General features: G+C 42.9%; 3 protein-coding genes, 1 long non-coding RNA gene and 1 other non-coding gene across 6 annotated transcripts in view; 3 read left to right on the forward strand and 2 right to left on the reverse strand.

Moving 5' to 3' along the window:
• The window catches only part of LOC116605008, a 5,213-nt gene extending 2,001 nt beyond the window's left edge, over window positions 1-3,212 (forward strand). The window contains exons 1-2 of the long non-coding RNA XR_007313763.1: window positions 1-158; window positions 3,063-3,212. The exon at window positions 1-158 is cut by the window's left edge and continues 2,001 nt beyond it. This is a non-coding gene — a long non-coding RNA (uncharacterized LOC116605008). The remainder of the gene's footprint in view (window positions 159-3,062) is intronic.
• A 1,431-nt stretch (window positions 3,213-4,643) lies between these two features.
• Window positions 4,644-10,487, forward strand: LOC5502729 (aristaless-related homeobox protein). Its single transcript, XM_032371032.2, has 4 exons — window positions 4,644-7,315; window positions 7,662-7,838; window positions 8,325-8,605; window positions 9,367-10,487. Exons 2-4 carry the CDS (start codon window positions 7,691-7,693, stop codon window positions 9,862-9,864), a joined length of 927 nt encoding a protein of 308 aa, XP_032226923.1. The 5' UTR covers window positions 4,644-7,315; window positions 7,662-7,690; the 3' UTR covers window positions 9,865-10,487.
• A 1,964-nt stretch (window positions 10,488-12,451) lies between these two features.
• Window positions 12,452-42,110, reverse strand: LOC5502734 (UDP-glucose:glycoprotein glucosyltransferase 1). Of its 2 annotated transcripts, XM_048732658.1 has the most exons (32): window positions 42,006-42,110; window positions 41,422-41,546; window positions 40,668-40,753; window positions 40,279-40,397; window positions 40,084-40,196; window positions 39,824-39,998; window positions 36,038-36,921; window positions 35,378-35,516; window positions 34,886-35,068; window positions 33,558-33,668; window positions 32,939-33,265; window positions 32,534-32,770; window positions 32,114-32,251; window positions 29,791-29,948; window positions 27,785-27,974; window positions 27,310-27,579; window positions 27,075-27,126; window positions 22,392-22,498; window positions 21,482-21,567; window positions 21,300-21,384; window positions 19,748-19,836; window positions 17,344-17,439; window positions 17,112-17,196; window positions 16,863-16,972; window positions 16,501-16,573; window positions 16,328-16,431; window positions 15,263-15,319; window positions 15,068-15,140; window positions 14,821-14,862; window positions 14,221-14,337; window positions 13,725-13,872; window positions 12,452-13,578 (listed from the first exon to the last, which is right to left on the reverse strand). In XM_048732658.1, exons 1-32 carry the CDS (start codon window positions 42,048-42,050, stop codon window positions 13,553-13,555), a joined length of 4,650 nt encoding a protein of 1,549 aa, XP_048588615.1. In that variant the 5' UTR covers window positions 42,051-42,110; the 3' UTR covers window positions 12,452-13,552. The 2 variants fall into 2 exon arrangements, with proteins under 2 accessions (XP_048588615.1, XP_048588616.1); XM_048732659.1 differs by lacking the exons at window positions 12,452-13,578; window positions 13,725-13,872; window positions 14,221-14,337; ... (1 more) ...; window positions 15,068-15,140; window positions 15,263-15,319 and adding an exon at window positions 15,343-15,807.
• Window positions 42,111-42,488: 378 nt separating this feature from the next.
• LOC116610244 (X-ray radiation resistance-associated protein 1) lies at window positions 42,489-51,857 on the forward strand. Its single transcript, XM_032371033.2, has 14 exons — window positions 42,489-42,755; window positions 42,924-43,099; window positions 44,551-44,622; window positions 44,911-44,983; window positions 45,186-45,374; window positions 45,509-45,575; window positions 46,328-46,447; window positions 46,554-46,891; window positions 47,225-47,508; window positions 48,421-48,813; window positions 49,868-50,149; window positions 50,756-50,861; window positions 51,308-51,384; window positions 51,549-51,857. Exons 1-14 carry the CDS (start codon window positions 42,659-42,661, stop codon window positions 51,750-51,752), a joined length of 2,478 nt encoding a protein of 825 aa, XP_032226924.2. The 5' UTR covers window positions 42,489-42,658; the 3' UTR covers window positions 51,753-51,857.
• On the reverse strand, window positions 50,231-56,736 carry LOC5500280. Its single transcript, XR_007313797.1, has 2 exons — window positions 56,510-56,736; window positions 50,231-50,944 (listed from the first exon to the last, which is right to left on the reverse strand). It is a non-coding gene; the product is annotated as an uncharacterized LOC5500280 (transcript).
• Between the last annotated feature and the right edge of the window lie 15,080 nt (window positions 56,737-71,816).

Here is a 71,816-nt window from a genome sequence, read left to right on the forward strand (position 1 = left end):
AAGGAAGCATCTTGTAGAGGGCGTCCCTGTACATGTCAAAGTCGTCGAGGCGAACAGATCTGACGAACACTAAGAGTAGAAGCTCTAACTGGAGATAAGTGTACCAGTACTGAAACTGCGAAACTGCTGATCTTTGTTCATCACACCATTTGTCGAATGTAAGGGCGCCGCTATCTGTAAGATCCAGATACCTAAAAAACGCGAACACATGTTGTCGTATCTTAGCAATTCAAACAACACGCACGCTCTGTTCGGATTTTGATTGGCTCTCGCCCGCGGCTTGGGAGTCACTAGCTTTCCTCGTTCTCCCAATATCCTGCGTGCGTATAATTAAGCATTAGAGCATAAGTTTATATGACTTTGTCGGTGTAATAGATCACAGGGTTAAACCATACATAACGCGCGTTATATCGTAGCTATATGTTAATTTTTCATTATTTCAATTGTTAACATATAATGTTTTACCTTTGATAAGCTTGCTTCAGTAGAATAAGTAGGAGCATAAGGGAGCATGCAGTCACTTGATGAGCCCTTCGCGTGCGTGTTATGCTTGTGACCTTCAGAAATGACTCAGCGGTACCCAAGGACGCGACATTAGCACCCGAAAGTGCCAATATCCAACCGCTCGCTTCAAGCCAGTCTATGGTTCTTAAGAAGTGCTCCGTTAATCCATTCAAGATGAAATGCAATAGTTTAAAAATGATTTTTTAATACTTTGTCTAAAGACTTATATTTGTCTTCTGATTTGTTTCTTTTTAAAATCGAACGAATATGATATATTTTTGGATTTTTCCTTATTTTTCTCGGCTTGATCCCGAAAAACAGAAAATTTGAACAAAGTGTCGCTACCTGCCGCGCAAAAAATAAACAGCGCAGAAACACAACAACACCACAGGAGGCAACCAGGATATGTGCTCTCAATATTATTTTAATCTCGGCTTAATCCAGTTAAGAGAGAATATTCGACAGCTTTTCTCAAATATAGCCTCGCATCCATCATTTTGCACGATCGTTAAAACCGACTAATTGAGGCCTTAAAAGTCGCATCTGGTACATTGCTCTATCAAAAATGGTCATTTTTCCTGAAAAGACAGTCACTTACTTGCCTAGAATCTGAAATAAAATTTTGGGGATAATAAAATCCGGAGCGCTAAGAGCGCCAAGAAGATACAACACTTCACAGGTTATTGACCTTTCAAACTTGGGCTGTGACACCAACTGCTGAATTGGCAGGGAAATTTGGCTTTTGCCGACGCTCCCACCTCGAAAGAATGCTGAAAACAGATTTGAGGACCAATAAACATGTGTTATCACTTGCATTCTTCGTTGTGCGAGATGATTTAGGCAAAACACGTATTTGAATGCGTATTTCAATAGATTATAACTAGTCTTGCGTAGTGTTTGTGTTGGCAGTTCGTAGGCGGGGCGTGTTTCGCTAGTCTAGACAACCCTGGTATAGTGCAGTGCCTGAATATCACAAACTGCACACAAGATATCAACAAGCATCTCCGTTCCTTGGGGGTGAAATATTCACCAAAGCTGGTTCTGGCCGGTGCAGGTAAAACATCAACATTGACGCACTATGAATAACCACTTTTTAAAACATACAGTTTGATTTGCTGTTCAGGTAATGTTTGTGTCCAAACAATTCGTGACATTCAGTGGGAAAGCACTTGATAGGCATCGTTTTTATTAATGTCCGTTCCTCTACGAAGACCTAACTCAACAACGGTTGATCATTGTTGGAACAGCGCTTATGCATGTTAGCATGTGACACGCCACAGAAAAACCATAACGGTTTTATTCACAAAGGTAGATAGGACAATTAGGACACATTGATACTAACAAATTTATTTCAGGTTGGGTAGATACAATTTATAATATTGCTTAGTCATTGCTGTGAAATTGTATCCGAAATATATTAACAAAAACTGATAGCAAGGAATTTTCTAAAAACGGACACAAAATGCCACAATAGTTTGAAAGCCCCAAAAACTAACGTATGTCACAGAGGGAATCATTCTGTACAGTACAAAAATCAGATCTACATGGAAGAATCTAGCGCTCTATGGGGGTATTATTTGGCTCTGGCGCTGTGTCCACGGGGGGGGGGGGGGGGGGGATCTGGCTCTGTCAACAAGGAAATCTTGATCTGGCGCCGTCCACGGGGGGATCTTGCCATGGCGCTGTCCACGGAGGGGGGATCTTGCCATGGCGCTGTCCACGGAGGGGGGGATCTGGCTCTGGCGCTGTCCACGGGGGGTTATGGTTCGGGCGCTGTCCACGGGGAATTCTTGCTCTGGCGCTGTTCATGGGGGGATCTGGCGCTGTAAAAAGGGAAATCTAGATCTGGCAATGTCCACGGGATATCTGGATCTTGCGCTGTCCACGGATATCCCACGTTCCGCGGCTCTGGTGACTGACCAAGATACTAGGCAGCTGCAGTTCTTACGATTACTGCGCCATCTGCGATGCAGATAGGGAGCTTTGCGTATTTTTCTTCAGGGTCAAACAAACCTGGACAGGAAATCAAACTGTATGTTTTTAAAAGCGGTTATTCATGAGCGTCAATGTTAAAATTGTTTTACATGCACTGGCCAGAAGCAGCTTTGCTTCGTAATTTTGCAATAAAACCGAGATGCTTCTTGATATCTTGAGTGCAGTTTGTGATATTCACGCACTGCATTATACCAGGGTTGTCTTGACTAGCGAAACACACCCCGCCTACGAACTGAGAGTATGAGCAAAAAGCCATATTCTCACTAAAACTGTGCAAAACGGACAGCAAGAAGAAACCAGTGTATAAAAACTCATAGAACGTACCTGGTACCTGGTACTGGTTCGAAAAACTATCTGTTTATTGCCAACTGTCAATTTCACACAAGGTGTGTTATTTCCGCTCCGCAAAAAAAACATCAATTATTCTTTAACTTCGATGGCTTACAATTTTAAACAATCCTTACGGTTAGATATTATTTATTTTATTCTATACCAAAATAAGGAATCAGATTTTTTGATTGGTTGCTACTTCTCTTTTCTCTTTTTTTTTGCATTGTGTTTAGGAAACTTTGGGATTCCTGTGTGCGCTGTCGGTCACGTGGAAGCACCATGAAAAACATCCTCCATGGTTTTTGTATGTCGGTGGAATATAATGAGATCTTAAGAGTGGAAGCTCAGATAGAAAATAACGTGCTTCAGCGAATGCAGCAAAATGGCGGAAGATATATCCCTCCAAACATCGTTCTTGGGAGACGCGTGTTCTTCGCAGCAAAAAATGTGGACTTAGCTGAAGATACTCCAGACGGAAAGAGGAATCTTCACGGGACAGCCTTGGCAATCTACAAGCCGCACAGAATGGGAAGAGGGTTGTCGTGTCATACAACCACGAAGAAGCTGATAGATCATGCTGCATGCCCTCGACGCCACAGCCTGTGGTGCAACTGAGATACGTATCTACTCTCCTGATGCAGATGTGTTCATCCTTGACCTTAGGAGGTATCCTGACCTTTACACTAACACCTTGTTTTTTTACTGGTAAGGGCCAGCACCATCGGCAAATCAAGCTGAAGCCAATAATCCGCATTTTGTGAAGCCAGTGAGAAGGTGCTTGCCGCGATTTCTAAACTTGGGACGGGCATCTATCCAAGTGCGCAGTCACAGCTCGCAGTAAAGAAGCTGGTATGTCAGTTCTTTCTGCCGCATACGGAAATTGTGAGTGCAAGGCACTGAGGGGGTGGCTATTCAAGAAGAAGAAGGCAAGATCGGAACGGCTGGCCCCACATCGGCTTCCTTGAAGCAGGCCATCCTTCGATCACACTACCAGCTGCTGGTTTGGAACAACGACATAGTCGCTAACCCTGTGCTGCCATCACCAAGTGTATATGGCCGGAAGTGGCAAAGCGCCAAGATCTAGGTCCCTCTGATGAGAGATCTACTACCTGCACCAGAAGCCATTATCCATCTCATCTAGTCAGGTGCGGGTGCGCAAAGGACAGATGTATCAACCAGCGTTGCCATTAACGGTTGTTTGTTTGTAACCTGCTGCATTGCGAAGTTAAAACCATTTTTATAAATTAGTAAAAAGAACAAAAGAAAGGGATGTGATATGTTATTCAGTAAATATGTTTTATTGATTCTCAAATGAAAAAAACTCAGTTCATAAAATGCTGGTCTGTCCATATGTTCAATTACTTTAAACCGGTTACCGATAAATAAAATAAAGCAATAAATACGGATGATTAAATGTTATCTTCCGAAAACATTAATGAAATCGGACGAGATTTGAGACTACTTATACGTCAATGTTATAACGTGTGAATTGAAAAAAAAAAAATGCTAAAAAGAATTACTAACAAGCCTCCTTAAGCCTCGTTACGGTGTTTTTCATCCATGCGATAAAACTTTGTAACCTAAATGGACTTCACATGTCTTGCTTGCCCCTATTCAAGATGCTTGAGCCCGCGAGGGGCAGCCCGCTTGCCGGCTCTCATGCGGAAAATGCTTTGTTTTCGAATATTGGAAATCTTATGGCGCGCACAAAGGCCGAGGTGGGCTGGGGTGGGTGCGTGGAAATGAGAGCCGGCGGACCCCCCCCCCCCCCTCCTATTGTTATCCTCTGTTTTCGGTATATTGTACGTGTACAGAAAAATGTCAAATTCTTGTTTATTTTCGATCGATCGTCTTTGGCTAGATTTTGAAAGCTCACAGCTCGTTGAGGTCAAAGAGCTGCCAGGCGTGAAGCGGGCTGATACTCGAAAATTATTTTTTTAACGCCGACTCTCACTACTTCGCACCCTCGCCCCAGTGCACCTTGACCTTTGGCGTATCACAGGATTCCCAATATTCGAAAACAAAACATTTCAGACCAACTTTATTAAGCGATCCACGCCAATAATTATTTGGCTTATAAGCCTTCTCACCCCATAGCATAGAGATCTCTAGCGTTTTTTTTTTATTAGCCAATAGTATGGCGGCTTTTATTACAGCCACCTAAAACGGTGATCTACAGCCAATGGTGTGGCGACTTCTGTTATACCCCCTCTCCCAACCAATGAGATTCAGCTTATAAAGGTTCATAATTCCCTCTCAAGCCAATGAGATGCCACCTTCCTAATAAAGATATTTTGACAATAGTTAGTCGGCTTCTTGAAAGATTGTTTTACAAAAGAGGACAAAAGGTTGATTTCCGAAACATGTTGTTTATGGGAATACCTATCTCATTGAGTTCTTTGCCATGGATACTTAATTTCACCGGTAGCAACACCTGATTTAGTGTGTGAGATAAAACCGCAATTGTAATTTTGTTTTGTCTGATCTGCTTGCCCGGGGGACGGAATAAACAGTTATTTTTTTAAATTGGTATCGAGTCAAATATATTTCACCTGTTTCTGCTAAAAACAATATTCTATAAGTTACTTTGAAAAGAAAAACGAAGATCGATATATTTAATTGAATTTCATTTGCTTATGGCTTCAAACCAAATTACCAAAAACTTTGAAAATACGAGGCTGCAATCACGCAAATGTTTTTTTATTAAGGTTGTTGTTAGTTTAAAAACCCGTTTAGTACAAGTGGCGAAATGTCGCTGGGCAGTGAACAAATAATTGCTTTAATGTTTAATAATTTCTTAATTTGCCTTTCAATAACAAACAAAGAACCTTTGAGCCCTCAAATGGCTATTTCCTTTTAGATATATTTACGATTTATAACAATTCTGCAGTCAAATAAAGCATTTTTCTTATGAGTTAAAGGTTGGAAAAAAAGTCAGCGGTGTCTATGGCCAACCCTCCAAAGTGTTTTACAATCCGCCATGATGGATACCTAATTGAATCAAGTAGGAGGTATTTATCAAAAAGTTATTTCAACTATTTATTACACCTTGAAGTTTTCTTCATACCTTGTTAATTGGAAAACAATCCAACATCAGCACATGAAAATCAAAATATTTTGCATACGGGATCTGGGTTGGTTTTGATGATAATATAATTGTTGTCCTGTTTATATATGGTCTTGGGCCGATTGGATCTCTCTGTATGCCTACAGCTTTCTTATAAAAAAAAAACGACAAATTAAATTAGGAACACTTAAATAGTTAAAAACAAGTCTCGTAAAAGAAAAGAGAAAACATCGGGGAAAGTTCGCAATGACAATTTTTGTGAATCCATAGCTATGCGTTCATTCATGGTGGTATAACCGGTCTCAAACAAGCATCCAACCATGAACGGGTGGCCTTGCTTGCTTTTGTGAAATTTTACGGCCAATGGCTTTTATCTTTCCGACCTAAATCCTCCTATTGTCCATCCTTGATGATTATCTCGTAGAATCATTACTAACGTTTTCACGAAATAATCGAAAGTCCCCCATGTAGAGAGGTTTTGCGATGGCAACTTGAAGTGCAACAATAGCTTTTTCGATGTTATGGCTTATGCCTGATGGTTCAGATTGTTCTGTTCTCACCTTAAAAACATAATTCGCGCTTGCCAATTGTCTTTTTATTTGTTTGTCAACAGTGTTTACACGGTTTGAAGCATCTTTTTAGTCGCATTGAACCATTAGACACAGCCAAAACCGGACCTAAAAACCGTGACTAAAACGCAAAACAAATTACTTCAAAACTCCAAAATAACAATTTCCCAAATGAGATTCCTGTTGACAGATACGTGAAAACCTGTCAGAGGTCTCTGGTTTTTTAGTGATGTCATTGTCTTATTAGTTTAATTAAACTAGAATGATATCATAATTTAAGAGGCGTTTTAGTTTGGTGGGCAAGGAACTGAACCGAAGCAAAACTTGTGAATTATGTCAACAGTGGACTGGCGGTGCTGATTCGCCAACACTCGCACAAACCAGTCGTCCGTTTAAGACACTCTTGAAAATAGCCATCTGATTGGATGGATTCCCTCAAATGTATCGACTAGTGATAAACGAATTTAATTTATTAATTAAAGCGAAAAACGGCAATTAACCAGGTAAATCCCTTTAGGAACAGGGCATGTTTTCAATCTTTCGCCTACACGGGTCATTGTACTCCGTCAGCTGTCCGCCCGGGCTGGAATCGCCCTCTACAACTGCGGTCTAATTAGCACTCAAAAATTATCATTTGGGCATTTAAAAGCAGATCTTTGCAATCTCCGATTTTCATTCTAAGCTCCAAGAAGTAAAACAGGCGGGGACAAGTGGGATTAAGGGCGGAACACGAGAGAAGGTGGCAAGATACTTGACCCTTGAAAAGGCTTCGTATGGTCCCTTCACAAAGCAAGGTCGATACAAACACTTGGCCTGGAAGTCAACACTTGGCCTGATTATTCGCATCGAAGTAAGTAACGCTCTGGGGATTTTCATGGGCCTGTGCTTGAGTATCTGGTTCAAGGAACCGAACACGGTCCAGGGGAGGCCTGCACAGTGTTTCCTTCTTGGGAAGGAGATGGAAGGTTTCAGATGTTAATGAGAAAAATGTCATTTTGGGCTTGTTGTGGTCTGTTTGATCAGAGGAGATTAGCGTAATTACAAGAGCAAAGACGCTTCCACCAGTATCATAGCTGCTACTAATGAACTTTCCTAATTTTATTAATTTTATTATCGGCTCAAATTTCTTATTGGTAGCGGGTGAATTCGACCCCACGTGTTTCCTCTTCATTAATACGGATTCTTCCACCGTTCAGATCAGACGCTAAGAGCTTGCAAACTAGACATGAGTGCTCTCAAAGCAAGAACGCGTTTCATGGGCTCGTACACAATCGACGGTTTACTAGGACTAAAACCCGAACCCTCAACAAACCATTCAAGCGAACAAGACCTCCTTGACAGCCAAACCAGCCCGTGCAGCGAACCTACTCCAGGTAAGCTATTTCAAAAGTATAGAATTACCAAATATGTACAAAACACTTTTCATTTGGCATTGTCCTCTCTTTACATGTGTATTCAAACAAAATCAAACGTTGTATTGCTGTTATAATTGCTAAAAGTTATTACTGCTTCGAGAGGCTCTTTAGTTTAAGGCTGTTCGTGTTTCCTCATAAACGTTTATTGAGGAAAATATATTGTATCAATATTTTCCTTTTTTGTTATTGTTTTCTAACGCCAGAAGTTTTTCAACAAAACTGTATTTTCATCTCACACGGTTGTGAAAGGTTCTCTCGCATAAAGGCGAAGGCCAAACGTCGCAATTTTTTTTAATTTTCTCCCTCTTTTTCTCATTAGATTTTTAGTATTTAACTTAAATCATCTTAATTTTGCATTAATTTAATATTCACATTCTATCGGCAGGCACTCAAACAAGTCAATGCAGCTAATTTTGCTAATTCCTTCTCTCTTATTGCATTTAGGTGCTAACGAGTTCCTGTCAACCCAAAGAAACCAAACTTCGCCTGTGCAGCTAACACGGAATTCTGACGATGAGAAAAGTGATGAAGAGGCTGTTGATTCGAACAACGAGCTCGAAGGAAAGGATTCTACGGCCAAACGCAAACAACGACGGTACAGAACGACTTTCACAAGCTACCAGTTGGAAGAGTTGGAAAGAGCCTTTGCAAAGACCCACTATCCGGATGTGTTCACTCGCGAAGCCCTCGCGGTAAAAATCGACCTCACAGAAGCGAGAGTTCAGGTGGGCAACGTTTAGTGACTTTCCTACTTGAGTTTCATAGCTTTTCATAAGCACTAATCACACTAGAATTGGCTAAATAACAAGCCTAACACCACGCTTAATTTCGTTTATTTCTTCCCGTAATTAAGTAGTCCAATTTGGGTTAAGGGGAACTGTCGACAGCGATAAAAAGAGATTAGAACAGAGCGATTACGAACCCGCAAATAGCGAGTGCCTCTTGGGAATCCCACTGATAAGATTTCGAACATTTGGGTAGAAATCGTTCAATTATGTTTCGCGTATGGTATAAAATTATCTATCAGCCATTATCCTCTAGATTATGGACAGATATCGTCAAATTTGGAATGCGTTGTTTAGGTTTTGGTAGTAATTGATTTTAGCTGCTTTTCTGTCGTTTCTTTCAGCGTCTAATCGCTACCTGGTGGGCGTGCGAGGAGAATTATGTTTTTCCAACAGTGATTCTTTAAAAACCCTCCGGTCTCTTGCTGTGATTCAGACAAAACGAAACACAAAGGAACTCATTTAATTTCTTCTTGCGATATTCCGCGCAGTCCCGTATTTTACAGAGCTTCCATTCATGTTTAAGCGTACAAGTCTATAAACCACTTGATACGAAGCTTTGTTTTTCGAGTTGCAACTTAAAATGAGAACGACACAGATCACGTTCCATTACGGGAATATTAAAAATGCCCATTTTTGTGCTTGCTTGTGAAGCATCAAACTTAGTTTCCAAATTGAACTAATAAACGTTTCTCTACTAGGTGTGGTTTCAAAATCGACGAGCGAAATGGCGGAAGAGGGAAAAGGCTCAGGGCGTGCGAATTCACGCTCCACTCGGGATCAACAACCCGCTGGTCCCCCCTCCCCTTACGTCGTACTCTCCTGATGCACTAAGCAAGGGCTTGGACATGGGCTGGGGCGCGTTATCCCGTGCTGGCGTGCAAGAGATGCCAGCTTTCCCTACGTTAAGACTCCCGCTTCACCCCTTCGCATCCACAGGATTTGGGACACCTGCATTTTACAACCCAAGCTCTTATCATCGTGAATACTATCCTGTGCTGGGACCGGCGATTCTCTCCTCGCCACACTCTACGTATACACCACAAAAATTCAAGTTCTCCCCTGCTTCAAGCTCGAGCGAGTCGCCCCCACCCGGGGAGATGGAGGGTGATCGTAGAACTTCGAGTATAGCGGCACTTAGACTTCGCGCCAAGGAACACTCAGCTTCTATAATAACGCCAATGGCGTTTTCGAAATAAAACAAGAAAATCAAGCACCTTCACCAGACCAAGAATACGCTAGTAAAGACTCTAGAGAAACGCATTTATTATTCATCAAAGCAACCAGCAACATTGTACAAGGTGCACCAAAGGGTTCCGTTTTTGAGGTATTTGTTCTCGAGTGGTCTCGCACGCTAACGAGAATTACATGGTTCGGCAAGACGAAGAGCGTCTCCCGGCAACACGCCGGCACCGTTTAACGTCTCGGGCCCAAAGGCCGATCAACACCCGGTATATAATTTAATAAGCGAGTTTGTTTGCCTTGCTCGCCCCCTTGGCGCTTATCAGGGATTAAGGACAAACCTTGTGTCCCCGCGCGCCGAGTCGTCCGCTTGTCAGCAGCGCAGTGTGTTGGCGTCGGCACTTTTGTTTTGTGTTACAATAAATATTAGTAATAGGATAGCGGGCCACAAGTGCGAAGCGGGATTATTCGCGAATTAGGCGCATTAGAAGATCTATCAAGGAGCTAATTGGAGAATCAATTACTTGGGAGAAATAACTCTAGAGGCTGACTTTATATCACTAAAAACGTTTGACAAAAATGATTTACTAGAAATGTCTTGTAATTTTGTACATTTAGAAAATAAAATAACGAAACTTCACATTTTTGCAGACTCTTTTCTTAACAGACAATTTAAATAATTTAATTACGAGTTTAGAAAAACAGCGATGTGTAACTAAGGGCTACTAATTAGTTTAAGAAGATTCGATTAGTCATCTTGCCTCCCATTGGTGCTTGTAAACCCGCTTTTCGGCATCAATTCACAGTTTATGAAACTGTCTTCATATAAATAACTGAATTAGAAGCGCTTTGAGCATCAATAGAGGCTTAGAAGGCATTCAAGCCTTGGCAACTTTGTTCTAATAATTAGAAAAGCGTCAAATATGTTTCGCTTTGAGGGGAAATTATTCCCGGGAAACGACTGAGCTCCAAATATACGCGCAACAACTCCCTGGAAGGCGCGAAACCAGACAAAACTCAACAACATATAGGTTTTTTTTATAAATTTGTTTTCGAAATTTTTATTCAACGTAACAAGTACTTTCATTTAGTTTTTTTTTTCATCAACATATCTTTCACGCCTGATATTTAGGAGTGGTTTAGAAAAAAATGTCTAGTTTTGGATGATAGGTTTCGTCCTTGGGGAGGAAACAAAGCATTTACGGGCAGATAACACTCATCGCGTGATTAAGCCATTTATTGAATTCTGTAATCCGTCTTTAGTTGCGTCGCACGCGGGAACCATTATAATTCAATCAGAAGTACAACTAATTTATGAATTCCGAAGTCATCCCACAACAATTGCCCAAGACTATAGCTTTTCTCCACACACCATGAGCGAGTTCCGATGATTAACCTTTATTATTCCAAAGCTTGTAATGACCTCAAATTAAAATTCCTGCGAAGTGGTTTGGTAATCGAGCCAATTTGCGAACGTTTGGGGCTCAATTTTACCGATAAGCGAGGAAATTATCGTGTGATTTTTGCGTGAAACGTGATAGATATCGAGTGTGAACGTGAGACATGATCGTATTCACATCCACCAGCTGGTACCGATAAGAAAGCTATTATGAATCGCGAGAACAAAACACGTAACGTCTAACACATCACGCTTAATCACGAACTTGGGCAGTTGATCACGCGAATAACGAAGCAAAGAGTTCAGTAATCGAATTTGTACTAATTGGACTGAGCTGTTATTTCGTAATTTTTCTCATCGAGTTCAATTAACCTTATCTGATCTCGGTCTGATTTCTAAAGATTCCAATTTCTCGTTTATCACTGGTTTCATGATGTACTTTATTGACCGAGCGAAAAAGGTGGGACGTATGGCTAATCATGTGTGTACATATGCCCTGATAGATAGGCGATGAAAGAAACACCGGCACTCTTATTAACGTCAACATCTTGAGATCTCGCCAAACGACCAAATTAAGATGAAAAGAGATTTTCATTATTCCTGAAATTACAAGAAAAAGGACTGAATAGCATGTCGACTAATAATATTCCTTCCCTTTTCTCGGGAAGCCTCCATTAGGGAGCGAGCGACTAGAAAACTAACTATTATTTAACATCAACATTTTCCGATATCACGAAACGTAATACAAGCTAAAGTGAAATTTGAGAGTCACCGAGATTTCTATGAATCCGTTAAATGAGAGAAGAATGACCGGGCAACGGATCTACCCCCCCCCCCCCCCCCACCATACGGATCTAACGTTCCCCTCCCCACCCAACGGCTCTACCCCCGCCACCTAACGGCTCTACCCCCACCCTCCCGCCACCCAACGGCTCTACCCCCAACCTTCCCGCCACCCAACGGCTCTACTCTCACCCACCCAATGGGTCTAACCATACCCTCCCCTCCCCACTAAGGTTTTATTCACAAGGCCGTATCCAGCTAGAAGTCTCAAAGGGAGGTCGCAGAGGAGGCAAGGGGTGTATGAGAACTGGTTGTCTCGCTGCGGAAAACTACGTTCTATAATTGACACAGTTCTGTGCGTCTCACCAATGGTGGAGATGATCCTTTTATGACTTTGACAACAACAGCAGCACGACAAAAACAACGAGATACTAATCTTTTTAATAACTTTAAATAAAAGATTTCCAAGTAAGGTTTAAATCCATGGCTTTCACTGGCATTTCACACATAACAGCACAAAAATACGGACTTAAAGAGACTTGTTCCATTTGCAGTCCGCTGGGAGAAGATTCAAAATGATAAAAAGTCTGTCTCTATGACATTGATCATTTATAATGCATATGCAAAAACAAAAGCCGCAAGAGAATTAGCAACGATGCATAAGAGAAATATTCCACCCCTCCCCACACAACCCGCATTAAAGAATATTAACCAGCCACTCGTTACTGTTACTAGCGCGCGCTCTAGCTTTTAACTGCAAAAGAAAAGCAGCAAAAAGCAACTTATTTAGCGCTTACGAATAAAGCCAGAAAGTGTTTTTTTTCGGAAAGGGTTAATTTTCATTTAAAGATTTTTTCGTCGCTCTTTGGCGTGACGGGCAAAGCCATTGCTGTGTTTTTTTTGTCGCTCTCTGGCGTGAAGGCATCGGCCATTTCTGTGTTTATTTTGACGCGGGTTTGCCACTCAAAAGGTCACGTGATCTCTTAGCGCAAGTCCCCTATTGAACAGCACTTCCTTATTTGAATTATTTGGTTGAATCATGTGACTCCCATGAAATAGCCGACTGATGTGGATCCTTTGAGGTTCGGAGTTTGGAGCATGGAATAGCGACGTGACAGATATTCGTTGTTGCGCGACACCCGAAAACTCAAATCCAATTCTCTTCTGGAAATAGCACGTAGTCAATCATACCACCGTGGCCAATCAATTCACTTGCTTATGCAGTCAAATGGTTTTTTGATTCGCCAAGGTCGCGCAACAAGGAATTTGGCTATAAGACAAATACTGAATAGAGAGTAGTACTGCACAGAGAAACCCAACATACACCTATAAAGACGACACCTGGATAGATCGTCTGTTACCCCCCCCCCCCCCCCCCCCCGTCCCTCCTTCCTCGGCGGCTTTCGTGTTCCCACTTTTCATTTGGCGCCTGGAGCGCATTTTTAAATAGAAGTAAACGGGATCCCTTTCGTATGAATAGAAACATTTCGAATGTATAAAATGTCCTAATTGTATGAAATTCTTTACAGTTCTTGCTTGACCTCTGACCCTGGAAAAAGGAAAGAAAATCTAGACGTTGGTGGAGGGTGAGTCCAGTCGTGTAAGCGGAAAAATAGGAAGGAAGGTTAGGTATGAAAGTTAACTGTAAGCAAGGGAAAAATAAGGAAAAACAAAAAAACAATCAGGGGGCCGTACCTGCAGTAGGAGGGGTCTGTGCATGAGTCGCAGTCTCTGCGCTTGCCGCTACTTGCAATCGTCGTATCTCGTCGTCATATTCCGGCCATTCCTTGACGATGCGAACTGCACTTTGTAGCTTAGGTTCCTTTGTCTGTGGGTTATTGCACTACAAGAAATAATGAAAAATTCAAGCACCAATAATCCCAAGCTCGGAATAAATATGTACAAAGCTCTATATATATTTAAACTTGAGTGAAAATTCCTGTCAGCCAACAACCAGTCTGTCTAAAAGGATCCAAGATACCAGGGCTCAGTAGCGAAAATATAAATATAGTAGTGTGAAGAAAGACGCTACGATTCCCAACTTTTAGACATTATTAAAAATTTACTAAACGTTTCGGCCTTTCGGCCTTCTTCAGTATAAAATAAGTTAAAAAGCTAAAAAATCTATATATTATATATTAATATATATATATAAGAAGTGAAAGATAAGTAGCTATCTGGCCGCACTTACGAGATCGATCGTCTTGGCTTTCGCGAGGGACGCATCGTCACACCACGTCTCGCACCATAGCCATTCTTGTGGTAAAGACTTGATGGGGACTTGGTGAATCATGTTATTGGGTAAGTCCTGAAACGGAACATTGTTATACGACCACCTCAGGTACATGTGGAATCACAAGAAAAGTACCCATCACCTTGTGAAGATGAATAAATAATTAATAGTATAAATATAGTATAGTATAGATAGTCGCATAATCGATCGCTTACAAGGAAAAAATATAGAGGCGTGAGAAAAGCATTTGGAGTCATTGAGTTGAACCCGGTCAAAGTTGCATCCTCCAGATTCCAAGGGCAGGTTTAGCAGATTGGTCAAAATAACGTCCTTAAATGACAAGAGAACTACATGGAACCCTAAGGAAAGGGTTATGTTGGGTCTTCAATCGGCAAACAGAACTATTGTTTAAGGCAGCTAACTATGACTGGTAAGGGGACTGATAGTGACAATAAGTTTACGTATGTGGTAAAGGTAAGGCCGTTCAGATGTGTCGAACGTTTAAGGTAAGGCGGTACACCTCAGTATGGGAGCTGATAACAACACAAGGTTACCCACCTGGTCCAGGTTTGCAAGACTGTTGGGATCCTGACTGAGGCCCTGTGAAGAAACTAGCGCTATCAGAACGACAGACTTTCTTATCCGTTAAGTAAACAAAACATAAAAATGTAAAAAGGGAGGAAATGTATTGAGAAATATAGAGTTTGAAAGTTTTCTTATTCAGGGGCAAGGTTAAAAATAACCATAATACGTAGCGCAGTTGTTTTATGTTAGGAAGGTAGTAGCTCTAAAAATTCCGAGTTACCTGGTACTGGCCGCGGAGTCGGTCGCCGGCAGCCAGCCGTCGGAACCGCTTGAGATCAATGGCATACAGCGCACTACAACAAACATCGAGAATGAGTTTGCGCACTACAACAACATCGAGAATGAGTTTGCGCACTACAACAACATCGAGAATGCGTATGTTTACAACGTCTGCCTCCTCTTCCCATAGCATCACCTGATGTGGTAGGGTCTGCCTCCCATGTGACTCCTCCAGTATCCCTGATTCCAGAACCTGGAACACAGAATAAGAGAGCTTAGAAACAGTTACTCTCCAGTATCCCTGATTCCAGAATCTTGAACACAGAATAAGAGAGCTTAGAAACAGTTACTCTCCAGTATCCCTGATTCCAGAATCTTGAACACAGAATAAGAGAGCTTAGAAACAGTTACTCTCCAGTATCCCTGATTCCAGAATCTTGAACACAGAATAAGAGAGCTTAGAAACAGTTACTCTCCAGTATCCCTGATTCCAGAATCTTGAACACAGAATAAGAGAGCTTAGAAACAGTTACTCTCCAGTATCCCTGATTCCAGAATCTTGAACACAGAATAAGAGAGCTTAGAAACAGTTACTCTCCAGTATCCCTGATTCCAGAATCTTGAACACAGAATAAGAGAGCTTAGAAACAGTTACTCTCCAGTATCCCTGATCCCAGAATCTGGAACACAGAATAAGAGAGCTTAGAAACAGTTACTCTCCAGTATTCCTGATTCCAGAACCTGGAGCACAGAATAAGAGAGCTTAGAGACAGTTACTCTCCCCGAGGAAGTAAGAAAGACGAAAGTCCCGTATGTATTGTCGTCGCCCATCAATAGCTCTCGTTTTTATGGTTTAAAAGAGCCCGGGGCGAGCGCGTCAAAACTGTGATGTTCATGTCAAAAGAAAAATACCAAGTTTTTTCTCGGATTTTGGGTATATTTTAACTTTACAAGATCCTTAAGGCTAAGTTCAAACGTCGTATTATCCATGAGCCGTATTCAATGCAAATGCATGCAAATGAAAACAAAACAATCGACTTGATTCATCTTATCAACGTCTCGTCTCAGTGCGCAGCAGAGTTGAAAGGCGGAAGTGGACCGCGAAGAGACGGAAATGGATGACCTCTTTTTATAGGTCACAATAACAGTGTGCATTGCTTTAAAGCATTTTGTCCGTCACCTTGTCACGTGGCGTGCGTTCTATCAGATGAAGCTGATGATGTTCATTGATGTACGACGTGCATTATGTGACATGGGTTACCTGAATCCGTCCATCTCCTTACGGCTGCTACAGAAGGGCGTATACGCGTAAGGCGCGCCCTCCAGGTCCATGTCCATCAGCTCCTGCAGATCCGTGCGGACGATCTGTACAACCGGAAACACACTTTACTATGACGTCACATCCGGTGGACTTAATGCAATCTGGTCACTCACCAGGTCGGCATCCACAAACAGAATCCTCTTGACATTAAGCGGAAAGAGAACGTCGAGGAACAGAATCTTGTAGCTGTGGGAGAGTATCTTTTATTCCACTTAAAAGACCAAACATCAAAAAGGCCAAACCATCACCATTATCCACGTCCGCTAGTCTATCATGTACTACCAAAGTACTACAAACATCACCATTACCCATGTACGCTAGTCTATCATACAACATCACCATTACCCATGTACGCTAGTCTATCATATAACATCACCATTATCCATGTACGCTTGCCTACTACCCAAATGACACTGGCGTTTTCTTTACTGACACCAAAACACGTGATATAGCCTAGTAGCACGTGACTACTCACCCCCATATGACGCGCTGTTTCTCCGTCTGAGCGTGTAGCCATCTCGGCCATTGGTACTGAACCAGTTCATACTCGAACCCATACTCCTTCGCCATAATCGGCAAGAACGCCTAGAAGTGATTAGGTGCATATTTGTGAGATAATGATTTAGGAGATATGTGTTTAGTCTAGATCTTAACATCGACGGCGCTGTTATTAGTTGAACTTACTAAAAAACTTAAAAATTGAAGAAAAGACAGCAATACTAACCTTGAAAGTGGGCGACAAGTAATTCTTGAGGAACCAAAACTTGACGTTACTCTTTGTGTGTTTCAGAACGCTCAACATCATGATCCTAACGAACAATGCGTACATCAAGTATTTGGCTCCATCTAGACCCGCCAGTCAAGCGTGCAAATAATATCATAATGTGTCTTTGTGGGCAACTCATCAAGATTATTCCAAACTAAGACAACTTACGAACATCAAGGCGAATACAGACCTCATAAACCTCTCGTATAGATGTCCGGACGCCAGAGAGAAAATATTGATCGTTTTGTCTTCTTGTTGCTTCTTTTCCTTATCACTTCCAACCATACTGAAACATAAACTCGGTTACTTAATTATTATACCTTGAAGCCGGAATGGCAGCTTAACAGTATGCACTCTCATGTCGTTGAAGTCACTAATACTACTAGCTATTCTACTAACCTCAAGCCATACAACTAGTAAGTAATACTAGCTATTCTACTAACCTCAAGTCATACAACTAGTAAGTAATACTAGCTATTCTACTAACCTCAAGTCATACTACTAGTAAGTAATACTAGCTATTCTACTAACCTCAAGTCATACTACTAGTAAGTAATACTAGCTATTCTACTAACCTCAAGTCATACTACTAGTAAGTAATACTAGCTATTCTACTAACCTCAAGTCATACTACTAGTAATACTAGCTATTCTACTAACCTCAAGTCATACTACTAGTAAGTAATACTAGCTATTCTACCAACCTCAAGTCATACTACTAGTAAGTAATACTAGCTATTCTACTAACCTCAAGTCATACTACTAGTAAGTAATACTAGCTATTCTACTAACCTCAAGTCATACAACTAGTAAGTAATACTAGCTATTCTACTAACCTCAAGTCATACTACTAGTAAGTAATACAAGCTATTCTACTAACCTCAAGTCATACTACTAGTAATACTAGCTATTCTACCAACCTCAAGTCATACTACTAGTAATACTAGCTATTCTACTAACCTCAAGTCATACTACTAGTAAGTAATACTAGCTATTCTACTAACCTCAAGTCATACTACTAGTAAGTAATACCAGCTATTCTACTAACCTCAAGTCATACAACTAGTAAGTAATACTAGCTATTCTACTAACCTCAAGTCATACAACTAGTAAGTAATACTAGCTATTCTACTAACCTCAAGTCGTACTACTATTAAGTAATACTAGCTATTCTACTAACCTCAAGTCATACTACTAGTAAGTAATACTAGCTATTCTACTAACCTCAAGCCATACTACTAGTAAGTAATACTAGCTATTCTACTAACCTCAAGTCATACAACTAGTAATACTAGCTATTCTACTAACCTCAAGTCATACTACTAGTAAGTAATACTAGCTATTCTACTAACCCCAAGTTATACTACTAGTAATACTAGCTATTCTACTAACCTCAAGTCATACTACTAGTAAGTAATACTAGCTATTCTACTAACCTCAAGTCGTACTACTATTAAGTAATACTAGCTATTCTACTAACCTCAAGTCATACTACTATTAAGTAATACTAGCTATTCTACTAACCTCAAGTCATACAACTAGTAAGTAATACTAGCTATTCTACTAACCTCAAATCATACTACTAGTAAGTAATACTAGCTATTCTACTAACCTTAAGTCATACAACTAGTAAGTAATACCAGCTATTCTACTAACCTCAAGTCATACTACTAGTAAGTAATGCTAGCTATTCTACTAACCTCAAGTCATACTACTAGTAAGTAATACTAGCTATTCTACCAACCTCAAGTCATACTACTAGTAAGTAATACCAGCTATTCTACTAACCTCAAGTCATACAACTAGTAAGTAATACTAGCTATTCTACTAACCTCAAGTCATACTACTAGTAATACTAGCTATTCTACTAACCTCAAGTCATGCTACTAGTAATACTAGCTATTCTACTAACCTCAAGCCATACAATTAGTAAGTAATACTAGCTATTCTACTAACCTCAAGTCATACTACTAGTAATACTAGCTATTCTACTAACCTCAAGTCATACTACTAGTAATACTAGCTATTCTACTAACCTCAAGTCATGCTACTAGTAAGTAATACTAGCTATTCTACTAACCTCAAGTCGTACTACTATTAAGTAATACTAGCTATTCTACTAACCTCAAGTCATACTACTATTAAGTAATACTAGCTATTCTACTAACCTCAAGTCATACAACTAGTAAGTAATACTAGCTATTCTACTAACCTCAAATCATACTACTATTAAGTAATACTAGCTATTCTACTAACCTCAAGTCATACAACTAGTAAGTAATACTAGCTATTCTACTAACCTCAAATCATACTACTAGTAAGTAATACTAGCTATTCTACTAACCTCAAGTCATGCTACTAGTAATACTAGCTATTCTACTAACCTCAAGTCATGCTACTAGTAATACTAGCTATTCTACTAACCTCAAGCCATACAACTAGTAAGTAATACTAGCTATTCTACTAACCTCAAGTCATACTACTAGTAATACTAGCTATTCTACTAACCTCAAGTCATACTACTAGTAATACTAGCTATTCTACTAACCTCAAGTCATGCTACTAGTAAGTAATACTACTAGGTACTCTACTAACCTTGACAACGAGTCCCAGATCCCGCGGTAATGGTCATCGCTCCCGTCAGACAACAAGTCAGCGTTCTCCATCCCCGGCTTGCGCTTCACCTGTTGGTCGATAGCAATAATGGGAAGAATTCTCCAGACTCAACTTTAGGATTGGCACAGAAAGCGACAGAAATAATATATAAATACCATGGCTTTATCTCTAGCGCAAACAGCAGATTTAACTGAGCAAAAATTAGCCCTGAGAGCCTTATTCTCACACAAAACAATTTCGGGACAGAATCACTTTAACAATTATGTTTTGAAACTTTAACCCTTTCACTCCTGTGTACTTTTTAGCAAAATTGTAAGAAAAACAGACTGAAAACAGAAACCTCCGCCCTTATTTCAAGTCCAACACTACCAGTTAAGCTAAGCTACCGCTGACCCAAGACGGTATGCCTTGAAGTTTTCAACAATGCACTGCTGTGCCTTTTTTCTTCTAGCGGCGGCACTGCTACAGCCTGTTGCTTACAACAGTTTTGCTTGTAATTTGATTAAAAATTACAGCTTTTTCACATCTGGAGAGCGCCTTAGGACATCGTAAAGTCTATTTGGGCATAATTAATGCTGTGCTTATGGATGTTTGCACGCTGAGGTTGATTCAATGGGATAATTCCTTGTCTGGGCTTCACCAAGTGAGAAAGGAATTTTCTGGTGAACGGCCTCATACTCTCCAATGTGGGCCATCTTTGCTACCCAACCTTATTCAAAAATTGTTTGCAGTCTTATTCTGGGTTCCTTGGACCTGGAAATGTTTTGTTTGGCTTCGGTGCAAAGAGATAAAACATCTGTCGTGATTCTGTGGGAGGAGATTGCCCGCCTGTCTGTCAAGGTGTTTTCAAGACTCCCATGATGCAGTGCAGGCATGCAAAATAGGCTAAACATGGTGACTCGCTTCTAATGGAGGTTCTAGCATTGATTATTGTGACTGATTGCTCTAAAATGGGACCTGACGGAGCGCAATAAAGGTATCTATTTGTGACTTGATCTGTGCTTGCTTGTCCCTATTTGTAGTTCGAAATTTTGTGTCTTTTTGGGTCTGAAATGTTTCTGAGTTTAAGCATTTGTTTACGAATTGGTCAGAAATCAAGGTTGATATTTTGACAAAAGAGTCAATTCTATAACATTGCTTGGATGCGCTTTTGAAGGTCGTCTATGCCTTGGAGGAATCTATGAGTATCCGGGTCTGGTGATGTTTAGTTTGCATTTCTGACGTTTTGGAGTTGGGCCTATATTTTACAGGCGTCTCAGGGCGTAATAGTAATAAAAGACTTAAACCAATCCTTTTGTACGGAAGCGAAATCTGGGCACTAGAAGGCAAATACAGTGAAATGAGTAACACAAACAACACAACAACAAGAGTAACACAAACAACAAAATTACAAGAGCAACACAAACAACAACACAAGAGTAACACAAACAACAAGAGTAACACAAACAAACAAAACAACAAGAGTAACACAAACAACAAAGATGGCAATCATCATCATAGAAAATCATGTTGCTGTGATATATATATTCACCTTGACTTTCATGAGCTTTCCGATAAAACTGTCGATTAAAATGGTGAAATTCGTGCTTGATCCAACTTGTGTCCCTCCAGAAACCCTACAGAGTGGATAAGTGGTTCAGCGTTACGAAATAAAATGCATAAAAACAATAAAACATGACCGCAGAACAAGAACTACATCCGAACCCAACTTACAAGGCAATGTCATAAATGTCATCGGAACGTCCGTGACGCACGCGCAGTAACCATGAGCCGGGGAAAGCCTTTAGTTGGAAATAACCCTGATAAAAAAGATGTCAAAGATGTCAAAGACCAGGAAACTTCAGGTCCCCTCCATGATATTTTAGGGATTCCCTGTGCGAACCCAAATGAGACCTACCAGGTTCACTGTATTGAGACTTACCAGGTTTAATGTATCGAGACCTACCAGGTTTAATGTATTGCGACCTACCAGGTTTAATGTTTTGCGACCTACCAGGTTTAATGTATTAAGACCTACCAGGTTCAATGTATTGAGACTTACCAGGTTTAATGTATTAAGACCTACCAGGTTTAATGTATTAAGACCTACCAGGTTTAAGGTATTGAGATCTACAACGTTTAATGTATTAAGACCGACCAGGGTTAAATTTATTAAGACTTACCAGGTTTAATGTATTAAGACCTACCAGGTTTAATGTATTAAGACCTACCAGGTTTAATGTATTAAGACCTACCAGGTTTAATGTATTAAGACCTACCAGGTTTAATGTATTGAGACCTACCAGGTTTAAAGTATTGAGACCTACCAGGTTTAATGTATTGAGACCTACCAGGTTTAATGTATTAAGACCTACCAGGTTTAATGTATTGCGACATACCAGGTTTAATGTATTGAGACCTACCAGGTTTAATGTATTGAGACCTACCAGGTTTAATGTATTGAGACCTACCAGGTTTAATGTATTAAGACCTACCAGGTTTAATGTATTGAGACCTACCAGGTTTAATGTATTAAGACCTACCAGGTTTAATGTATTAAGACATACCAGGTTTAATGCGTTGTATTATTTTGCACTGTATTGCCAATGCCGCCAAAAACACAGCAACCCCACATGGGACCTACCAGGTTAGCCATGACGATGGTATCAAAGGTGTCCGGTTTGGCTTTGGTGCCGAGCGTGAACTGCAGACCGCGTGGGGGCTGACCAGAGACGAGATCGGAGCAGTGACCTGTAAACACCATCAGCAAGCATAAGGCCGTATAAGTGACCTGTAAACACCATCAGCAAGCATAAGGCCGTATAAGTGACCTGTAAACACCATCAGCAAGCATAAGGCCGTATAAGTGACCTGTAAACACCATCAGCAAGCATAAGGCCGTATAAGTGACCTGTAAACACCATTAGCAAGCATAAGACCGTATAAGTGACCTGGAAACACCATTAGCAAGCATAAGACCGTATAAGTGACCTGTAAACACCATCAGCAAGCGTAAGGCCGTATAAGTGACCTGTAAACACCATCAGCAAGCATAAGGCCGTATAAGTGACCTGTAAACACCATCAGCAAGCATAAGGCCGTATAAGTGACCTGTAAACACCATCAGCAAGCATAAGGCCGTATAAGTGACCTGTAAACACCATCAGCAAGCATAAGGCCGTATAAGTGACCTGTAAACACCATTAGCAAGCATAAGACCGTATAAGTGACCTGGAAACACCATTAGCAAGCATAAGACCGTATAAGTGACCTGTAAACACCATCAGCAAGCGTAAGGCCGTATAAGTGACCTGTGAACACCATTAGCAAGTATGAGGCCGTATAAGTGACCTGTAAACACCATTAGCAAGTATAAGGCCGTATAAGTGACCTGTAAACACCATCAGCAAGCATAAGGCCGTATAAGTGACCTGTAAACACCATTAGCAAGCATAAGGCCGTATAAGTGACCTGTAAACACCATTAGCAAGTATGAGGCCGTATAAGTGACCTGTAAACACCATCAGCAAGTATAAGGCCGTATAAGTGACCTGTAAACACCATCAGCAAGCATAAGGCCGTATAAGGGACCTGTAAACACCATTAGCAAGCGTAAGGCCGTATAAGTGACTTGTAAACACCATCAGCAAGCATAAGGCCGTATAAGTGACCTGTGAACACCATTAGCAAGCATAAGGCCGTATAAGTGACCTGTAAACACCATTAGCCAGCATAAGGCCGTATAAGTGACCTGTAAACACCATCAGCAGGCATAAGGCCGTATAAGTGACCTGTAAACACCATTAGCGAGCGTAAGGCCGTATAAGTGACCTGTAAAGACCATCAGCAAGCATGAGGCCGTATAAGTGACCTGTAAACACCATTAGCAAGTATGAGGCCGTATAAGTGACCTGTAAACACCATCAGCAAGCGTAAGGCCGTATAAGTGACCTGTAAACACCATCAGCAAGTATGAGGCCGTATAAGTGACCTGTAAACACCATCAGCAAGCATAAGGCCGTATAAGTGACCTGTAAACATCATCAGCAAGCATAAGGCCGTATAAGGGACCTGTAAACACCATTAGCAAGCGTAAGGCCGTATAAGTGACTTGTAAACACCATCAGCAAGCATAAGGCCGTATAAGTGACCTGTGAACACCATTAGCAAGCATAAGGCCGTATAAGTGACCTGTAAACACCATTAGCCAGCATAAGGCCGTATAAGTGACCTGTAAACACCATCAGCAGGCATAAGGCCGTATAAGTGACCTGTAAACACCATTAGCGAGCGTAAGGCCGTATAAGTGACCTGTAAAGACCATCAGCAAGCATGAGGCCGTATAAGTGACCTGTAAACACCATTAGCAAGTATGAGGCCGTATAAGTGACCTGTAAACACCATCAGCAAGCGTAAGGCCGTATAAGTGACCTGTAAACACCATCAGCAAGTATGAGGCCGTATAAGTGACCTGTAAACACCATCAGCAAGCATAAGGCCGTATAAGTGACCTGTAAACATCATCAGCAAGCATAAGGCCGTATAAGTGACCTGGAAACACCATCAGCAAGTATAAGGCCGTATAAGTGACCTGTAAACACCATTAGCAAGTATAAGGCCGTATAAGTGACCTGTAAACACCATCAGCAAGCATAAGGCCGTATAAGTGACCTGTAAACACCATTAGCAAGCATAAGGCCGTATAAGTGACCTGTAAACACCATCAGCAAGTATGAGGCCGTATAAGTGACCTGGAAACACCATCAGCAAGTATAAGGCCGTATAAGTGACCTGTAAACACCATCAGCAAGCATAAGGCCGTATAAGTGACCTGTAAACACCATCAGCAAGCATAAGGCCGTATAAGTGACCTGTAAACACCATCAGCAAGTATGAGGCCGTATAAGTGACCTGTAAACACCATTAGCAAGCATAAGGCCGTATAAGTGACCTGTAAACACCATTAGCAAGCATAAGGCCGTATAAGTGACCTGTAAACACCATTAGCAAGCATAAGGCCGTATAAGTGACCTGGAAACACCATTAGCAAGCATAAGGCCGTATAAGTGACCTGGAAACACCATTAGCAAGCGTAAGGCCGTATAAGTGACCTGTAAACACCATCAGCAAGTATAAGGCCGTATAAGTGACCTGGAAACACCATTAGCAAGCATAAGGCCGTATAAGTGACCTGTAAACACCATCAGCAAGCATAAGGCCGTATAAGTGACCTGGAAACACCATTAGCAAGTATGAGGCCGTATAAGTGACCTGGAAACACCATCAGCAAGTATGAGGCCGTATAAGTGACCTGTAAACACCATCAGCAAGCATAAGGCCGTATAAGTGACCTGGAAACACCATTAGCAAGCATAAGGCCGTATAAGTGACCTGTAAACACCATTAGCAAGCATAAGGCCGTATAAGTGACCTGTAAACACCATTAGCCAGCATAAGGCCGTATAAGTGACCTGGAAACACCATTAGCAAGTATGAGGCCGTATAAGTGACCTGTAAACACCATCAGCAGGCATAAGGCCGTATAAGTGACCTGTAAACACCATTAGCAAGCATAAGGCCGTATAAGTGACCTGGAAACACCATTAGCAAGTATGAGGCCGTATAAGTGACCTGTAAACACCATCAGCAAGTATGAGGCCGTATAAGTGACCTGTAAACACCATCAGCAAGCATAAGGCCGTATAAGTGACCTGGAAACACCATCAGCAAGCGTAAGGCCGTATAAGTGACCTGGAAACACCATCAGCAAGTATAAGGCCGTATAAGTGACCTGGAAACACCATTAGCAAGCGTAAGGCCGTATAAGTGACCTGTAAACACCATCAGCAAGCATAAGGCCGTATAAGTGACCTGTAAACACCATCAGCAAGTATAAGGCCGTATAAGTGACCTGGAAACACCATCAGCAAGCATAAGGCCGTATAAGTGACCTGTAAACACCATTAGCAAGTATGAGGCCGTATAAGTGACCTGTAAACACCATCAGCAAGTATGAGGCCGTATAAGTGACCTGTAAACACCATTAGCAAGCGTAAGGCCGTATAAGTGACCTGTAAACACCATTAGCAAGCATAAGGCCGTATAAGTGACCTGTAAACACCATTAGCAAGCATAAGGCCGTATAAGTGACCTGTAAACACCATTAGCAAGCATAAGGCCGTATAAGTGACCTGTAAACACCATTAGCAAGCATAAGGCCGTATAAGTGACCTGGAAACACCATTAGCAAGCATAAGGCCGTATAAGTGACCTGTAAACACCATTAGCAAGTATGAGGCCGTATAAGTGACCTGGAAACACCATTAGCAAGTATGAGGCCGTATAAGTGACCTGTAAACACCATTAGCAAGTATGAGGCCGTATAAGTGACCTGTAAACACCATCAGCAAGCATAAGGCCGTATAAGTGACCTGTAAACACCATCAGCAAGTATAAGGCCGTATAAGTGACCTGGAAACACCATCAGCAAGCATAAGGCCGTATAAGTGACCTGTAAACACCATTAGCAAGTATGAGGCCGTATAAGTGACCTGTAAACACCATCAGCAAGTATGAGGCCGTATAAGTGACCTGTAAACACCATTAGCAAGCGTAAGGCCGTATAAGTGACCTGTAAACACCATTAGCAAGCATAAGGCCGTATAAGTGACCTGTAAACACCATCAGCAAGTATGAGGCCGTATAAGTGACCTGTAAACACCATTAGCAAGCGTAAGGCCGTATAAGTGACCTGTAAACACCATTAGCAAGCATAAGGCCGTATAAGTGACCTGTAAACACCATTAGCAAGCATAAGGCCGTATAAGTGACCTGTAAACACCATTAGCAAGCATAAGGCCGTATAAGTGACCTGTAAACACCATTAGCAAGCGTAAGGCCGTATAAGTGACCTGTAAACACCATCAGCAAGTATGAGGCCGTATAAGTGACCTGGAAACACCATTAGCAAGCATAAGGCCGTATAAGTGACCTGTAAACACCATCAGCAAGCATAAGGCCGTATAAGTGACCTGTAAACACCATTAGCAAGTATGAGGCCGTATAAGTGACCTGGAAACACCATTAGCAAGTATGAGGCCGTATAAGTGACCTGTAAACACCATCAGCAAGCATAAGGCCGTATAAGTGACCTGTAAACACCATTAGCAAGCATAAGGCCGTATAAGTGACCTGTAAACACCATTAGCAAGCATAAGGCCGTATCTAAGAGAAGTAGTTTCTGGGGGAGATATTAGAGACTGCCACCGACACGCTAGAAAAAGCATACACTCCAGGAAGAAGAAAGATGATCATCCACTAGCGTTACCTTCGATAAAGATGTACTCAAGTTCAAAGTTTGCTGTCACACCTTGGCTGACCTGTGAAGAAATCGGAACTTAGCATATAACAATAGCAAGAGCGTGCTTTCAAACAAAGCTGATGTCATCATTCTATTTGGGCGCGAAATGCATGGTAACTAGGCGAAGTGACAGAGTGCAACCCATATTGTGGGTACGCCCGCTTTCACAAACTTGAAACGTCGGATATGGTCACCAGCTCACCTCGGCCAGATGAATGTTGTCAAGGTCATGAGGCGACCGAACTGCCTCGACCATCCAGCCCAGCGGTGTATCCATGCCCATCGTCAGGAGTGGGGACTGGGGCAAGTCCATAAAGCTCGCGTAGGGTCCTGAGTACATGGTGCCGTGCTCGTCAAACGTGATTTGTGGCTCCAGTACGTATCGATAAAACCGGTTAAGTGGGAATTCGGAAAGCTTCTCGCGGCAGTTCATGTACATGTTGATGTTCACACTGGTTACATTTTGTAAGACCTACAAAGAAAGATATTCATCCTTCCCTCCATAACTCCAGTTCAACACGAACCATGTATCATTCCTCACCATAAGATAACACGAACTACTTATCATTCCTCACCATAAAATAACACGAACTATTTATCATTACTCCCCATAAGATAACATGAACTATTTATCATTACTCGCCATAAGATAACACGAACTCTTTATCATTACTCACCATAAGAATAGGGGCGACCTTCTGAGCCGCTTTGGACAGTGGATCAACAATGGCCATGATGTTCAGACTGACGTCATTTCCGCTCGGCACACGCACCAGGCTATGCTCCGCATTTTCGATAGGGATCTGGACCCGAGGGGCAGATTTTCGTGCAAGTAGCACAGATGATATCTTCATGATGACGTCATCCCTGGAAATGATACCAAAAACGAAAAAACAAACTTCTTATCAAAAGATGTCTTCTCGGTGTGATATGCCAAAATACTTTATACTTCCTAGTAGATGTAGGGATGCTATAGGTAGGGTACCTATGGTGGCTTATAGGAAACCTAGGAGTTTAAAGGATATGTTGGTGCACTCCTCTCTTAAAGAGGATAGTACTCAGGTTAGAGGTTGTGGTAAGTTTGGCGGTAAAAGGTGTAGGGTGTGTAACTTTCTTAAGACAGGGCGGGAGTTTCGCAGTACAGTTACTAATAAGAAATATGTCATTAATTTTGACTTGGACTGTAACTCAGATTTTGTTGTTTATCTAATTACTTGCTCTATGTGTAGCAATCAATAGTTTTAGGAAGCGTTTTAATGATCATAAAAGTAAGTTAAATAAGCACACTAGTTTACCGGTCAGTGAAAGAGTTAAGGATGACCTTATCTATCAACATTTTCATTGCGACAATCATTTAGGTCTTAATAATGTTATGGTACAACTTATAGATAAGTGTAACTCTGAGGCTCAGCTTAGGGAAAGGGAAGGCCAGTGGGCTTATCGGCTTAAGTCTATCTACCCGCGGGGTCTTAATAGTGATGACTTTTTTTGTAGTAGGAACCCACGTAGAGATGTTTAAATTCTTTTTATCCATAGCGCGCGCTATTCTAGAAAATGCGCGTTTTTGTCAGTTGTAATGTTTTTACGTCTCGCGCCACTATTCTGATGTAAATAAGCTTGTAACGATTCACCTTCTTCAGTCTGTCCTGAAGAAGTCTTATTAAAGACGAAAATTTGGCAGAGTCGAATTCCAGTTTTTGGTGTATTGTATTCATTGTTCTGGTACGAGATCGCGACAGTTTGGGCTTTTTGATTCTATTCTTTCTAAATGTTAGGTGTACTTACACGCATGTAGCAAGAACATTTAATAAAACGCGAATTAATGCGTTGCAAACAAACGGAAATTTATCCTGCTTCACCCTAGTGCAATAAATGGATTATATGCGAAGGGACTTGTTGGTTTGCAATAAATGGATTATATGCGGAGGGACTTGTTGGTTTGCAGGAAATGGATTATACGCGGAGGGACTTGTTGGTTTGCAGTAAATGGATTATATGCGGAGGGACTTGTTGGTTTGCAGTAAATGGATTATACGCGGAGGGACTTGTTGGTTTGCAGTAAATGGATTATACGTGGAAAGACTTGTTGGTTTGCAGTAAATGGATTATATGCGGAGGGACTTGTTGGTTTGCAGTAAATGGATTATATGCCAAGGGACTTGTGGGTTTGCAGTAAATGGATTATATGCGGAGGGACTTGTTGGTTTGCAGTAAATGGATTATATGCGGAGGAACTTGTTGGTTTGCAGTAAATGGATTATACGGAGGGACTTGTTGGTTTGCAGTAAATGGATTATACGCGGAGGGACTTGTTGGTTTGCAGTAAATGGATTATATGCGGAGGGACTTGTTGGTATCCACTATGCAATTTCAAGTTTTGGGTAAATCCAAACCAAATCCTTTCGGTCATTTCTAACACTCAATTAAAAGAAAATATGTTAAGTACCGGAAAGTGTAGTACATTTCTAGTCGGTTGACAGGTATTACACTTGACATGACGTCATTCGAAAATGTGGGAAGCACTCACCCGATTTAAAAAGAATTATGTCAGTTTTTTAGGCGCAGCCTGACAAATTCTTTTCCTACTTCCATTGCACAGCCAAACAAAATAGCAAGCAGTTGTATGGATAAAGGTGGGCTCGTGCACGCCTTCTTCCACCATAAAAGCATACGGAAAACATACCTGAACTCACTAGTGTCATCATCGGCCGAGATTCCAGTAAACACCATGTTGTCCACCTGGTCTCGCACCTTCCTGGCGTACTGGTCCAGGTCAAAGTCCTCGAGAAGCTGGAAGTCCTCCTTGATGAAGATTTCGTCCTTACCGAGAGGGCCGAGGACCTGGGACGGGCAGGAAACCAAGAACATAGAATATCATGTTACCGAAAGGGCCGAGGACCTGGGACGGGCAGGAAAACCAAGAACATAGAATATCATGTTACCGAAAGGGCCGAGGACCTGGGACGGGCAGGAAACCAAGAACATAGAATATCATGTTACCGAAAGGGCCGAGGACCTGGGACGGGCAGGAAACCAAGAACATAGAATATTATGTTACCGAAAGGGCCGAGGACCTGGGACGGGCAGGAAACCAAGAACATAGAATATCATATCACCGAAAGGGCCGAGGACCTGGGATGGGCAGGGAACCCAGAACATAGAATATCATGTTACCGAAAGGGCCGAGGACCTGGGACGGGCAGGAAACCAAGAACATAGAATATCATGTTACCGAAAGGGCCGAGGACCTGTGACAGGCAGGAAACCCAGAACATAGAATATCATGTTACCGAAAGGGCCGAGGACCTGGGACGGGCAGGAAACCAAGAACATAGAATATCATGTTACTGAAAGGGCCGAGGACCTGGGACGGGCAGGAAACCAAGAACATAGAATATCATGTTACCGAAAGGGCCGAGGACCTGGGACGGGCAGGAAAACCAAGAACATAGAATATCATGTTACCGAAAGGGCCGAGGACCTGGGACGGGCAGGAAACCAAGAACATAGAATATCATGTTACCGAAAGGGCCGAGGACCTGGGACGGGCAGGAAACCAAGAACATAGAATATTATGTTACCGAAAAGGGCCGAGGACCTGGGACGGGCAGGAAACCCAGAACATAGAATATCATGTTACCGAAAGGGCCGAGGACCTGGGACGGGCAGGAAACCAAGAACATAGAATATTATGTCACCGAAAGGGCCGAGGACCTGGGACGGGCAGGAAACCAAGACCATGGAATATCATGAAGAAACTCTATCACGTCAGCCGATTCTATACGTCAGCCGATCAAGATACAGTGGAACCTGGATTTTACAATATGCCTCTGGAGAAAGAAATTGTATCGTAAAATCGAGGTCCTCGATTTTACGATATAAAGGAAAATCTATTGAAAATATCGTTGTAGCGAGGTCGGGTTAATTATCGACTATAAAAATATAATAATAATGTTGTAACTAGACTGTACAGTTTCTGTAGTCTGTCAAGTCAAAAAATCGATTAACGTACAGTACAACGTGTGTGGTGTCTTGAGTTTTTCACTCTTTTTTAAAGATATAATCAGTAATATCGTTGTTTCGAGGTCGAAATTACTCTTGGGAGAACATATTTGCATCGTAAAACCGAGACATCGTTGTATCCAATATCGTTTTATCGAGGTAACTTCATAAACATTTCACTGAACTTTCGCGGGGAGAACGGAGCAAAACAATAACACGATGATGGGGGGAGGGTGGCTTAAGATAACACGGAGGGGGTGAGATAACACGATGATGGGGGGAGGGTGGCTTAAGATAACACAGAGGGGGTGAGATAACACGATGATGGGGGGATGGTGGCTTAAGATAACACAGAGGGGGTGAGATAACACGATGATGGGGGGATGGTGGCTTAAGATAACACGGAGGGGGTGAGATAACACGATGAAGGGGGGATGGTGGCTTAAGATAACACGGAGGGGGTGAGATAACACGATGAAGGGGGGAGGGTATCTAAAGATAACATGGAGGGGGTGAAATAACACGGTGATGGGGGAGGGTGGCTTAAGATAACACGGAGGGGGTGAGATAACACGATGATGGGGGGAGGGTGGCTTAAGATAACACAGAGGGGGTGAGATAACACGATGATGGGGGGAAGGTAGCTTAAGATAACACGGAGGGGGTGAGATAACAAGATGATGGGGGGATGGTGGCTTAAGATAACACAGAGGGGGTGAGATAACACGATGATGGGGGGATGGTGGCTTAAGATAACACAGAGGGGGTGAGATAACACGATGATGGGGGGAGGGTAGCTTAAGATAACACGGAGGGGGTGAGATAACAAGATGATGGGGGGAAGGTGGCTTAAGATAACACGGAGGGGGTGAGATAACAAGATTATGGGGGGAGGGTGTCTTTATTTTCTTGACCTTGAACTCTCTCATCACGCCAATCATCGCATCAAGATCCTCGTTCAGCTTGGCAACATTGGCCCTTTCGTCCAACAGAGGGGGACTTACCCTTCCGTTAGCAATGACAGCATTCTGTCCCGGCTTCAGCTTCAAAACAGATGACACAAACTTCTGATGTGACGTAAGCCTGTCAAGAAAACTTTTCTTGCTTTTCAGTTTGGCTTCTATGGCTTCAAGCTTTAGAGCCTGTCAAAGTTAACAAATAACATTGAAACAACATTAAAATAACATTAAAATGGATATAAAATATAAAGTTTGATGATAGTCATGCTCTTATACGCACGGATGCGTCACTTTAGTTGTTAATCATAGGCGTTGGGAATTGCTGAGGAGGGGAGGGGTGGGGGGGGTTAAGGCAGACGTCTTGTGACTGCCGATATTTTAATAAGAAAACCTCTTTTTTAGGTGTTTAGGGGGTAATGTTAGATGGTCATGCTTGGGCAAGGAGCTAGGCACTATTTCCTTGACCTTGAACTCTCTCATCACGCCAATCATCGCATCAAGATCCTCGTTCAGCTTGGCAACATTGGCCCTTTCGTCCAACAGTCTCTCCATGAAGGCTAGTATGGCAGGGTTCACGTGATCCTTGGAGCTCAGCACTGCTTCTACGGCTCTCGCAACGTACAGGTGACTCGCGGGCTCGGGGTGTCCAGGCTTCGTTGACGGGTTGTGGAGAAGTCCAACGCGAACATTGGCGGAGGATTTCTGGAAGTTAATAAATAAGATAAGCACACTTCAAAATTGCCTTTTGCACCTTGCAAGTCACATTTGTATTCCACATACGTCTTTTTTTCTGCGTAACTGAAAACATGTCCAGAGGAATAGACATTGTTTCTAATGTAACCGCGACCACAAAACAGGAATTCATCTCACCATTTGTTCAAATGCAGCTTTAACCAGGCGTCTACCGTCAAAACTAGCAAGATCCGCAACGATCCAACTGGTCAGCGGCTTCAAGCTTAGATCCTCACCCATGCGCGTGAAGTACTTCATACCACGTTCCACTGCTGTCACCATCTGCGCATGCCCAAGCTCTCCAAACTTGCTGTTGTCGTCAAGCGTGACGTCATCTCCCAGAGTGCCCCCTACCAGGTCAATAATGGGTCGGTCTGAAGCTTGGATAACGTCATTGAGTCGTTTGACGACGTTCGGCTTGGTCATGACGTAGTTGTAAATGTTGGTAAACTGGTTGATGTGACCCTGAGAACAATTACAAAGGAAATCTTCGTGAGTGGGATATCGCAAAGTTAAAAATATTTAAGACACAGGAAAGGAGGGGCGAGAAGCGCAGGTATTATGGGCTTTGCCCACCATCAAAAAGATACGCCCGAGAAAGCTTTTGTCTCGTAAATCGCTCTCTTTTCTTGCTATTTCTTTTTCCAAATTTTGGAGACTGGGTAAATCGAAGTAGTGAGTTCTCCAGGAAGCAGTCAGTTCTCCAGTCTGTTGGTGACGCTATGTGTCAGTGTGTTGTCTAGTACGTGTTATTTACCGTGAAGACGGCTTGCTGAATGGGCTGTGTCTGAGTCAGCATCTGGCGTATCACTGCTTCTTCCACGATATCAATATCATCACTCTTCAGTGGAACTCCATTGACAACCACCTGAAAAAACAGAACAGAGGGTCAAGACACACGTAGAGCGCGGGAGACTTTAAACATGTGACGTCACTTCCGGTTAAACTCCGGACGATAAACGAATCATTTCAAACGAGCGCGCGCTGTTTTGATTTTTCAAAATACTGTTTTCGTTGTTTGTGTTGAGGCTACACGCCTCGTGACTCCACAACATTTCGATTCTGAGGTGATGAATACCGTGGTGTTTAAGAGTACAACCAGAGAAAGCTATGAGAAATTTGCTCATATACTATTTTGGGGCATTCCTCGAGACCATAACTAGTGAGTATATATACTTTCCTGCATATATCACCTCCTGTTCCACTTGTATAATACGGCTGTATCTATACATATATATATATATATACATACATAAAATGATGGTTGAAGGCTTTCATAGAAAGGCTCAATACTCGAAAGTAGAGCGGTGTATAGTGTTGGTTTGAGAAAAATACAAACTACATAGGGAAACCTATGTAGTTTGTATTTTTCTCAAACCAACACTATATACATACATATATATCTATACATATATATATGTCCCACTTGTATAATACGGCTGTATCTATACATATATATACATATATACATATATATATATGTACATATGTACATATGTACATATGTACATACATACATACATACATACATACATACATACATACATACATACATACATACATACATACATACATACATACATACATACATACATACATACATACATACATACATACATACATACATACATACATACATACATACATACATACATACATACATACATACATATACACATATACACATATACACATATACACATATACACATATACATATATATATACATATACATATATATATGTATGTATAGATAAAGATATATATATATATATCTTGGTTTGTAGGAAAAAAAACACGCAAACTACCGTTTCATCTCTACAAGCCTGTTTCGTGGTTGCCCACTCATCAGGAGATGAGTGGGCAACAACTCATCTCCACTCATATCCGTCAACAAAAATGTTGTCTTAACCGAGAAATACCTATAGGTAGGTACCCTTTGTTTAGCTGTCAAAATCTGGTGGAAGGCAAAAGGTATCTATGTATCTATATGTATTTCTGGTTGGGTCAACATTTTTGTTAACGACTGTATGTATAGGGCATTCCTTGTTTCACAACACGTCCTGCTATAGATGCGTGAGGTACCTGCGGGGTGGTTTGAAAGCCTGTTCGGTCATGAAACCTCTTCCATGCTTTTCGGCCGTCGTCGTTTTCCGAATCCGGCCCGAGGATGTCATTTGCGTCGTCGGTACCGAACCAGGCTACGAGCTTGTCGTACACGGCTTTCGTGAGGACTTCATCGTCGAGCGAAGACACTTGGTTGTACAGCTAAAAGAAACAGTAACTCGTAAAGACGCAAGAATGGCGACATGAGAACCGTGTACCAATTTCCATATTTTTATCTATGAGCGCGGGATCTCACGAGAAAATTCTAATTAACCAACGCAGAATTTGAATAAGAATACTTTTAGGTATGTAAAGTAAAAAAAAAAACTCTACTCTCATTTCTAGTTGAGCCGTCTAGACCCAAAGGTGAATAACTGACCGTCCCGCCCCGACTCTTCTGTGAAACTTTTGTGAGTACTCGGCAGAGAAAAATACGGAAACGGTCTAATATGTGGTATCTCTGTTTCTAACCTGGACGAGCCAGTCGAGAGCCTGGCGCGAGTCTTTCTCGTTCTTCACGAAGTGGAAGGCTCGTGCGATGGCGACTCCCGCGTTTTTTTTCCTCGCGTCGGTCCCAGGCTCCGCGTCAGCCACCAGAACGAGGCCAATTCTACAGAAGAGAAGTCGAAATAAATTACTTTGAATGTTTTTGATAAAATCTATCCTTACAACTGAGCACAAATCAACATGGCGATAGGACATGTAAGAAAGCGAGGTTCATTTGCACATGCTCACTTATGCAAGCTCGATAGCCAATAACAATCGCTCAATAAATTGATTATCCCAGAGCCTTGTTCCTTAACGCTTCTTCCCCATTTACCTTTTTCTACAGTTTCTCCTTTCCATCCGTTTGCGCCTTCCCTCCGTTCACGCTTATCCTTTTTACGCTTCACCCCCTCAACGCTCCCCCCCCCCATAACACTTTGCCCCTTTTACGCTCTCCCCCTTTGCCCTTTCCCCCATTTTCGCTTCCCCCTCTTTACGCTTTTCTCCCTTTACGCTTTCCCCTTTTATGCTTTTCCCCTTTTTCGCTTTCCCCTCTTTACGCTTCCCCCCCTTCACACTTTCCCCCCTCCACGCTTTTCCCCTTCACGCTGGTGTACCATCCTCAGTGGCCAAATTTGTACTCACCTTGCCGGCATAGAAGCGCGAACGAACTCGTCTGCCGTCTTGATGAGTGCTACACTCGCGGGACTTACAGGATCCACAAACATCACCACGTGGAAAATATTCCTGGCAATGTACCGCAGCATTCCTGGAAATGTCGGCCTCAGGATCTCCTGGATATGAGACGGCCAGCTCGCATAGTGGCGATCGTTTTCCAAGTCATTGACGAACACTACTGAGTCATCCCGTGTGTCGAGGACATACGAGTCTCGCTCCTCAGACAAAGACATGACCGACAAGGCGGTCAGCGGTTCGCCCTTAGCTCCAAGGGAGGCAAGTTTATCAAGGACTGTCCACTCTTCACGTAAGATGTCCAATAACTCGAACGCATTCAAGTCGTCGATATCAACCATTCTTCCGTTAATGAACAGCGCGCTGTCCCCAACGTCTACTCCGACTTTTGAGAGTAATTTTTGGTTTTGTAGGACTTCTTTTCTTAACTCTGGCTTGACTTTTGTTTTGACTAGTGAGCGCGCAAGTTTCGGCACATTCTGACTTAAATCTCTGAGTACTTTCAAAGCGCTTCGAGGATCTGAACTGACGACTCGCTGCGCGGCCTGGAAACTAAGATCCTGGAGCTGCCAGACTTTTAAAGGAGCCATCTCGCGAGAGTTGTCCTTCAGATGGGATCGGAATTGATTCAACTGTTCAGTCAAGTGGGGGTGGAGCTTTTTGAGTTTGCCGAAGAGGAACCCCTCCACTTCGTCGTCGTCTTCTTTCTTGCTGGTGATCTTACTGTGTGAGGTATCCTCTTTCACCTTGGTGTCGTCCACTGCTTTGTACTCGGTCTTTTTTACAGCCAACTCCACGCCGTAACCAGAGAGACGGACTTTTTTCTGTAAAGGTTTCTGGGAGACAACAATTAGAAGTTTCTTATGTGACACAGGACAAACAAAGGGCAGAGACCAGTAAGTGATATCTTATGTGACACAGGACAAACAAATGGCAGAGACTAATAAGTGATATCATATGTGACACAGGACAAACAAAGGGCAGAGACAAATAAGTGATATCTTATGTGACACAGGATAAACAAAGGGCAGAGACAAATAAGTGATATCTTATGTGACACAGGACAAACAAAGGGCAGAGACCAATAAGTGATATTTTACGTGACACAGGACAAACAAAGGGCAGAGACCAATAAGTGATATCTTATGTGACACAGGATAAACAAAGGGCAGAGACTGATATCTGAGTTTACGTAAAGGGCTACGCAACAAGTTTTCCGACCAACCATTAGAGGGGAGACAGAGGTTTAGCCCCCAAAAAGCCTTGTAAGCCTTTATGGGTTTTTAGTTCTTCCACCTGATACTGAAGGAATGAATGAGTTCTTAGGGTAGCCATTGGGGAACTATTAACAAACTAGATGTGCCACCAATTAAGTAAGCCATTTATTACAAGAAGTGACAACCTAGTATAGGCATGAAAACAGCTCACAAAAATATGACAAAAGAAAAGCCCAGTAGGCAGGCCATCTATACCTTGTATCAACATCTCCCACGCTTACCTGCACAGTGGCCGTCTCTACCTTGTATCAACATCTACCACACTTACCTGCACATAGTGGCCGTCTCTACCTTGTATCAACATCTCCCACGCTTACCTGCACATAGTGGTCGTCTCTACCTTGTATCAACATCTCCCACGCTTACCTGCACATAGTGGCCGTCTCTACCTTGTATCAACATCTACTACGCTTACCTGCACATAGTGGCCTTCTCTACCTTGTATCAACATCTCTCATGCTTACCTGCACATAGTGGCCGTCTCTACCTTGTATCAACATCTCCCACGCTTACCTGCACATAGTGGCCGTCTCTACCTTGTATCAACATCTCCCACGCTTACCTGCACATACTGGCGCTACCTTGTATCAACATCTCCCATGCTTACATACACATAGTGGCCGTCTCTACCTTGTATCAACATCTCCCATGCTTACATACACATAGAGGCCGTTACTACCTTGTATCAACATCTACCATGCTTACCTGCACATAGTGGCCGTCTCTACCTTGTATCAACATCTCCCACGCTTACCTGCACATAGAGGCCGTCTCTACCTTGTATCAACATCTCCCATGCTTACCTGCACATAGTGGCCGTCTCTACCTTGTATCAACATCTCCCATGCTTACCTGCACATAGTGGCCGTCTCTACCTTGAATCAACATCTCCAATTCTTACATACACATAGTGGCCGTCTCTATCTTGTATCAACACCTACCACACTTATCTGCACATAGTGGCCGTCTACCTTGTATCAACATCTCCCACGCTTACCTGCACACAGTGGCCGTCTCTACCTTGTATCAACATCTACCACACTTACATACACAAAGTGGCCGTCTCTACCTTGCATCAACATCTCCTACGCTTACCTGCACATAGTGGCCGTCTCTACCTTGTATCAACATCTACCACACTTATCTGCACATAGTGGCCGTCTCTACCTTGTATCAACATCTCCCACGCTTACCTGCACATAGTGGCCGTCTCTACCTTGTATCAACATCTACCACACTTACCTGCACATAGTGGCCTTCTCTACCTTGTATCAACATCTACCACACTTACCTGCACATAGTGGCCTTCTCTACCTTGTATCAACATCTCCCACGCTTACCTGCACATAGTGGCCGTCTCTACCTTGTATCAACATCTACCACACTTACATACACATAGTGGCCGTCTCTACCTTGTATCAACATCTCCCACGCTTACCTGCACATAGTGGCCATCTCTACCTTGTATCAACATCTACCACACTTACATACACATAGTGGCCGTCTCTACCTTGTATCAACATCTCCCACGCTTACCTGCACATAGTGGCCGTCTCTATCTTGTATCAACATCTCCCACGCTTACCTGCACAGTGGCCGTCTCTACCTTGTATCAACATCTACCACACTTACCTGCACATAGTGGCCGTCTCTACCTTGTATCAACATCTCCCACGCTTACCTGCACATAGTGGCCGTCTCTACCTTGTATCAACATCTCCCACGCTTACCTGCACATAGTGGCCGTCTCTACCTTGTATCAACATCTACCACGCTTACCTGCACACAGTGGCCGTCTCTACCTTGTATCAACATCTACCATGCTTACCTGCACACAGTGGCCGTCTCTACCTTGTATCAACATCTCCCACGCTTACATACACATAGTGGCCGTCTCTACCTTGTATCAACATCTCCCACGCTTACCTGCACATAGAGGCCATTACTACCTTGTATCAACATCTCCCACGCTTACCTGCACATAGTGGCCGTCTCTACCTTGTATCAACATCTCCCACGCTTACCTGCACATAGTGGCCGTCTCTACCTTGTATCAACATCTACCACGCTTACCTGCACACAGTGGCCGTCTCTACCTTGTATCAACATCTACCACGCTTACCTGCACACAGTGGCCGTCTCTACCTTGTATCAACATCTCCCACGCTTACCTGCAAACAGTGGCCGTCTCTACCTTGTATCAACATCTCCCACGCTTACCTGCACATAGAGGCCGTCTCTACCTTGTATCAACATCTACCACGCTTACCTGCACATAGTGGCCGTCTCTACCTTGTATCAACATCTACCACACTTACCTGCACACAGTGGCCGTCTCTACCTTGTATCAAAATCTCCCACGCTTACCTACACATAGTGGCGCTACCTTGTATCAACATCTCCCACGCTTACCTGCACATAGAGGCCGTCTCTACCTTGTATCAACATCTCCAACACTTACCTGCACATAGTGGCGCAATATGTAATGTACTTTCCCTGCTATCGCCTTGGCAACCAGCATATCATGAAAAGCATTGAAGTCACTTGTTCCTATGAGGCCATGCAAGATGACAGTTATATCATTGCTATCGGAGTCTGTGTAGTGATGATCAAAGGGATAGCTGTCGGGAGCAGATCTATAAGAAAATCACAACATGAAAATACTAATACACATTTATATCTTGCTGGGAATCTAGAAACTTATATGGATGTCAGACTTACACTTTTTCTGCGGATGTAATCAGGCGTTCAGCTTCCTCTGTATTACATGTGACTTTCTTACCAATTTGAACAAAACTACTGCATTCAGAGATACCAGAAACCTCCTTGGAAACCTGAAATAACAATTGAATACAAATATTTATGGCATACAAGCTTATTGTTTAAATTGAGATTTCCATTTTCCTATTTTATTACCTTATTGAAGAGCTCTATTTTGGGTGAGTAATAACGCATTGATAGTGAGAATTGGAGGAGACTCAACCCATTGGAAGAAAGGAGTTTCCTTGCGTGTTGTAGAATACTATTGTACTTCTCTGAAAAAAAATAAAACAAGAATTCCCTAATAAATATAAAACACACTGCCTTATTTCTAGAAATTAAACTTCATATTTTCTTATTGAATTCTACAAAAAAGAATTGTGTTTAGTGAATTTTGCAACAGCATACTTCCAATAAAAATGTTGCAAGTGAAATTGAAAATATTGCTACATGCTTTAAGCCTTTTTGAAATCATAAAATCCTTAAAATTAAACTTCATTTTACATGTTTGCAATATTTGTGGGTGATATGGTTGGAGAGCTTACCTAAATCAGTTTTCTTTGTGTGAAGATCTCTAGATAGCTCTATAAATTTCCAGATTTTTTCTCTACTATCACTTGCTAAAAATTCACTGAAAAATAAACAAGGTGAAAAATGAATAAAGTTGTGTAGGCGGATGGGGGCGAAATACATAGAGGGCAGAGCGATGAATTAGGGGGCCACATACAAGTGACAGGTTCCCCCCAGCATTTTGTTTTATATCAAATAACAAAGCATCAAACTCATGTCGAGGCATTCTAATCAATACCCAGGCGAGTACAAAGGGGGTGCGGAGGGTGCACGCCCCCCCCCCCCCTTGGCGGCAAAAAAGAGGGTCATTTTTTATTAAGGAATCTTCAAATACTATGCTTATTCTCTATGATACCTATGACTGCGCACCCCCCCCCCTCGGCCAATCCTGGGTATGCGCCTGAATACCCTTAAAAAAATTGGATCTAGACCCGGTATCTGGAGGAGGAATCAAGGGCATATGAACATCACGGCTTCCAAGTGAACCTAGTGTTAGCACTGGGTCTCCCTCTCTACATCAAAATACAATTTTGGGAGGAATTTTTTTGGAGCTTAGCCACCCCCTGCCATATATTACCCTGCCCCTATTCATACCCTGCCCCTATTCATACCCTGCCCGTATTCAACCCTGCCCCTATTCATACCCTGCCCCTATTCATACCATGCCCCTATTCATACCCTGCCCCCATTCATACCCTGACCCCATTCATACCCTGCCCCTATTCATACCTAGCCTCTAATACCAATGGTGTCCAACTCCATTTAGAGTCTAGAGTTGTTATAACTGGTTTGGAGTCACCAGATGCCCTAGGAGTACAGCAGAAAGCAGCAACTGCCACAAGGAGCCAATGAATCTGCAGAATCCAAAGTAAATACTCAATAAAGCAAAACCTCATGTTTTGGGTTGTGACTTCGGTTGGGCCGAAAGTATTATATCTTAAGATAAGAAAGCCAACTATATACTATATAAAAAAGAGGTTTCGGTATATAGAGGAAGGGGATACTTAAACTCTCCGAAAAAGACATTCAACAAGCTTACGAGACGGTTGGAAATTATCTAAAAATAATTGCAATGACTGATATTTAGGCAATATAACTTGAAAGATGGGATGCGCGCTGTCATTTTGTTTCAAGAAATGACCCATTCATAACTTTTGAATTTGATTTTGAATGACATGATTTTGCCGGCTTTCAAAAATTCATATTTCCTACGACGGATTCCATTGTTGATTACAGTTCTTTTCCATATGAATCGCACGTAGCTATTTCACAAGGAAACTTGGTGTTTATTCGCAAAATAATAGTGTTCTTACCGTTGTGAAGTTTGATTTCCTCTTCGACTCCATACCGTCCGCCATCTTGGATTGGAAGGCCAATGCCGTGTAACCACGTCAAGTGCAACTCACAGGGGAGGGGGAGGGGTAAATGCTAAGTGAAAATGCCTTGATGTTTGATGCCTTGTAGCCTCCCTCGCAGGCGTTTTTAGGCAGGCGTCGCCTAAAAATGTTTGCATGGAAAGATACGTACCGCACAGAACAGAAAGTTGACATTTATTTAAGGTTCATTTTTAGAAATCTACCGTGCTAGCTGGTTATTCTGAAAGATTCAAAATGAAGAAGTAATGAATAACGACTTATTTTGGATGTCCCACAAATAGACATCTCTCGATATCTCCACGGTTTTATTGTGTTTTATCATGAGCTCATAAGTAGTTTGATAGTTTATAACAAGCCTGACCCTCCCCTCCACAATTCCCTCGAATGATTACTCAGTCCCTCGCGGTATAGCAGAACAGTTGTCATAGCAACGGACTGTTTCTCACAATATGGCGGCTGCCAGGCAATAACAGATTCACTCGACCAAACATGATTTGGAGCTAAATAATATCAAAGATCCGCGTATTCCAGGAGAAACAAGAAAAATAGACAAAGAATTAAAACAATAGAGAATCCATAAGCGCAGGGAAATGTCGGCAACAAGCAACGCAAGCCCTTTTGTGACAGGATTTTCAAGCCAATGTTTTCCAGTTCGGAGTTTGACAAATTATAAACGCGTCGACGAAGGTAAATCATCAATCCTTGTCATAAGATAGACTACATCAGTACTAGGAGTGCCAAATACTTCATTCTAGTTCTTATTTATTACCATATCATCTATTTTCTCGTCTGTTCAGTGAAAAAAAAATGTATTTTCAAGTTAGTTTCATGCTGATGTGTGATATTTTTGTCCAGGCGGAGCCTGGCTTGTGGCGTACCGCGCCGAGCAGCGAAGACGATTCAAAGCCGTACTGTGCAATGAGCCTGTCTCACCAACAGTACCATCAGAGAAACGACAGGAGAAGAAACCGAGCAGTCCTGATCTTACAACCGAGGAGACCAAACCTAAGAAATTGGATGGATTTTATCTGGTACATGGACAGTATTAAGACTTCTTAATTGGGTATTTTCCGAAAATATGTGACCCGGCTAGGGAAAACGTACACTAGAGAAAAAGCATTCGGGCTTTGAACGAAAAATATTGTGTGGATTATGCAGAATGCTTTTACGATATTCAGAATGATATCAGGTTTCAACGAGAAACGGTCTCCGATTTTCAAGATCGTTTCTCCGAAGTAAAGATCGTTTGTCCGAAGGCAATATCTTTCTTCCAAAGACAAGATTGTTCTCCTTAGTTTTTAAAATCGTCCATCATCAAGGTTAACACTCGAAGGCGAGAACGATTTTCAGATTTTCAAGATCGTTTATCCGAAGAAAGGGTCGGATTCACAAAGACAAAAAGTTTTTTGGGGGATTTGAAAATTGATTATCAGTGCGTTTATCGCGATGATTGTAATGGCAAATTATAAAAGATATTGATGCGCGAGTTAAATAGCAAGTGCAAAGCCATCATAGTTAAGTTGTGGTCGCCATTAACAATTCGTTGTTTTGAAAAGACAAGAAAAGATCAGGAGCCAACCCGCTTTCTTGATTTGCATAAGGCTAAAAAAAACAATTGTCAAACTTTACGGATCATGACTATCCTAGTGGCAAAAGAAAGCTGAGATATTGAGGACTCTTTTTAGAGAGGTCTGTTTGGTGCGCAAGTTTAGTAACAAGCGAGAACCGCCATATTGTTGTTGTCACCGTTAACATGTCATTGTATTGCAAATACAAATAGAGTCAACTCGCTTCCTTAGTTTGCATACGGCAAATATCAAGGACATTCTTCCAAACTTTAAGAGCATTCTTCCGAATTTCTAGAGACAATCTTCCGAATTAAGAATGTTCTCCCAAGCTTCAGGAGAACGATCTTCCGAATTTTAAGAGTATGATCTTCCAAAATTTCCGAATTTTAGAGAATGCTCTTCCTATCTTTAGAGTGTTTTTTCGAATTTGAAGAGAACTTCCAAATTTAAAAATTGTTCTTCCGATTGTGCCCTTGAACAAGATCGTTTTTGAACAATATAAAGAAGCAAGATCGTTCCCTCATTATTAACAATATCATTCCCTCATTTTAGAAAAAGCGTTCGTTGATCTTCCAGATTTGCCCAAAAACGTTTTAGGCTAGTGTACATTTTCCCTTGCCGGGTTACATGTACAGTACTACTACCATGGGTGGTATTTTGGAATTTCAAAAACATGGGAGGTTGCTGAGAATGGAATTCTTGAGGCATGGGTGGTTGATAATAATTTGAAATGCAAGCGGTTGTAGAAATCCCTGGAAAGGCATGATATTAAACTACAGTGTTGAAGAAAACGTAATTGCAGTCCAAGTCTTGCAAAGTTATTTCATCTGTTTATTTGATATAAAAGTGAAAAGACAACACAAGGGTTGCACAGAAGCATTACAGCTTTGGTAAACATGTTTATCTACTTGCAGATGAAGAAATTCTACTTGGAGGACCCGTCAGATTTGTGTTCTATCAAGGTCAGCGGTGAGGAGCTGAAAGAGGTGGGTGTAGTTATCACAGGGCTGGTGGCCACTAAATTATTATAGATTATTGGAAAAAAAAAGACTCCCAGACAGGCCTGTAGACAGTGGTACATCTATCCCCTCCCTTCCCCCCCCCAAAAAAGTGATGTGCCTCTATATATCTATGTATCTATCCCCGCCCTTCCCCAAAAAGTGATGTGTCTCTATATATCTATGTATGCCTGTGAATGCACTCTCTCTCTCCTCTGTGAATGCCACTGTTTTTACCATTCACTAAAACCTGATCACATCTGGCTTCATGTTTAGGCTGCAGGAGATGACTTTCTTTTGTTTGACAATGTGGTGCATGTCGATGTGGGCGATAACAACCTCCCTTTTGGTGAGTTGGTGACAGCAAGAAAACAACTACGGACATCTAGAATTGTTCATATAGCTTAAACTCTAATTGATTGTGGAAGGTTTTAGTATTTTCCATTTATTGTCCTACATGTGTGAATTCTTCTTCCATCCAACACATCTCTACTTCAGATTCAAACCACACCACAACTTAATATATATACCCCTGTTTTGTTCTTGTTAAGATGCATTCAAGAACTTCATATCTCTTCGTGAACTTGAGATGCCTTTAAACAACATCTCTGGTAATATACATCTTGAGACGTATGACTTTGGTCATCTTGAAAAGCTAGACCTGTCCTACAACAGGCTGACTGGAGCAGATATTCTGGCACTGGGCCTCATGGAAAATCTTAGAACACTTCACCTCACAGGTAAAGGATGGAAACTAATCCAATACATGATAATGATAGCAGTGGGCAACAGAGGATGATCAATACAGCTGGGATTCATTGTACTCTATCTTCTTTATTTACCCTGATGATATTCATTTATATTACTTTTACAGGGAATGAAATCAGGCGATTACCTATTGAAATGGCAAGGACTTACCGTACAATAACTGGAATAACTGCGTAAGTACCAACACTTACTGTACAATAACTGGAATAACTGCGTAAGTACCCCCACTTACCATACAATAACTGGAATAACTGCAAAAGTACCCCACTTACTGTACAATAACTGGAATAACTACATAAGTACCCCCACTTACCGTACAATAACTGGAATAACTGCGTAAGTACCCTACTTACTGTACAATAACTGGAATAACTACGTAAGTACCCCACTTACTGTACAATAACTGGAATAACTGCATAAGTACCCCCACTTACTGTACAATAACTGGAATAACTGCGTAAGAACCCCCACTTACTGTACAATAACTGGAATAACTGTGTAAGTACCCCACATACCGTACAATAACTGGAATAACTGCGTAAGAACCCCCATTTACCGTACAATAACTGGAATAACTGTGTAAGAACCCCCCTTATTATGCTAATAATTTGAGGCTGGATTGCTCTGAAGGAAATAAAGCAAGGTCTTTTCTGAAGCACAACCTGTGTCAGCTATGCTAACCACTTGACTATTCATAGCTGATAAATTCTTATCATTTGATGACCATATCTGGGAAGCTATGCTAACCACCTGACTATTCATAGCTGATAAATTCTGATCATTTGATGACCAGATCTGGGAAGCTATGCTAACCACCTGACTATTCATAGCTGATAAATTCTGATCATTTGATGACCAGATCTGGGAAGCTATGCTAACCACCTGACTATTCATAGCTGATAAATTCTGATCATTTGATGACCAGATCTGGGACAGTCGAGTCACAGGACAGGAAGGTGCGATTTAGCAGACTGGAGAATCTGTATCTTGATCACAATGAACTGACAGACACTTCAACATTTGCAAGCTTGGCTGGACTCAAGAGGTATATATTAGTGATAGTTATGATGATGATGCTGTTGATTATTATCAATCATTGTAAGTAAACTGGTGTTTGTGTAACTATTGATTTTACTTGTATATATTTGCAGGCTTAAGTACCTCAACCTTGAGCACAATGAGATTACTTCTATACCTCACCTCCGATTACTTGGGGCCCGGTTACGGCAAAGTGAAGACCTTGGCAGCAAGGGTGACCCCACAGAGCCTACAGAGTCTTCGCCTCAACAGGAGCATCCCGATGATGTCCAGGGTGTCAAGGAAGGTGCTGATGAAGAGAAGGAAGCAAGCGACAAAGAGTTTGAAATGCTTGATGAGGTTGATGAGATACTCAGTCGCACCATGCCTGGGAATGAGAAGGAGGAAGAAGTGGAAAAGATCGGTCTTCGTCCACATTCGAGTTCACTGACAGAGGATGCATCCCTTCTTGGTGAGTTATGCTTTATTATCAACAAAAAGCTATGCATTTTCTAGTCTCCTCTGCACCTGACCTAAGCTTCAGCCGGAAATTTTAGTCTGTGAGAGAGACATGCATTTCTTGGTACAGTGAAAATGATGTCATTGAAAAAAGCAAGGCTTGACTTTTTATCCAAGCCAATATAGCTAACAGCATATGTAGTTTTGTCAACAATTTATATTGACCTGAAAGTTGTTGATGATGTCGATATTTGTAATTGTTGTAGTGATGTTGATTAACATGTTGTTAATAATGGTTATGATGATTTTGTTGATGGTGATACTGAATCTTGATTTTGTTTATCAGGTGATAAATACCATCCACCCTTGCCATTTCCCTCCCTGCTTCACTTAAATCTGGCAAACAACATGATCTTTGAGGAAGAAGGATTGCTTGCCACCATGGGATGGCCGCTCCTGAGGGAACTGATCATCTGGGGCAACCCGCTAACAACTGCATTCAAAGGAGACCCCCCTGTCCTATCAATGCAGCTAGCGAGGATGAAGGGGGTCCGCATCTTCCGACAAAAACCTCCAGCCAAGAGACCAAGACCGCCTGTAAACCTTATGGCTAATGCAACTTATAGAAAGGTTAGTTTACCCACGGCAGGGACAAATAATAGAAAGGTTAGTTTACCCACGGCAGGGACAAATAAGAGAAAGGTTAGTTTACCCACGGCAGGGACAAATAATAGAAAGGTTATTTTATCCACGGCAGGGACAAGTAATAGAAAGGTTAGTTTACCCACGGCAGGGACAAATAATAGAAAGGTTAGTTTATCCACGGCAGGGACAAATAATAGAAAGGTTAGTTTACCCACGGCAGGGACAAATAATAGAAAGGTTAGTTTATCCACGGCAGGGACAAATAATAGAAAGGTTAGTTTACCCACGGCAGGGACAAATAATAGAAAGGTTAGTTTACCCACGGCAGGGACAAGTAATAGAAATGTTAGTTTATCCACGGCAGGGACAAATAATAGAAAGGTTAGTTTACCCACGGCAGGGACAAGTAATAGAAAGGTTAGTTTATCCACGGCAGGGACAAATAATAGAAAGGTTAGTTTACCCACGGCAGGGACAAATGAGCATGTCTAATGCTGTGGAGTTCGTTTCATCTCACGCTTTTAAGTGTTAGCAAAATGGTCTTTTTTTGTATGATACATGGTACATTTGCTAGTTGCTTGAGGATGGGACAGGAAAGTGTTAGCAAAATGGTCTTTTTGTATGATACATGGTACATTTCCTAGTTGCTTGAGGATGGGACAGGGTAGTAACTCCCTTGGGATCAAAATTGAGCTTAAGTTATAGTGAGAGCCATTTTTTTTTTATTTGGCAAGGCAAGGTTATCTGGATTTGGCTGCCTAAATGTTTTTATTTGTTGCTAATTTTTGTGAATGTAAACAAAACAAAAACAGAGAAATATTCTAGAAAAATGTACCACACCATTAAAACAAAATGAGTTTAGTATTTTAATAGAAAATGCTCAATATTATGTTATAGGTTCATGAGGCCTTGCCTGCAGTTCCAAGGAAACGCAACTTGCTCATGCTAGAAGGCCCACCTAAGCCTGACGCCATAGCATATGTTGGGCCACACCCACGACCTCTACCTCCCATCTCAGCACCTGCTGGCCTGGGCAGAGATAGTGAGCCGGCGACCCCCCGCAACCTTTCAACTGCCCCTGCAAAGTCCAGCAACACTCCCTGGCGTGTGCCCTCAAGGTCCCACAGTGTGACACCGAAATCACAGTACAATGAGGACGTGAGGGAGGACGTGAGGTCATCGGGAGAGCCTACACAGTTGCCAGGGGTGGGTGAGGATGACAGTCGACAGCACAGGCAGGCACAGGCAGCCCGTCAGACGCAGATGGACGAGGGCTTCTTTATGACCCAGGTATGCGGTTGATATAGAATATGGTCAAGTTGTTGAGAAACATGTCAGGCTCAACATATAGAATATGGTCAAGTTGTTGAGAAACATGTCAGGCTCAACATAAAGAATATGGTCAAGTTGTTGAGAAACATGTCAGGCTCAACATATAGAATATGGTCAAGTTGTTAAGAAACATGTCAATCTCAACATATAGAATATGGTCAGGTTGTTAAGAAACATGTCAGGCTCAACATATAGAATATGGTCAGGTTGTTGAGAAACATGTCAGGCTCAACATGTAGAATATGGTCAAGTTGTTGAGAAACATGTCAGGCTCAACATATAGAATATGGTCAAGTTGTTGAGAAACATGTCAGGCTCAACATGTAGAATATGGTCAAGTTGTTGAGAAACATGTCAGGCTCAACATATAGAATATGGTCAAGTTGTTGAGAAACATGTCAGGCTCAACATATAGAATATGGTCAAGTTGTTGAGAAACATGTCAGGCTCAACATATAGAATATGGTCAAGTTGTTGAGAAACATGTCAGGCTCAACATATAGAATATGGTCAAGTTGTTGAGAAACATGTCAGGCTCAACATATAGAATATGGTCAAGTTGTTGAGAAACATGTCAGGCTCAACATATAGAATATGGTCAAGTTGTTGAGAAACATGTCAGGCTCAACATAAAGAATATGGTCAGGTTGTTGGGAAACATGTCAGGCTCAACATATAGAATATGGTCAAGTTGTTGAGAAACATGTCAGGCTCAACATATAGAATATGGTCAAGTTGTTGGGAAACATGTCAGGCTCAACATAAAGAATATGGTCAAATTGTTGAGAAACATGTCAGGCTCAACATATTTGAAAACAACTTGACAGCTGCATAAAATGAAACTGAAATATACTATCATATATTATCACAATTATGGAACATCTTTGAATGTTTAATTAAGTGTGAATGAGAATTGAATCAGGTTAAGAAAAGCTATCGTTCAGAAAATTTGACTTCCTTAGACAATACTATTAGTGAGCCTTTACAGTAAAGCCGCCATGGTCCTCAACAGGTTGATGAACAAGAGGGTACACATCAAACAGAGCAACCCAAGGAGCATCGCAAACGGAAATCCCGGCGGGCAAAACATGAGCATCCAAACAGACCATTCAGCGTTGAAGCAAAGTACAAAGGCTTTGAGGACTTGTTAGACGTTGATGAAACAGACCGTGAGGTTATCATCCCGAAAGATATCCAGGGCAGCATCCGCTCACTGCACTTTGCCCTGGCGCACCCACTCATCTTCACTGACTCTCAAGGAAACTACAAGGAGACAGACTCAAAGACAACTAAGGTAATATAGAATAACATATACACGAGTAGCTATCCCTCGACCTTCAAAAACCTCTTTTCTAAATAAAAGAGTCGCCTTCTCCACCCTTGCAAAGTCTTTTAGCATTATTCACCCTGGCATAGTTTTTTTTCCATTAAGATATTTATACCTACACCCTTGCATAGTCTTTTTGCATTAAGATATACCTACTTCACCCTTGTATAGTCTTTTTGCGTTAATAGAATCAAAAAGCCCAAATTGTCGTGATCTCGTACCATAACAATAAATACAATACACCAAAAACTGGAATTCGATTCTGCCAAATTTTCGTCTTTAATAAGACTTCTTCAGGGCAGACTCTGCCCTGAAGAGTCGAATTCCAGTTTTTGGTGTATTGTCTTTTTGCATTAAGATATTAATGCCCTACTCTGCCCTCCCCAAGTATTTTTGTGTTAATATATTTATCTCTATTCATCTCTACCCTCGCCCCAGCAAACCTGGCTATACCCTTATCTAATCCTGAAAGAAAGGGATGTTCAGTGCTTTTTTTAGATCTTTGAGAGACAATTTTCACTTGTTCATTTTTTTTCTCTCTTATTCAAAATGCTTGTAATTTTACATCATCAGGTAAGCGAAGTCTTGCCAAAGCCATCCAAACAGAACAAGGTGGCGCAACTCGGAGAAATCCTAGACAAAATGCGGGTCCAGTCCAAGACAGTGGAGTCCAACCTTGGTAAATCTTCATCAATATTGATATGTAGCATGCGTTTTCAAGTCTAGTCACACCCAAACACTGCTGCGGGCAACATCTTGTAGCTGCAACACAAAATAGTTGAGAAACGTATTATTTCGCCATCTACAAAATTTGCTGAACCCTAAGCTTAGGGGTTGCACAAGGTTATTAAACACTTAGGTGTAAGAAGTATGTCGAAGGCTACATGTCATGGGCTACTGTACAGACAGACAGACAGACAGACAGACAGACGGACGGACGGACGGACGGACGGACGGACGGACAGACAGACAGACAGACAGACAGACAGACAGACAGACAGACAGACAGACAGACAGACAGACAGACAGACAGACAGACTGTAGAGTACCAGTGAGTAAGGACGATGGTCCTGTATAAAGCCATTTATCTAATGATTATCTAAATATATCTTTTTTTCTTTGTAGAAAAAGTGTTGAGCAATTACAGCAAGGATCCAATACTTAGACAGCAGTTTCCAAAAGCAAAGACGCTTCTAGGAGAGGTAAGGGAGTGTTTATTAAATACCCTTTTGACTCAGGACACCTTAAAATTTCAGTGTGAAAAACGGATCTGGGCGTTTTAGAACAGAACAAATAGATTAATCTGGACACAGAACAGAGTGATCTGGACAGGAATCAGACATTTTCCTTTTGATCTCGTTTTCAGGTACAAAAGAAATACAACGAGGTCCGCGTAGCCTCGCTTCGATCAAACGCCACGGCACGTGACTTGGTAAAGGTGGAAAACAATGACCCTCCACGAGTGGACTCGGAGGATTTGGACGCCCTACCGCCCGATTTCCTCGAAGAAGAAAAAGAAGTCCTGCAAGAACTTAGAAAATTTAAAAAGAAACTAGACACCAGAATCTAGAGTTATATTTTACCGAGTTTTCTAGAGAAAAATCAAAATGCATTTCACAAAAGTGTACATAAATATGATAGATTATTTAATAAACTTTCATACCATTACTCAGAACCTCGAGGAAGTGTGCAATATTGGTTACCAATTTGACCCAAAGAGCTTTTCCTACTACAATAATAAACGATTGCTTACGTACAATAGAATCAAACTAGATCAAATGAATATATCTTTTAATAACTAGTGCGTACTCCAAGTAGGTATCCTCGGGGACCCAGGGCGACGCGGGGACTGAAGACGAAAGAGAGAGGGGAAAAGACGAAAAAACTGCTCTGTAAGCGCTATTCCCAAAAAGGGGTTCTAATCCAATTCTAATCCTGACATCACTGATTGGCAGAAACAGTCTCGAAATTTACATATTAAGAGGGAAAAGAAAAACCATACGCTTGCTAAACATAACACAATATTTTGGGAAAATTATATTGAAAGGCTTAAGAGTTCTCGATAATTTGATGAGTCAAGTTTGATGGATTTTACTTGAACTGTTTATTAATAACCTCTGATGAACAAAATAATTCTGATCTAGAAATCAAGCGCATCCGAAATGAGTCTGAGCCTCGTCAAAGACTACAAGTACTACGCTTTTTCTGCGGTATATTTCGTGTCGCAATGATGCACGAAATCGTTCATTTCAAACTAGCCTACGTGTAGCCGCTGACTCGCGAAAATATCTCCATCCCTTCTCTTCCCCCCCCCCCCCCCCCCCCCCAACGAGGGGATTCGAAATTCCAGGGGTTGGGTGGAGGGGGTGTCAAACGCCCAGGAATTTCCAGGGGGAGGGGGGTAATCATTCGTAGCGAAAAATCCGGAGGGTCTGGTTGGTGAGAAACGCGAGTCTACTCAAAGTACATAACGAAGGCCAATGTATCCTTTGTTAGTCTATTTGACAATAAAAAATGCAATAAACGGTTAGATATTGAAGTCTTCTTGGATAAGGACGTTAAACCGTAGGTCCCGTCTTTCCAATACTACACTAATCTGACCCGGATAGAACCGCTGAGGACGCACGTAGAAACCCTGGCAGTCACCACCCTCAATGACAAAACTTACATTACTAACACACACTTATGATTGTTAACTGCCTTGCGAAGTCTGTTATTGAGGGGGGGGGGGGGGGTACAACCTGTTGTACCACCATAGCCCTGGGTGATTATAAATGTTATACCACCATAGCCCTGGGTGACTATAAATGTTATACCACCTAGCCCTGGGTAACTATAAATGTTGTACCACCATAGCCCTGGGTGACTATAAATGTTGTGCCACCCTATGGTGACTATAAATGTTATACCACCATAGCCCTGGGTGACTATAAATGTTATACCACCATAGCCCTGGGTGACTATAAATGTTATACCACCATAGCCCTGGATGATGGCAATATGGGGAAGGAAAAATATTGTTGTTATAAAACCTTCTAGCTTCCATAGACACATAATTCTGTATGCATTTTTCTAGCTCATAAAGCTTTCCCATGGCAGCCCAGAGGGGGGTTTAAACAACCTAAACCCTCCCCCCTAGATCCGCTACTGGTGGCCACTGTCTTTTAATCAGTTCTATTGTGTCTGTACTTTTTCAAACTTATTCACACACTTTGATTGTGCATAAAGGGCCATGGTTTACAGAAGACAGACATAAGTCATTCTGAACAACAACACCTTTCGCTTTGGTCCTGTAATCATGAACGTGTCTGTGATAATAGGAGATACTGATTTATTTGCATTACTTTCCAGTTCGTCCTCAATAGCGGCATGTTCATAGGCAAGAGTTGACTTTACACTGAAAGAGTCATAAGGCTTTCTGTCAGCCGCCATGTTGTTATCCTAATACCAAGTGAAGAAAAGTATCCATTTCCATCCGCTGTTTTAGGGAAGCTAAGATATTGTTGAGATCGAATTTGGTGAATGAGGTATAAAGATTTGTTTTTAGATGGTTATTTGTGGATATCATAATTTATTTTGTCTTCAAATGAAAACAATAACAAAGGTGTTTCTGTCTAGGGCTCTTTGAGAGTGGCCGACTAAAAAAAACATCCACATGCATAACTGATGAGGTATACCTCTCTAACAGTATTGTAATTGATCATTAAGGCCTCACGCGGAAATTGAGCTGAAAAAACTGAAGACCAATCATGCCGATATATTGCGCAAAAAAGCATCCGCTTCCATCAGCAAATTCACGAGATCTCTTTATACAAAAATATCTTTTGTAAAAGTCCCAATGTTACGGCGGAATTCTGTTTTCGTTTCTCATGGTCTTCTTTTTGTCAATTGTTTGCTTTGCGTATTGTTTTACTAGCCTTTGTTCTTTGTGTTCCATCGTACTTAGCTCATTAGTCATTTCTACTGGTTATACCTAGTATTGCGTTTTATGTAAATCTCTGATCAGTTTTGGTCAGCGCTCAGCAGAGTACGCCACCGTTAAGGTAATATTATTTTATTTTATCTTGTAATCTCCCGTTCGTTAATTGATAAAGTCGTCACAGGGTCGTCAAAAAGCTCAAGAGATCTGCGCATCTGCAATCTGGACGCAAAAGAACTGAACTTTGAAACAGATCTTAATTACTTCGAAACGATGAAAAAGATTGTCATGCGCCTTCCAGTACACATGCAAGCCAAGTGGGCGGTAGAATCTAGGAAGTTCATCGAGGTGAGGTTAGATCCAACATTTATTAAGCTCAGAATATTTCCTTTTCTGGAAAACAAAAACATTGAAACAACCAATCACAGATCAAATTGTAAGATGACGTCATAACATCGCTGGACCTAAGTAAAAAAACATGGCGGCCATAGAGAGAGACGAGAATAAGAGCATAAAACAGTATCTTTCTGCTTTTTGGTAGGGTTTTAGACGTATCAAAACTTGAAAGACTTGTAGAAAAGCCTTTGGGCGCAAAGATGTGGTAAAAATGAATGTTTCGAATGGCTATGTTCGGCGGGAAAGTCCGATTCGCTATAGTCAATAGATGACGGCGAGGATGATGGTCATCACGAAAGAATTACAGCTTGGAAGCGTAATTATACTGGAATTCGAAGGCACACTTAACGGTGGACAAGCAGGCATGGATTCTTGACCCTGACGTTGACTACTCAGTACTGCAAATGGTTTTCGTTGCTATGACTTGATAGCCGAAAGGCTGAATGGGCTTAGTATTTATATGCCTTGAAGGTTAGAGGGATAATTGCCCAGGGGGGGGGAGGGGGGCAGTATTCAGTTATAAACATTATGGAATGGTCCAACAGAGCTCAAAATGTCATACACCCAAAAAGGATGGAAACTTGCCACCCCCAAAATACACAAGCCTGTTGGTAAAATGTGCAATCCCAAAGAAATGCAGTGGACACATGTTATGTTGTAAATGTTTTTACAGCATATGTATAATGCAATATGTCTTGAAAACAAATCATTTTCATGAGCTTATCATTCTTCTCCTAAACAATTTTACTCCAACAGAATTCTAATGATTTTAATTCTTTCTGGTGGAAAATTTTCAGTCAGAGTAAATGGGAGTAAAGTGGAAACAATTTGTCCAATCATACAATTTTTACAATCAAGCACCATACATAAAAGTGATGTGAAATAATCATAGATACCCTCTCATTTCAAAATTCCATTGCACCTTTTGAATGCACAATATGCTGTGTCTTATATTATGTTTTAGTGTGAATTAAAAAACCCAAAAGTATAATACTGTGTTAGCTCTGGGGATTTAATACATAGAAACTTTTTAACCAACCTTCATCCATGCTCTTGGTTTATACTCGGATCATAACAGGAGTAGAAAACCCTTCCCTCACTAGAAAACATGTTATTACTAGAAAACCTATTTTCAACAAGGGGTCCATGGACAGAGGCTGGGGTGCAAATCTCCGTTAACTTTGAAAGCCATATAATCTCATACCATTTTTCCACCAAGCAGCGTTCATTAAGCATTGTCTTTGTAAATACGAAGGGGGTCCCCCTATTTTCTTGACAGTGCTACAGAACTGGGGGGTCAGTTTGTAACCATACTTTCAAAAAGTGTAATATTCACATAACACATAGCTTGAACAAATAAAACAAATATTCAAAAAAAAAATAGTATAAGTTTTTTTTATCACTAAGAGTGGAATACAAAGGAGAAAATTCAATGATCTCTCTGTCCATCCTTATATATTTACTTATCTTCATCTTCTTTGCCATGTTCAATATCTGAAATAAATTTGATTTATAGAGTACAGTAGATTTTTATTTATGATGGCCTTATTGCAGAGGAGCCAACTGAAACTCACACGCTAATTTTATTTTATTTTTACTCAATTTAGCTATTTATAATAAACTTTGGCAGCGCTGTATAAGATTTCTGGTTTTAAAATCAGTCAGAAAAGGCAAAAACAGATGGCAATAAGTACGGCTAGGCTAGCTATCAAGCAAAACAGTCCACTTGACAGTGTAGGGAGGGCCCTTGTTTCCTATACTTATGTCGGTGATGTGCAGAGCTCAACATGATATTGTTTAAAGAAACCAAACGTTCCAGCAACTGTCGTCGCGTCCCATATGGAGACATACCGATTTCGAAAGCTGCAGAACTCCTTATTCTCAGAATAATTTTTTCTAAGCCCAGAAAAATTATTGTATAGATATCTTGTCAAATTTCTACATGTGTTTGGGTTCGAAATCGGTCAAACATGGCGCTGCTGAGCTTCAATTCCCTTCAAATAAATACTCACCATCTTCCATATTTTTACTCCATCGCTTCAAAGCCTTGCACGAGATATCTTGGAAAGACACTGGCTGCTTTAAAATTGCAAAAATCGACGGGAAAAAGCTTTTAAAGCGAAAAATATATCTTCCCGGCGGTAAAAGGCGAGGGGCTTGAATGATGACGTCATAACCCATTTAGGCCGCCATATTTGTGTTTCCAGAAAAGGAAATATTCTGAGCTGTTAATTAAGAGCGGCACAGTAGGTCGACAAAGGGTCGGAAAATCAGTCTTCGATTTGGATGAAACTTGGTCAACTGAAAGGGGTTAAAAGATGGATTAACACACGAGCATTCAATTGAGTCCTAACAATTTTGTTGTCAAGGTTTTTTATCCGGAAGTTTGACCCTAAGAGGGCAAAATGTGGCACTATTGAAGGGGCAGTTTTTAGGGTATTTTGATCGTCAATCAACGCACGGCGTTAAAGGAACGAATTATATTGAGAATATTTTCAAATAAGCATTATTTCAACTTCTAGGAAATGTGAATGTTTTTACCATGTGCAAAAAAACGGTCGTCCTACATGGAAACAGTGTCCACAGTGCCCACCCTTGGTAGTGCCATTTTCCCTAGACACAATTGGCTTTACAGCCTGTGTCCAACAGTAACAACTCAAAACTGCTATTGGTCTGCAAAGAACACATGCTAATGTGCTCGAAAATTGACAAATATTTCTGGGCGCGTCACTTTTGAGCTTATGGAGGACCTTTACTTTGGGCTATTTATGGTAACCCTCTTCTATTGGGGTCTGGAAACGAGTCACTGGAAATCAAAAATTTAGTCTTATTTCATGAAAGGAATCCCAGTGGGACCAAAATAGCATCCAACATCAGAAATGCTAACCATGATGTATAGTTTGTGCACTGCCTTAAAGCGGAGCCAGCGTTTTCATGAAGACCCTGTATAGTATGCTCGCGATAGGCTAAGATACCCGGGTTACTGGGTACTTTATAGGCTTGTGGGTGCAATCTTGAGGAGACCATACTGGATGGATGGTCTCCTCGAACTCATCTCCCAGGCCGAACTGGAACTGGTACGTGCCGTCCCCGGAAAACACCTGTAAAAAAACACAACAAGGTTAACCTGCCCTGTTCAGGGACTGCCAACTATTAACACTAAAGACTGCATTTAAAACCGGATGTATAGATTCTGGCACTGCCTTTTAGCAAAGCCAGCAAATATTGTTCTCGAGTCTAAGGAACATAACAGGCATGGCGGTCGGACGCAATTTTAGGCTCTCTACAAATTTGTGTCTGTTTCTCTGTATATATATGGTTTTCAATAGTGACAAGCCTTCTCATGTAAGGGAGAACACTCTTCTCAACGACAGAGACATTTATTTTATATCACAGACAAGTTGCAGGGCTGTAATTGCAAGTACTTCATTCCATCAGAAGACCTCGACCAAAGTTAAAGAGCTCAATGGACCGCTTAAATGCGTAATGTTTTGTAAGCTCTTTCATCGTGCCTGCTTTGCCCTGGCCCTTATTGCCCTGGCTGGTGATATTGAGTCAAATCCTGGCTACCTGGCTTTAAATGATATCAAAAACACCCGAGGTCTCAAGATTGCTCACTTGAATATTCGGAGTCTCATTAACAAGACGGACTCTCTGCGCCTTGAAGGAATTGACAGCAGAACAATAGACGTTCTAGATTGTTAAAGAACTCTGCTCGCACAATCGCTCCTTCTATTACCAACATGTTAAATTTATCGATTCGCTCAGGTAAATTCCCGAAGCTGTGGAAGTGTTCAAAAATTACAGCATTGTTTAAGTCAGGCGAACGGACAAATGCATCCAACTACAGACCGATTTCTATTCTACCTACACTTAGCAAGATCCTAGAAAGAGCAATACACTCACAATTGTATCAATTTTTGGTCTCCAATGGTTTACTCTCGAGCAAGCAGTTTGGTTTCAGAAAGGGTCTATCTACGGTATCTGAGCTGTCATCATTTGTCGACGAGGTTCTGTTGAATATGGAACAGGGTAAGCTGTGTGGGGCCGTGTTTATCGATCTAACAAAGGCCTTTGACACAGTGGACCATGAAATCATGTTGCAGAAATTAACTGAGATCGGTCTATCTGGAAACCCCCTGGCATGGTTCCGTTTTTATCTGGCCAGCAGAACACAGCGCACATGTTGCGGTAATTCATTGTCCGAGGAACTTCCAGTCACTCACGGGGTGCCCCAAGGAAGCATCTTGGGCCCGTTGCTGTTTGTCATCTACATAAACAGCTTGCCCGATGTTTTGGAGTCCTGCTGTGCCTCTCTTTATGCGGATGATACTGTGATCTACTGTTATGGTTCTTCCTCTAAGCAGTTGAGCGATAACCTCAATCAAGATCTTTTGGCCGTTGCTAAATGGATGGACGATCACAAGCTAACACTAAATTTGGAAAAGACGAAATGTATGCTCTTAGGCAGCAACAGGAAACTAGAGAGTAAAATCAAACTTTCTGTGTCGATTTCAAATTACAATGTATCTAATGTGAGTAATTTCAAATATCTTGGAGTATTCATATCTTCCGACTTGACATGGTCAGAGCATGTTGAATATTTATCTGGCAAAATCAACCAAAGACTCGGTCTTCTAAGGCGCATTAAGCATTTATTGCCTTTTAGAGCTAGACTTCTTTATTATAATAGTCTAGTTCTGCCCCTTTTCGAATATGCAGATTTAGTTTGGGGCGATAAGCATAATGTCACTATCATGTCAAATTTACAAATCCTCCAGAACAAGGCTGCAAAAATAATACTTGATAGACCACTGTACTCGTCGGCAACAGACGCTTTAGCCAAACTTAAGTGGTTACCTCTAGAAAAGAGGCGTTTTCTTAGAAGATGTGTATATGTCTTTAAATGTTTAAATGGTCTCGTAGAGCATGAAATGGATCTGTTAAAACTCGAAGATCAACATAATTATAATACCAGAAACAAATGTAATATTAGGCTCCCTAGTGTGAAAAGAAACTGGGGCAAACAAAGAAATGAGTACCATGCAGTCAAGGATTTTAACTCACTTAGCCAGGACATTAAGAGATGCACAAATATTTGTACTTTTAAACGCAGTATTTCTCAATTTTTAACCTAGGTATTTTTTATCATAGTATTTTTTAATGTAACGATATATCAACAATATATTTTTTTTCTCTTAATTTTTTTCCACATATTTTTTATAGATTATTGTTATTATTTATAAGTCGAGGTCCTTTTTGAAAATCATTTTAAATGAAAAAGCTCTCCTCAATAAAGATTATTATTATTATTATTATTATTATTATTATTATTATTATTATCTTGTTTTTTGTTTTTGCTTCTCTAGAGACCTGGTTGGGACAAGTACTCGAAAATGGAATTCAGTCGCAGTACAAAAATAAATTTTGGCGCTGCTTTGGGTTTGCTATGCAACTCAATAGACTCATTTAGAGGAAAAGTGGAAAACAATTTCTTGGCTTGTTGGCATAGCCTCGACTGGGTATTCTTGCTATCCCGCTCCTCTTGACAGGGTATTCTTGCTATCCCGCTCCTCTTGGGGACCTGTGATATTTCAAATCCACGTCAGAAATATTTAGATCATGCCTAAGAGTATGCCAGCATTTTCCGATCTCGTCTTTACTTATTAATTACAAGAAAGGACCAATCGTTTGTGATCATAAAAGTACAAAAATATTCCATACATTTTCACTGTCATGTTGAAAAAAGGCTGTGTTTTGTATCCATCTATTATTTTTGGGTAGTTGTGGTTTGGTTAATTGAACAACTCGTTTTGTTGTCCTATGATCCTTCTCGAATTCTCAGGACGGAGGAAAACCACAAAATATGATCTTTTTAATCGTCGTTCAATTCATAGTTTGCTCGCACAGCCTTAATTCCTTGCGGGTGCAATAAGGAATGCGACATTTGGCCTGTTATCTTGTCTAGATGTAGGGAGATTTTGCTCAAATATTTGATATTTTATTCTTGACTCCAGTCCCCCTTCACTTCTACCTACGAAAGACCCATGGATGCCAGAATATTTGTTTCAAATTCAGAAAAACATGAATAAACAATAAATACTTATTTTTTTTTTTTAAAGCCTGACCTCTGTAAATTCATATGATACCATTACATTTTCGGTTATCCAAGGCGCTGAGTGAGGGCATCGCGGTAACGAGGCGCGCAAAGTGTAGGTAGTGGTCTAGACGCCCGCTCTACGTCACGGGATGCGAGGCTGTCATGATGTCAAGATATATTTTGTATCCTACCTATTCCAGTAAAAATGGGAACATCGCTAGTGATCAAAATGATATACCCAATATAACAAATTGCATTAACCAATCAATACAAAACCTAAAAAATATATACTTTTTTATACATGAAATATACATTTTTTAAGAACATATTATTCATTCTATTAGAAATGTAATATAAAAAGACTGGCTCAGATATGACCATGTTTGAGAGGGGATGATAGCGGCTTCGTTTCAAATCGTTTCAAATTTGTTATTTTTAGTGCCCGGGCTCTAATTGAAACATAGCACACTTTGTTACAAAGTCAAGGTCCGTTACAAATCTGAAAATGTAAAACCCAGCGATATTTTACAATTTTCTTTTACATCAGCCTATTGGTTTCCAAGATAATTTGCAACATTGTAACATAGATAAACATAATACTAAATTGTTATGACCAGTGAGTTTTTACGAGTGTGTAGCAATACAAGGTTTCATGAAAACGCTGGCTTCGCTTTTAGGCAGTGCTCAATCTTATATATAATCGAAAGTTTTCCTGAAGATGGATGATATTTCGGTCCTACTAGGATTCCTGCCATGAAATATGACTAAAATTCCGTTTTTAGTAACTCTTCACCAGGCCCAATCGAAGCGGGTTAAATAGCCAAAAAGTAGAGCCCTCCACAAGCGCAAACGTGAAGTGCCCAGAAATATATTTCAATTTTCGAGCACATTAGCATGAGGTCTTTGCAGATCAATAGAGGGGAGGGGGCTCAAATGACTAGGGCATTACTATGTGATTCAGCAGTACACACTCAATAGGTTTTTTTTAGAACAAGATACTTATATTATAGTAAACTAAAAACAAACTTTTACTTTTTAAATAATAAACCTGTAAAGAAAACAGTTTTCTATCAACTCAAGGGTAATGGGAAAGGGGATATTTTAGGAAAGTACTGAATATAATTATCACATTATTGTTATTATATTTTCTTTTCAAACATTCAAAGAAGAGTCATATTTCTTCCTCTTCCCTGTTGACTATTTTTATGCAATTGATGCTCTTTGCTATTTTCAAGTCTTGCGGCTTGATTGGTCTTGTAAAAAACAAGGCTCTTATCGTAAAAAAAAAACAAGGCTTTTCTCATAAAAACCCCCCAGACTTTTATAGTAAAAAAACAAGGCTCTTTTAGTTAAAGAGAAAGCTCTATAGTAAAAACAAGGTTCTTACCGTAAAAAAAAGGCTTTTACAGTAAAAATAACAAGGCTTTTACAGTAAAAAACAAGGCTCTTATCGTAAAAAACAAGGCTCGTATAGTAAATCAGGGCATTTATAGTAAAAGAGACAAGACTTTCATAGTAAAAACAAGGCTCTTAAAGTAATAACAAGGCTCTTATAGTTAAATCAAGGCTTTTAAAGTAATAACAAGGCTTTTATAGTAAAAACAAGGCTTTTATAACAACAATATGTATTGTTGTTATTGTCTGCATCTTGCATCTCATGTGTTTATTTATTTATTTTTTCAAATATTTGTGGAAATTAGTCAGATTAAAAATGTCTTGATGAAAGATTGTTTTGAAAGAAATGTCACTCCTTTATGAACCAGGGACTACCTGAGGGCCAAGATGAATGCTAAAGACTGGAAGTCATAAGAATTGAAAACCATGTATTGAAAGATAACAGTAGGGAGTTCTTATTCACTAGTCATTTGATACCCCCAAACACATGGTCACAGGAAAGGGTGGGGGATTAGACTTTGATAAATGCCTGTTTCCAAGTTAAGAGTCAAAAACAGTCAATAACACAACCCCTCTTTATATATTCTGGTTAAAAAGTAATCTAAAATCCAACATTAACCCCTGACTTCACCAGGACCATAAGGGAGGGGCTCAAATGACTAGGGCATTACTATGTGATTCAGCAGTACACAATAGGTTTTTTTAGCGGAGCCAGCGCGGCCGCAGGTCGCGCGCGGAGCTCCATAGGTATAGAAATATAGTATAACTATGAGACTTGGTTTGTGGTCATTGCGCGGGTACCCTGTGGTGTCACCCGCCAGCCAGTCAGTCAGCCGCGCATCTCCCAGGCTTCACTCGGCCCCGTAATGGCGGCTAAATACAAGCATGGAGCAAGGGAAAAGTTTTTGTCATGCGATGATTATTTCTTTTTGCCTCAAATTTTGTGACTTAAGGATAAAGTCAACTAGAGGAGATCTACTAACATTCATTCACGCCAATATTTATGTAAGGATATGTCGAAAGCCGCAAGACCAAGCAAGCCTCAAGACCAAGCAAGACCAAGACCAAGGAAGCCGCAAGACCAAGCAAGTCGCAAGACCAAGCAAGCCGCAAGACCAAGCAAGCCGCAAGACAAGCAAGCAGCAAGACCAAGCAAGCCGCAAGACCAAGCAAGCCTCAAGAGCAAGCAAGCAGCAAGACCAAGCAAGACCAAGAGCAAGCAAGCAGCAAGACCAAGCAAGTCGCAAGAGCAAGCAAGACCAAGACCAAGCAAGCCGCAAGACCAAGCAAGCCGCAAGTCGCAAGACCAAGCAAGCCGCAAGACCAAGCAAGCAGCAAGACCAAGCAAGCCGCAAGACCAAGCAAGCCTCAAGAGCAAGATAACAGCAAGACCAAGCAAGACCAAGACCAAGCAAGCAGCAAGACCAAGCAAGTCGCAAGACCAAGCAAGCCGCAAGACCAAGCAAGCCGCAAGACCAAAGTAAGCTGCATGACCAAGAAAGACCAAGACCAAGCTAGTCGCAAGACCAAGCAAGTTGCAAGACCAAGCAAGCCGCAAGACCAAAGTAAGCTGCATGACCAAGCAAGACCAAGACCAAGCAAGCCTCAAGACCAAGCAAGCAGCAAGACCAAGCAAGACCAAGACCAAGCAAGCCGCAAGACCAAGCAAGCCGCAAGACCAAGCAAGCGGCAAGACCAAGCAAGCCGCAAGACCAAGTAAGCCGCAAGACCAAGCAAAACCAAGCAAGCAGCAAGCCGCAAGACCAAGCAAGCCGCAAGACCAAGCAAGCCGCAAGACCAAGCAAGCAGCAAGACCAAGACTAAGCAAGCCGCAAGACCAAGCAAGCCGCAAGACCAAGCAAGCCGCAAGGCCTAGTAAGCCGCAAGACCAAGCAAGACCAAGCAAGCCGCAAGCCGCAAGACCAAGCAAGCCGCAAGACCAAGCAAGCCGCAAGACCAAGCAAGCCGCATGACCAACCAAGCCGCAAGACCAAGTTAGCAGCAAGACGCAAGACCAAGCAAGCCGCAAGACCAGCGTTGGCACTACCAATTTCTTTAACAAAAATGGGCTGTTATTTTAAGAATGTGTGAAATGATAATTGCTTACCTCTGCTTCTATTAATTCATCTTGTATGTTATTTAACCAAACTTGGTTTAAACTTTGGCTGTATATAGTGTTAAAAGGTGGTATAGCATCATATAATATTGGGTCTAAGCAAGTTCTAGAAATCACCCATACTGGTACTGGTAGTTATGTGGGACTGTGGGGCTCTATCTCGGATAATATCACCCATACTGGTACTGATGGTTATGTGGGACTGTGGGGCTCTATCTCGGATAATATCACCCATACTGGTACTGGTGGTTATGTGGAACTGTGGGGCTCTATCTCGGATAATATCACCCATACTGGTACTGATGATTATGTGGGACTGTGGGGCTCTATCTCGGGTAATATCAAAATATGAAGGGGCAGCAGAGGCAAATACATCTAAATAGACATCTAGTAGGTTCTAATAAGATAATTTCTGATAATAATACAAAATCAAAGTGTCCAGCAAAGGGAAGGAGGGTATCTGGATATACATCTAGAAGATCCTTATAAGATAAGAGGGATATAACCATCTAATTGCAAATAATCAGAGGGAAACAATGAGGGGGGGGACTGGGGACTTTCATAGACACCGAAACGCGTTTCGCGTAGATTAATAATTGCTTATTATCAATCTACGTCGGGACCACTTTGCGTAGATAAATAATTGGCAATTATCAATCTACGTCGGGCGGGGCTCTGGTAGATAAATAGTCAGCAATTGCTAACCTGCGTCGGGTGGGGTTCGGGTAGGAAGGTCGGGCAAGAGCGCGCCAAGGGGGGAGCCTAAGACGATGACAGGGTGGCTGGCCCCCATGCCCTTCGCGCGGTAGCATGTGGAAACCAAGGCACAAGATACAAGCACAATAAACGCAAAACGCCTTTATTTACAAACACAGTGATGCCTAGCAACGCCGTTTCGCCCAATATCAGGGCTCATCAGCACACCTAGCACACAAAAAGTACAGATGTGGACGGCACTAGAGGCTCAAGGGATCGCAAAATCGTCCCAAGCATGGCACGAAATCGCTAAGCCCGCAGTGACTCAAAGGACCGCAAAATCGTTCCAAGCGTGGTACGACATCGCTAAGCCCGCAGTGACTCAAAGGATCGCAAAATCGTTCCAAGCGTGGTACGACATCGCTAAGCCCGCAATGACTCAAGAGATCGCAAAATCGTTCCAAGCTTGGCACGAAATCGCTAAGCCCACAATGGCTCAAGGGATCGCAGAATCGTTCCAAGCTTGGCACGAAATCGCTAAGCCCGCAATGGCTCAAGGGATCGCAGAATCGTGCCAAGCGTGGCACGAAATCGCTAAGCCCGCAGTGACTCGAGGGATCGCAGAATCGTTCCAAGCGTGGCACGAAATCGCTAAGCCCGCAATGGCTCAAGGGATCGCAGAATCGTGCCAAGCGTGGCACGAAATCGCTATGCCCGCAGTGACTCAAGGGATCGCAAAATCGTTTTAAGCGTGGCACGAAATCGCTAAGCCCGTAATGACTCAAGGGATCGCAAACTCGTTCCAAGCTTGGCACGAAATCGCTAAGCCTGCAATGGCTCAAGGGATCGCAGAATCGTTCCAAGCTTGGCACGAAATCGCTAAGCCCGCAATGGCTCAAGGGATCGCAGAATCGTGCCAAGCGTGGCACGAAATCGCTAAGCCCGCAGTGACTCGAGGGATCGCAGAATCGTTCCAAGCGTGGCACGAAATCGCTAAGCCCGCAATGGCTCAAGGGATCGCAGAATCGTGCCAAGCGTGGCACGAAATCGCTATGCCCGCAGTGACTCAAGGGATCGCAAAATCGTTTTAAGCGTGGCACGAAATCGCTAAGCCCGTAATGACTCAAGGGATCGCAAACTCGTTCCAAGCTTGGCACGAAATCGCTAAGCCTGCAATGGCTCAAGGGATCGCAGAATCGTTCCAAGCTTGGCACGAAATCGCTAAGCCCGCAATGGCTCAAGGGATCGCAGAATCGTGCCAAGCGTGGCACGAAATCGCTAAGCCCGCAGTGACTCGAGGGATCGCAGAATCGTTCCAAGCGTGGCACGAAATCGCTAAGCCCGCAATGGCTCAAGGGATCGCAGAATCGTGCCAAGCGTGGCACGAAATCGCTAAGCCCGCAGTGACTCGAGGGATCGCAGAATCGTTCCAAGCGTGGCACGAAACCGCTAAGCCCGCAATGCCTCAAGGGATCGCAGAACCGTGCCAAGCGTGGCACGAAGTCGCTTAGCCCGCAATGACTCAAGGGATCGCAAAAATGTTTAAGGCGAACAGGCTTGCCCTTAAAGTCCACCCGTCTACCGCAGTCATCCCTGCCCCATATTTGGATACTCGAGACAAACTCAGAGGAAGATGCTGAGACACAAACGGGGGCGTCGGGTCCATAGACGACTTTCTTGTGCGGCCAGGGGTTTCTAGGCAAGCGAGAACGTTTGATGGCTCGCCTAAGGAGAGGCATTGCGTGCGATCTACGATATCGCAGCAGTTGTAGAGGGCCTCTATTTTCGGCAAAACCACCTTAAATGCCCCCCCCCCCCCAAGGGCAGTGCGAGGCCCCGCTCCCCCAACTGATCGTCTTTAGCCTCTAGGCCAAATAGTGCGCAAAGCTCGGCATTCAGGAACGCAACGCCATTGGACATGAGCGCGATCTTCCCGGTGAGGGGATCCAGCTCCGCGGTCAGAATCTTGCTTTCAGCGCGGTTGATCGTTTCCACGATGGACTCGGCCGTGTTGTGCCCGGCTGATAGAGTAGCGATGGACGGGAGGGCGGCTATAGTCGTTATCTGATGCTCCCGCTCGAAATTATACCAGCTGTTATTATACAGCGAGCACTGCCGGAGCGCCACGAAGCGTGGGCGCCTTATCGGCCGCTCGAAGAAGAGCGTCTGTTCGCCTTTGGTGAGCACAATATGTAGGACCACCATTGTGTTTAACACAGCCCGCCTTCGTGTTTAACAGGACTGAGCATGGATTGGGAAGGCTGGCGGATGCTGAACGAGGAGGCGACCCCCCGAAGGGGGGCGGAAGAGACGAAAAAGGCGGCAACTGCGTCGGGAGCCTCTATAGCCGAACATATCAAACACGCTATAGCCGAACAAGTCAAACACGCAAAACCCGGTTTCCCTAGGTCTCTGACCCTCGCGCGGCCTCGCAGAGGACTGCTCTACGCCGTGCCCGCGACCCCCGTGGAGAGCACGGCCTCAGACATCACCCCACTACTCACGAAGCTAGAGATACACGTGGCTGAGGACAAATCATTCACGACTAAGGTCCGAGACATATTCAAAGAGACAGTAGTCACGCACAAGTCCGCCAAGGAGTCTCGCCGGTGGCTATCGGAGCCTTCCTATGGGTACTGGCCACAGCAACTCAACTTTGCGGTCTGGTGCGCAACCGCCGGATGCGGGGTGTCCCTAACCGACCCCGCTTTCGCCACGCTCCCCTCTGTCGTCAGGGGGTTTCTAAGGTTTCACGTCTACTTTACCACGCGGAGGATACTCTACGAGCTCGGCGCCCCTCTGCCTGGCGACAGTCCGTTCACGCAAAAAGGTAACCCCTACAAGAAAGCCGCTTTCGAGCGTCTATGTATAGAGTTCGGTTTGCCGCGTAAGCCGGACTTCCGATGGAAAGGCGGGCGGAACCACAGGCTAGGCGATGTGTTTGTGTTCTACCCGGGGGAGGGCTATCGCAACGTGCACGTGATCCGTGGCTACGACACGGCGGCGGACGAGTACCCGAGCCACCTCAATCTGTTTAGCGACGAAGGTGGGACGTACAATAGTGGGAAGCAGGTGGGTTTCATACGCAACGACGACCACGGGGGTGTGCAATATAGCTGGTTTGCGCCTCCCAAAGGTGAGGGGCTGACAAAAGCAGGGCTAGGAAGACTCGATCGCTCGGTCGAGGCGTTCGTCTACGCAGTGCTTGGCGAGCAGGTAAACGTCCGTTCCTCTTTCGCGGGGGCCGGTGGGCCGGCCATGGAGGCGCAGGCGGAGTTTACGAAGCTGCTTGAAGACTCGATCATAGAAAACGACATCGCTCAAAGCGTGCAAAGGTACCAGTTAGCCGTGCAGGAGGCCAAGGTGAGACTGAGTCTTGCAGTCGCACCAGGAGTGTGGCTGATGCCGAGCGATCTGGTGATAAACACGCAAAGCGTCGTGGGCTACAACAATAAACTGCAGAAAGCCACAGACTCCATGACGCTTTGCTCAAACGCGATCAAAACCGAGACAAAGCCAGTCGATGCTCATAACATGGCCGGTGGGCATCCTAGGGTGCAACACGTGACTGATCCGAGGATCGGCCGTGTGCCGTTCCGGCGGCGAAGCAAGGCTTTAGCACCTGCGAAAGCGCACGCAGAGGGCGCGGCGCCTGCCCCCTTTTCACGTATGCATGCTGCGCATAGCATGACCGCCGCCGGGACGGAAAGAGTGACCACACCGCCCTCAAGGCGGGGTTGTCGGCACTCGCGGTGGCCGCGGCGTATTACTTGTTCCGGCGTATTACTTGTGCTTTGCATTCGACGAACCAAGAACGCGGCTACGGCTAGAATGAGCAGCCACGCATTCTCGCCAAGGAATTTCACCGCTTCCCCTGCAGCCTTAAACACGAAGTTCGCGAGGCTGCATACTAGCCCAGGGAGAAGCTCGCCTAGCTTTTTTCCGATAGCCTTAAGCCTGTTACCGATCCCTCTGGCCACGGATGAGAGCGACCTGCCGAGCGACGTCACAATGGCCGCGATCGTCGTCGCTACGGCTAACTCGATTGCGGTGACGGTAGAGCCGTACTTTTTGAAGATGACTTTGATGCGCTCTCTGAGCGGCTTTCGGTTTTCGAGCTATCGGTTTTCGCGTTCTAGTTCGTCAATCTCGGATAGCCTCTCCTCGTTGCGCTCACGGGCCTCTTGGCGGCGACTCTCTGACGTGTTAGGGTTGTCGATGGTCTCCCTGTCTGTGGCTACCACCCCTTGCAGCACTTGGACTCGTTCTGTGTTCTCCTGGATGACCGCGTCTATCTCTGCCACGGACCCCATCGCCAGCTTGAAGCCTTTGCAACATCCTGTCGAACGCCCCCGTTCTCATTGAACAGCTGTCTTGGCTTAGTCCAACCTCCTTTGCCGAGGTTGCGAAGCTGTATTAGCGTCTTTCCCCTCCGGTCTGACTGGAACCGTATCAGATTCTCGTTAAGGTTTGGGTGTTCCTCCCTGAGGGACTGGAGACCGAGTCTTGTCGCTGCACCCTCTGTGGTGAACGAGGTTTCAGCGGTCGTTTGCGTCCGGGCCCCCCGCGATGACGTGCTCGTCATTGGGATCGACTCCCCATCGTCGGGGTCAAACGGGATAAGGGGCGTCGTCTCGTCGTAGCCCGCTACGCGATCGGCGGACTCACCCGGAAAGAAATCGTCAATGTTAACGTCAACATCACCCATGATGCGTGCGCATAGCGCATGCTACTCTGTATTAGACATGTCTAACAGTCCGCACCATAGTCACGTGACTTCGTACTACTAGGAATGTCAGTCAGCGATAAACTTGACCCCCAACGAACACCCAGAACTCCTCTGGGGTTGAAAGCCGAGAGAACTGTTTACCGGGTCACTCTCAACCCGTCGACGGCTTCCAGTGGCGAGACGCTATATGTGGCGGTCCCAAAGCTATCGGAAGGCGTCACGCTCGTGCTTGGCTCCTTGAGGGTCGGTTTCGATCTCTCCATCTCAGGCCAAGCAAACAATACCGTCGTGAACAACGTCGGCCGAAATCTCGTGAGCAGCCTGAGAATCACGTTTGCAGGAGAAACGCTCCAGGACACCAACCGCTACGATGTCTTCAAGACGTATGAGGAGCTTTACCTGTCCAAGGTCGAGAGAGAGGACCGCCTGGAGCAGGGCATACAGTCAGAAAACATGCGCAAGCTTCGCTCCAAGGCTGGCGATAAAGCGACTAGTAACGCCAAGGAGAACGCTCTAAACGCCGCCCACGGGACAAAGTACACCGTCCCGCTAGACCATTCTCTGCTGACGGACTACGGCGTACTGTACCCAAGGGCGCTCTCCGAGGCGCTGCTCTTCGAGATCACGCTCGCAACGGTTGACCAGGTAGTAGTCGGAAGCGATGCTACCAAATTATCCTATGCATAAAAAATCTAGAGCTGGAATACGAAAGGGACGACAACCTCGCCCGGTCTGCAGCCGCCGCCTACCAAAACGGCACAACGTTCTTCTACGAGCAAGTGAACCTCCACAAGACCTTCGTGATTAGCAAAGGGACGGACAGCATAATCAACGAGAGTGTCAACCTGCCGCGAAGGTCTATGAGTGGTCTGTTGCTCCTCTTTGTGGAGCCATACACGGCAGGGGCTCGCGACTCTGAGAAGTTCGTGTATCCCGACATCAAGAGCGTTCGCGTTACAATCGACGGCATGCCAAACAAGGTCTTCAGCCAGGGACTGCGCCCCACGGACTTCTGGAGGGAGGCGAAAAGGCGGTTCGTCCGCCCCTCCCCTGGGGGGCACAGCGGAGCGCCTGCCGCCCCGGCAGTCAGCCCCGAGTCGTTCTATGGCGATAACAAGTTTGCTCTGTGGTGTGTGCTCGACCTACAACACCTCCCTCGCCGTGGCCATGACGAGGTCACCCGAGTCTAACAGGTCCTTGAGCTCTGGCGTGGTGATCCAGCCCTCGTTTTGTTCCAAGTGCTGCCCTACCCTCGCGGAAATGAAGGGGTGGCAGGCCTCAGAGAACTCCCACTCGGTCAGCTGAATGACCCCGGTTAGTTGAAGAACCTCGCTCAATGGCCATCCCACAACATCCGCGATACGATACACGTTCGTAGGGAAGCCGTATTTCCTTACCACATCAATGGCGTCCGAGGCGCCGCCGGAGAGGCCGTCCTCGCACCCTAGGTATGCCGCATGCATGTCGATGTGCGCATGAGGCTGCGCCCCTAAGTTTTCCTTGCTGTTCCACACTTTGGTATCAACCTGCGCCGCTCGCCAGACGTCCCAGTATTTAAGAGGCGTTGGCCTGATGTTCTCTCTTTGGGTCCACTTTCTGAAGCGATACCCTATTGCGCCTCCCATCGAGTGCGTAGCTTCAGTATACTCTTGGTAGGCTGGGTGATCATCAGGGAGCCATTGAGGATCATATCCTGTATCGTCTGTAAACGCCCTGTCGATAGCCGCTCCGTCCTGTCCCGATCGGTACAGTTTGCCTTCGTGCGTGACTATAACACGCCCGCACAGCCAGATCCTCGTGCTTCTGGGGATCGCCCTGTTTATAAAGCGAATGAGCACCTCTCGCACTTTTGCCTCGCGCGTTTCTGTGGCGGCACTGGTAGCGCGAAGCGCTGCCTTCTCCTGACATAACGAACGAAGCTTCCCCTCAGCCTCGAAGTCTAGGCCGTGGACGCTCGTGATCGCAGGTGGTTCGGTCGGAAGCACCGCCCAGGCGTGGTTATTGTGGCATGGGATAGTGACCCTCGCCTTAGTCTTGTACTTCCCCGAGTCCCACAGAACGTTACCCAGGGCGTCCACGGCTACTAGCTTTACCTCGAGCTTCTTTTCCATCTCAAAGAGGTCTTCTTTGGTGCATCCCGTAGTGGCCAGCATCTTGTCATATCGCTCGATGATCTTGCCTCGTGTCTTGGTTAGACCGAGGGAGCGCGAGGTGCCGCGATTCCTCAAGAATTCGGCAACATAACTCACAACACAGTTAGCGAAGGTGTCACCCCCCTCCCTC

Source organism: Nematostella vectensis, chromosome 9 (genome assembly GCF_932526225.1).
Source record: "Nematostella vectensis chromosome 9, jaNemVect1.1, whole genome shotgun sequence".
NCBI classification, from domain to species: Eukaryota; Metazoa; Cnidaria; class Anthozoa; order Actiniaria; family Edwardsiidae; genus Nematostella; species Nematostella vectensis.

Coding starts and splice junctions, on each gene's coding strand:
- LOC5502729 (XM_032371032.2), top strand. CDS start 7,691: ATGAGTGCTCTCAAAGCAAGAACGCGTTTCATGGGCTCGTACACAATC. Junction 7,839..8,324: donor GTGCAGCGAACCTACTCCAG/GTAAGCTATTTC, acceptor TATTGCATTTAG/GTGCTAACGAGTTCCTGTCA. Junction 8,606..9,366: donor TCACAGAAGCGAGAGTTCAG/GTGGGCAACGTT, acceptor TTTCTCTACTAG/GTGTGGTTTCAAAATCGACG.
- LOC5502734 (XM_048732658.1), bottom strand. CDS start 42,050: ATGGCGGACGGTATGGAGTCGAAGAGGAAATCAAACTTCACAACG. Junction 33,266..33,557: donor TTCAGCAAGCCGTCTTCACG/GTAAATAACACG, acceptor AATTGTTCTCAG/GGTCACATCAACCAGTTTAC. Junction 14,338..14,820: donor GTCTTGCAAACCTGGACCAG/GTGGGTAACCTT, acceptor GTTCCGTTTCAG/GACTTACCCAATAACATGAT.
- LOC116610244 (XM_032371033.2), top strand. CDS start 42,659: ATGTCGGCAACAAGCAACGCAAGCCCTTTTGTGACAGGATTTTCAAGC. Junction 46,448..46,553: donor AGCTTGGCTGGACTCAAGAG/GTATATATTAGT, acceptor ATATATTTGCAG/GCTTAAGTACCTCAACCTTG. Junction 48,814..49,867: donor AGGGCTTCTTTATGACCCAG/GTATGCGGTTGA, acceptor GGTCCTCAACAG/GTTGATGAACAAGAGGGTAC.